The 72,089-nt window shown below is 38.7% G+C and overlaps 1 long non-coding RNA gene across 1 annotated transcript; it reads left to right on the forward strand.

The window, feature by feature from the left end:
* Positions 1 to 14,640: 14,640 nt before the first annotated feature.
* Positions 14,641 to 56,413, forward strand: LOC143530292 (uncharacterized). The gene is made up of 3 exons (XR_013134831.1): positions 14,641 to 14,911; positions 56,040 to 56,222; positions 56,300 to 56,413. It is a non-coding gene; the product is annotated as an uncharacterized LOC143530292 (long non-coding RNA).
* The last annotated feature ends 15,676 nt before the right edge of the window (positions 56,414 to 72,089 follow it).

Consider the following 72,089-nt stretch of genomic DNA (forward strand, 5'->3'; position numbering starts at 1 on the left):
CTTATGCATGGGAGAAAGCCTAACTTGAGTGGTCTCGAACCATTCGGGTCCCCGTGTTCGATATTAAAGACGAACTCAAAATTTGGTGAAATAGCCGACGAAGGTATTTTTGTCGGATATGTTGTTGGGACTCCCAACAGACGAGTCTTTAATCTATCGACCAGCAAGGTTGAGGTGGTGTGTAACACTGATATCACAAGTTACAAATCACCAATACCAAGCACGGGACCCGCAGGGGCTTTCGACTATGATAGGCTTTTTAAATCTTTTAACATGCTTTACTTGGATTGTGCAGAAGTTGATGAGAGAATAGCTACGAAGATGCTTTATGATGAGGAAGACAATTTTGTGCAACGACCGCAGTACGATGAATGTCAACCTTCCTCGTCAAATGCTGTCGATACCCCTGCTGCCTCTACAGAAGAGGAATTCTTCAATCCGTTTCACTCTCAACAACAATCACCCATTGATGAGCTACCTTCGAACCTGGAAGACAATCTGCAAGTCAGTTCGGTTCCGACTACGAGAGTTCACAAAAATCACCCTTTGGAGAACGTGATAGGTGATCTGTCCGACGGTGTACAAACAAGACAAAGCTTGAATGAGCACACTTGTGTTTACACAAGCATTAAAGATACAGGAATCATAAACGAATGCTTGTACACCTGCTTCATCAGCCAGATTGAACCAAAGAACTATCAAATGGCTCTCAAGGACAGCTCGTGGGTCGAAGCCATGCAAGAAGAGTTAGCCCAGTTCAAGAAGATGGAGGTATGGAATTTGGTTGCAAAACCGAAGAATGTGCATGCGATTGGCACCAAATGGGTTTTCAAATGTAAGAGAGATGAGAAAGGAATAATCATAAGGAACAAGGCAAGGCTGGTTGTTAAAGGTTTTAATCAGCAAGAGGGGATCGACTACAATGAAGTGTTTGCTCCTGTGGCGAGATTGGAAGCAATTTGATTGTTTTTGGCATTTGCTGCACACAAGGAGATGAAGGTGTTCCAGTTAGACGTGAAAAGTGTGTTTCTTAACGGTAAAGTCGATGAGGTTGTGTACGTTGAGCAACCTCCGGGTTTTCCTGACCCAGACTTTCCTGATCACGTGTACAAGCTAAGTAAAGCGCTATATGGGCTACATCAGGCCCCTCGTGCCTGGTACTCAACTCTATCCGATTACTTGCTTGAGAATGAATTTGAAAGGGGAAAGATCGATAGCACACTGTTCTTTAAGAGAAAAGGAAGCGACTTTTTTCTGGTGCAAGTCTACATGGACGACATCATCTTTGCTGCATCAAAAGTCGCCATGTGTCAAGAATTTGAGGCCGTCATGAAAAAGAGGTTTGAAATGAGTGCTATGGGTGAACTAACTTTCTTTTTAGGACTGCAGGTTGATCAAAAGAAAGATGGGATGTTCATTCATCAGACTAAGTATGTCCAAGACGTTCTCAAACGCTTCAAGATGGAGGACAGCACTCCATTTGATACTCCAGTTTGCGTCAACCATAAACTGGTGCTGATTCAGACAGCGATGCAGACGTGGACCCCACCCAATATCGGGCAATCATAGGTTCTTTAATGTACTTAACTGCTTCTAGACCTGATATTATGTTTACAGTTTGTCTTTGTGCTCGCTTTCAGGCAAACCCAAAGGAATCTCACTTGAAGGGTGTGAAGAGAATACTGCGGTATCTCAAAGGCAAGCCTAAGCTAGGGTTGTGGTACACGAGAGGAGGAGACTTGGAGTTAGTCGCCTACACAGATTCTGATTATGGAGGATGCAATCAGAATCGGAAATCAACAACATGTACATGTCAGTTTCTTGGAGGCAGATTAGTGTCATGGCAGTGCAAGAAGCAGACCTCAGTCGCCATTTCTACCTGTGAAGCAGAATACATGGCAGCATCGAACCGCTGCTCCCAGGTTCTTTGGATACAACAGCAATTGCGCGATTATGGTCTGAATTTCACTCATACTCCTATTTGCATTGATAACACTGCTGCTATCTCAGTAACTAACAATCCCGTAAAGCATAGCAAAACTAAACACATTGACATCCGTCATCATTTTATACGGGATTGTGCTGAGAAGAAATTGATTGTGCTCGAAAAGGTTGATACGTTAGATAATTTCGCTGATTTGTTTACTAAAGCGTTTGACAAAACTCGTTTTCAAAACCTTGTTGAGCTGAATGGGATGATCAATCCTGAGTAACTGTGTTTTTCGTCTTTGTTTAAAAAAAAAAAAAACGTCACTATCGCTTAGAATTATGTCGGTTGCCACAGTTTGAAGGACATATCTTCGGATATGTTTGGTCCTCATTTCTACTTGTAGAATATGAGGATAGCCATTAACCAGATGACTGAAAGTGACCGGGGCGGTTTATGATGTATTTTTATTCTTTTGCTGAAAATTAGTCGTTCATACTTAGTTAGAAGGACACATACTCGTATGTGGTCGGTCCAGCTGATCCATTGGATCTTCCGGATAGCCGTTTACCTGAAGACTTCGACTTGATCGGGGCGATAGAAGTTAAAAAATTTTTTCGGGAGATGAAATTATTTTTTCAAGTCTACTACTTCGTAAGAAGTTCATTTACTATGTTTAACAGAAAATTGATCCAACCTTGAAAAGTGATAGATATACTGATTCTGTGTGCTTAACTAGTGAAGTTATTAGGCCTAAAAGACTTTAGAACAGTCATTGTATGTCATGGTAGCTTTTTATGGTGCGTAAAAGTAGAAGTGATACTAACTAAATCTCCTCGATTTTACGTGGAAACTCCTTAAGAGTTGTGCATGTCTCCATATATATCTTTCCATATGATAGGCAGAAAAGCGATTACCCAGTCATACACGAGCCCGTGAGTATTCTGATTCCCGAGAAGATGGTGTGTCAAGAAACTTCAGTGATCCAGATTCGGGACTTGCAGTAGTTTACTTGAAGCTATGTAAATCTTATTATTTAAAAAAAAAAGTTATGTGTTACTAAGACATTCTAGAGCTTATGAAGTTAATACTTCTCAATCAAGATGTAAGAAAGAGAACGGGAAGAAGAGTCTAAAGATCGAAGAGTACTTACTATTTAATCAGACACTACGGGTCGAGGTCAACTCGGGGTGACTTGGGGAAAGCCAAATACGCTTTGAGAATAGATAGGAGACATCTTAATCTCTGAGATGTTGCCCATTTAAGTTTTGAGCTTAATTGAACCTAACCCGTATCACAGAAGCGATGAAAACCATTTTAAGTTATTTACCTGCTTACAACCTGTTTCTTTATGTCATAATACAGCTGAACATGGATCTGTGTGACAGTCACGTAATTAGTATGATTCCTGTTTGGATCTTTTCTAAAACGTGGTAGTCCTTGTCAAGACTGAAATTTGATCCCGTGTACTTTATTTTTAAAATTTTTTCTACTTATGTAGTTGTATGATTTTATACCTGGTTACTTGGTCTTGATCGTATCATTTAACTCTTTAAAGGATGTTTTAAAACTTCGCCTGTATAACTTTGACCCTATATATAAAGAAATTTCGGGTCAAACACTTTATTATTTTCAAAACCCGGCGAACTTATACTCAGTAACCCTAAGCGAAGTTATCTCGAATCAAATCTGTGTTGATTTTCTCGATTACTATTCCGATTAAAGAAATGGCTGCTGTAGCTGGAGCAGGTGGTGCTGGTGGTGATGAAGGTGGAGATAACCAACGACAGTTTTTCCCGGGGCAAAACATGTACATCACATTGGACCCGGATGCGAGCGGTGTTGATGATTTCCGCGAGATCATCACGTTTCTACTACGCTCGCGTATCTTTCACGCAATTACCACAACGCTGCCGATATCTTTGCCAAACATAGAAGATTTCTGGCAGACAGTGGAATATGACTGTCGAGTCGAGCCCCCGGTTATGCGTGCAACGGTCAACAATCAGATAGTACAGTTCTCGTCTGAACAGATTAGGGTGGCTTTGCAGTTTGGGGATGAAACGAGAGACGATCCGACTGACTTTGTGGCTCAATTCCGAGATGGTGCTTTTCTGAGAATGGGATATTCTGGTCCTTTGGGGGATACTCAGAGACGCAAGGGGTTCTTGCTAGACCAGTGGCGCTTTCTCATGCACGTGATGATCGTGTGTATGTTAGGGAGAAAGGCTGGTACAGATGGCATGGGTGCGACCATGCAGTCGGCAATGACTGCACTGACTTACAATAAGCGTTACAGCTTTAGTCAGATGGTATTCTACGAGATAGATCGTCAAAGACAAGCGGTGGCACGTGAGAGATTTCTTATGTATCCAAGATTCCTTCAGATGATCTTGAATCACGTTGCTCCCACGTTACCTCAGCGCAGCCCGATCAGATATGTGGGGAAAGTGTAAGCAAGAGGATCTTCGCTCAGTGTAGATCATCGAGTGCAAGAAGCAAGCCTGAGCTCCGTCCTCGACATACTCCATTATTCGGGTACTTGATCAACCCAGAGTATGTTCCAGCTCGTGGGGACGAGTTTCGGGATCCTCAACCACAACAGGCAGGAGCACATCAACCACAACCTGAGGTACAACAATCTATACCTGCTGCTCCTGTTGTGGCACCGGAGGAAAATGTAGACCTTGATGCAGCGTTTGGAGGTCAAGGATTTTTTGATATGGAGCGTGTTGATCCTGAGGAAAATGTACAAGTCTCGGTAGCCCGGGTTTCTAGTGTGAATGTGGCTGGGGCAGCTCCGACGGTGGCTGATTCTGATTCGTCAGATGATGATGTGGCTGAAGCGAGACGGATTTTAGTAACACAAGAAAGGATTCATGGGAAAAGGAAGAGAGACGATGATGACAGTGAGTCGGACTTTGAGGAAGAAGTACATCAGTTGGTCCGCAGATCGAGAAGGGAAAGGACAGGTGTAGGTTCGGGAGCTGGTGAGAGCTGAAGGGTGGTCCGTTTCACTCCACCCGCACTGTCCGGTATGACTATAGTCCCTACATCATTACCATTTACAGGGCCAAGTGCCGCGGATGTTTCCGTGGTGACTACTTCATCCTCGTTTGGCATCCCACCCACTTCATTCCAGCTATCGGCTCCGGAGATTGTATCCTTGCCACCTCCAACTCTTACTCCAACGGAGGTCGTGGCAAGATTTATTGAGTCGACAGTTGTAGCTACTGCAGGGTTGTCGGTTACGATACCACCTGCGGTTACGTTTTCAACTACTTCTGAGGTGCCGGTGACATCGGAAATCCCTCCTCAGTACGCTCAAGACATATCACATCTGAGGTTTGATTTCGATGCAACCTTATCAGACTCGGAACGAATAGCAGCGCTAGAAAGAGTCGTGGCAGAACAATCAAGGGTAAATCTTATCCAGACTCATGCTATTCAGCACCTCGTTGCAGAGAATCAGATTCAGTCGTCTTTGCTGATCGAACATGGTAAAATAATTGATGCCTTGAAACAGTTCTTGGCATCTCAGGGGGAGACGAGCTGTAAAGGTGATAAGCTGAGGACTAAGAAGCGTAATGATCGAGACGATGATCCCAATGCATCGAAAGGTGCAGGTGGAGAGTTGCCAAGAACTGAACAAGCTCTTGGGACTTCCACATCTCAGGGGGAGTCAACGAGTGCAGCTGGCGGTTCAGGTGATGATGTGGTGGTAATGGATGCTAAGGATGTGTATGATGATATTGTAGATGATGATGATGTGTTACCGGTTGAAGAGATTGAGAAGATTGGGGCTAAGATTGTCATAGATAGTGAGATTGAAGAGGGAGAGATTGTAGAGGAGAACATTGAGTACGAGATTCCGGTAGTTGATAAGGCAGATATGAGTCAAGATATGGGAAGCGATGAGACGGAATGGGAAGAGCAGCCAAGATGGAAAGAAGGCTACGCTCAGTGGTTTGTAAATACAAAGAAACCGGCGGTCCCTACTATGTTCAAGAAAAGTTACAACATTAGAGGTTATGCTGAATCGAAAAAGGGGATTATATGCTGGTTATATGATGAGTAGTTGAGGCTTTTTGTGATTAAAAGGTATGATGGGGTTCAGTACTTCAAGAGGCTGTTGAGATCGTTGAATACATTGCCTGAGTGTGAAGTGAAGGACTTAGCCAGATTGGGGTTGATAAACAGAAGTGATGATAATATGGCTAGGGTCATTGGGAAGATAGTATGGAAGGAAAGTATAAAGGAGAAAAAGTTTGAGCTGTTGAAACCACAGAAAGGAAAGCTTGTTGAAGACAAAGATAGAGGAATGAGAGCAGATGACAAGCCTTGGATGATCATGAAGTATAAACCGATCCGGTGTCTAAAAGAAGTGCCGATGAAACAAATGCCCAAGGATGTGCTCAAAGATATGAAGTGGTGGTATGTTGATTGTGAAACAGCTGAAGCAGTAATGGAGGATGATGATGAACAAGAGTTGCTTAGAGTGTATGATCCAATGCACTTGGTGAATTTGTCTCAAGCTGATTTGCAGGTGCTGAACGAGAAAAAGATATTTTATATTCCTGCTTGGAAAGAAGAAGCGAAGAAATATCAAAGAGTTGTTTCAGTTTGTGTACGAGAAGGAGTTCATGCTTGAAGATGAAAGATACAAGATTGTTGAGATTACAAGACACGTGCTTGAAGATAGAGATATGAAGCTACTGCCAAGGGGGAGTCTGTTGGTACATGATGTCAGTAGTTCAGTATATAGTGTCTGTAATCGAGTTAGTTGGATTTGTATTTGGTTTTAAGCGAAGTTCTCATAAGTTCGCTGATATAGGCGAACTTGTGGAACAAGCGAAGTTAGGAACAACTTCGCCTAAACATGTTAGGCGAAGTTGTCATCTGTTATATACGGCTAGGTTACGGCTAGGTTGGTAATCGATTAATCATTAGTTTTACGAGTTATTCAGCTTTGTGTAATCGGTGATCAGTGAATCATGTGTTTCCAGTTGCAATACAACGTGTCTTTGTTTATTGTAACGTGTGTTTGATCGTGTTAACGTGTATCGTCTTCTACGCTCGTATCGTCTTACGTAGGGATTCCGCACCTACGTAGAACGAGATATTCCGTGTAGATCCGACTAGGAACCTTCATTTATGATGCTTGTAAGGTCATCAATATAACCAAACGAAACATTGAGGTCAAGAATAACTGAGTAAATAAATGCTGTATTGAGCCAACAAAATATAAACGCGTACGTTGATAAAGCATTAGGTTCGAGAATAAGATAGATAAATGTAACTTTAATATCAAAATATCATAATAGATTAAGTTCTTGGAATCAATAATGACTCGTTAAGCAAATTAAAATTTCCAATAAATAAAATATCAATGTGAATAAAGGCAACATTAAGATTAAGAATATCAAAGTAAATAATTGAAACTTCGAGATCAAAGTAAAATATTGGTCTCAAATTGATAAAACATCGAGATCAAGAACAAAACAATTGAAATTTCAAGATCAAAGTAAGACATTGGTCTCAAATTGATTATCAAAAACAAAACAATTGAAATTTTCAAGATCAAAGTAAGACATTGGTTTCAAATTGATGAAACATTGAGATCAAGAATAACAAAATGAATAACACATTGAGCGGAAATAGAACCAAACGAAATAACCAAAATAATTCGTGTAATAATAAACTCAACAAGTACATGTGACTTCTATTAGGTAGCTATAAACATAGCCCTGGTTTTAAGTAAACGAATTCGCTCAGGGGTAACCGGTCATAGATAGTCAATGTAAAAATATGGTTTCTATTATATAACTATGTATATAAACATGTTCATAGTCCCAATTTCCACTAAACGATTACGTTTATGGGAAATCGGTTATAGACCGCAAGATTGAAATAACAAAAGTAAATCGATTTAAAAATGATGTATGAAAAATAGCTCACTAATTAACGATTAACAAAACTCAAAATCAACTTCGTAAACAACCTTCTAAAGAATCTGATACATAAGATTATTTTGTTTATGTCCAAACAGAATAACACACACACACACAACCATATATATATATACACACGCGCGCGCGCGCGCATATATACATGAAGAATAAAGAAAGGAAAACAAAAAGTAGCTTGCAATGCTTGTCTTTTCGAAGATGGGTTGTGGTATGAAAGTTACTATGGGGGCGGTGCCATGATTTATTAATCCGAAACTCGTTGACAAAGAAGGAAAAAAAGTGATTTTTCATATTCATTTAAGTTTGTGAAAATCGATTGTAGAAACATGATGCTTTTTTAACTCAAAGTAATAATAATAATAACAATAATAATAATAATAATAATAATAATAATAATAATAATAATAATAATAATAATAATAATAAAATTCTTAGCTAGCCCTAAAGTTTACAAAACTTTTTGAAAATTTTAATGTAAAAGGGTGTCTGTTATGCGGCGTCTTATAAAGATAGAGGTCGCTAGATAAAATGACTTGTTTTGATAGAATTGTTATACCGACGGACTTAGGACTTGCTTGAAGTAAAAGAGTTTACTTTATTTGAATTTTTTTTATTTATCCTTGAAAAAAATATTATTAGAATAATAATGGCAGCAGCAGCAGCAGCAGCAGTAGTATTAACCCATTCGGTTAAAATGAAATTTCTTTTGGAGAAAATTAGCTTGAATATACCTCGTATAACAAAATATTTTGTGAATATAAGAATATATATATTTATTAATTTATTTTAAAATAATCGAGATTTGAAATTTCACGTAAAAGGTGTTTGTAAAAGAAATAAATGTGGAAAAAGTATGCAAAAATATAGTCATGTTTGAAGAGACTAAGTATTGGAGCAAAACAAACGAATAAACTTTAATTGCATAAGGGATGCAGGGTAATGTATGGCAAAAAAATAAGTTAGGTCTTCTTAAGTATAACTGGTGTGCTCGGGTTACTACAATGGTAGCAGGCTCGAAGTAAGAGCATAAGGTAAGGCAGAAGGTTGGGATGAATGGTTGGGTAATAGGTCATGGAAATAAATGTGTGGTGTCGAGTATGCATAGTTACGTGGCAAGAGTTGATGAGGTGGCAGAAATTATCGCAATTTGGAGCATTTTGGCATCGCGGTAGCGGAGTGGTGGAATTACACGTGTTATGCAAAGGATGGGTTCCCGTGTAAGTATTTTTGTTGGGTTATGTTTGAGTATCCAAGAGTTGTGTTAGACATAGCATTGGGGTTTGAATGTATTATTGTGGTTAGTGATGAATTTTGGGTTATCATGGTCGGGATCACGACGGTCAATTTCTTGATGATTAGGGTTGTCATTTTGTGGGTTGAATTTCGAGGGCAACGTCGAGGAAAACGATAACTATTTTGAATTTTTTATTAAAACCATAATAACAATAAATTATATAAATAAAGAAAACGAATTGAAAATCGACTATTTATGCATCACCATGACTTTTCGTATTTTCAATTCAAAACATAAGAAATAATAAATACAAACAAGTAAAGAAAACGAATCGAAAATAGACTATTCATGCATCACCATGACTTTTTGAATTTTCAATTCTAAACCGTAATAGTGAATGAATATATAAACAAGGTAAACGAATTGAAGCTTGACTATTCATGTATCACCATGACTTTTTGAGTTTTCAATTTTAAACCATAATAATAAATGAAAATAAGGAAAACGAATTGAAACTTGACAATTCATGTAATAGCATGGCTTTTATATTCCAACACAAAAATCAAAATGCGTACTCAAATCGAACTGAAAGTTGGGTATTCGTGTATCACCACGATGACGGGTGGATCATAAAGCCACCCTTAAGTGTAGTAATTTCAATTAAATCATGTGTGTTTATGTTTAATTTCAAGGACTTGGATTACTATACTATATCATGTGATTGTAGGTTTAAAAAGCTAAAGGACGGCGTTACAAGACCATAGGCGAAAACGGTGAAGAAAAAGGAGCTGGAATGAGAAGATTATGAAGAAAACAAGAAAATCGGGAGCCAGCCCCATCGTGGCCCACGGTTCATACCGTGGACCATGGTCCACCTAAAGCAAAAGAAACAGACTACACCGTACCGTGGAAGAAGGACGGGACCGTGGCCCACGGTCCAATCGTAACAGCTGACTAAATTTGGCTTTAATTGGCCGTTTTGGCTAATCTTTCAGCATCTTTTCATCAATAAACATTGAAAAACGATTGGAAAGGCTGGAGAATCATTATTGGTGATTGGAAAACATTATTTTTATGCTTTGAATTCGTATGTTGATGATAACTAATGTGATGATGATTTCTCAAACAATGCTTGGCTAATCTCCTTTGTGTTTTCCCTCGGATTGTACGGTTTCATATTGTTTGTTGATTGAATGTTTATGCAATTGCTGAGAGGGTAGTTTAATATTATTGATTTCATAATTATGATGTTTATGTATTGATTGATAAGTTGTTAGTTTGTTTAATTCGTGTTCTAAACCGTCAGTTCTCGGGGCTATAGGCAATCGGGATTAATCGGGTGGAATTCGGGGTTGGATAATCTAATTAGTTTTTGAGTGATAACCTTTAATTTGTTAATCCATGTACTTAGTCTTCAATTACCACAATCATTTGCATATTCATGAATTATGTTTTTATAGTTCGTCTCAGATTAAACGTTTACATTAACATTCATTGAAACCTGAAACCGAGGGAGAGCATATCCTCTCATCTTTGATTGAAAAACAGTGTTAAGTGTTTTAGTTAATTTTCGTTAATCAAACAAAACAACCAAAACTTTGATATTTTATTTTATTCATTTAGTTTAAATTTAGTTAATCTATAAAACTACTTGGTAACACATATTCTACAAACTCTTCGTGTTCGACACCCATTTACACTATCTAATTAACTGTATTTGGTTTATTTTTGGTGATCCTTCGACCTCGTGTCACACGACTTGACAATACTTTTAGTTAAAGCACACAAACCAAAATGCGTAATCATATTGAACCAAAAGCTGGTATTCGTGTATCACCACGACTTGTCAGACTTTTAGTTAAAACACATGTAAAACATTGAGTACCGGAGCCACACATCGCATGAATCACTATGACTTGCATGACATCCTTAGGAGTGTAACCATATTATTTTCACAAAGAAAACACGGTCACATTTGAAAGCTTAAAATTGTGATTCGTATGGCGTTTGGTGTGGTACGTATTGACCTAATAGGTTTCATGACCTTTCCGAACTCTCTAGGTAAGCAATAGGGCCCCGCGTCTGATTGGGATTTGTACGCATTGCTTGTTCTTAGGTTTCAATAACCTTTGTGTTAAGAGTTCAGAAAACAAGCACGTCCCGCTTCCAGTTACTACATACACGCCACATAGAACCATCTTTAAGAAGAAGAAATATCAAAAAACCGAAGATCGATTATCGCAAATGTTTGAAAATCTTCGTTTTAGGCATAAGCCTTGAACTTGTATGTGTGCTTGTGTAAATGAGGCGCAGTTGAATCAACAACAATAAATTAATATAACATGTGCATTGAACAATCACATAGGGCCCACATAGTTTCCAATCATGCAGCCCTAACCAAACAAACAAATAATCTATAACTAACTAGGGCACTACGTTTAATGTCCTATCTTATAGTCACGACTCTGATATCAATCTCTAACACCCCGGCTTAAGCGGAAACGCCCGAGTGTTATGTACAGATTTCTCAAAACACATGTGACACTAGTAAGTGATAATATTATCATTAATTAATTTCAACCTAAAATAAACAAGTTTGAAAACAAAGAAATACAAGAAAAAATAAACACAACTAAACAATTTGACCATTTGTTTAAAATAATCTAAGTCTAGTGTCTTCTTCGAGCGTTATCCTCTAATAATTGTACCTGCATCATGTATATAAAATAAAGTCAACTAACAAGTAGTTGGTGAGAATCACACAAGTTTGATATATACATAAAGAAAATTATACAATTCTATGAACAAGTGTAAAACGCAACTAAGGCACTTTCCAGTTGGTAACAACCAACGTACTCAGATAAACACATGCAAGGGTCCTTTCCAGTTGGTAACACCCCAATGTACTCGGATCGAGGGTCCCTTTTCCACTCATAGCACGACGGTCCTGAGTGTAAAGGGGGGGGTGTATAATCATACTTATCGAAGCAACAACTTGAAATTGAAATCATCGCAAGTAAGCAAGTAAACACACAAGTCCATAATACGAATTGTAGTTTGAAACTGAATAATTAAGTAAATGCTTTGAATAGGATATACATTCTACCCCCAAAATGTAAAAGCGTTAAAAAGTGTGAGAAACTCACATGTTAAAGTAAGCGAGTAAAAGCGAACTATGTGTTTAAGCGAGCTGAACCTAACGAGTTCGGTTCGACGAGCGGCCCTAGAAAGTATTTCTTGGTTCAATATAGGATTCAAGAAAATAGACGAAAATAGAAGGCTTAAAAGAATATGGTTAATTATTTAGTGTTTTAAACCTTTAAAAGAAAAAAAAATATATATTTACTCTATAATTGCCTTTTTAGACTTTCCGTCATAAACTTTATAAGTTGGTTGCTTTTAATTGTTTAATAAAAAACTGGTTCTAATATATCTTAGTCACATTAATAAGTTACATACATTTCGAGAAAAATCTGAAACGGCCCAAAATAAGTTTAAGCAAGTGGTTCATTTCCGGTCGGACCCGAACCCAACTTTAGGTTGGCTTCGTTTCCAACATGGTAAAAGTATTATATTTCAGAGAGTGAGATGAAAAGAATTAGTTTTAGATGTTGGATAAAGAAAATAACTAAATGAAACAGAATAAATAATATAAGCGAGTGAAGTTCGTTTTTGATGAACTAACACTAATGTTAAATAAATTTCAATATAACATTAAGTTCTAAACGACCCGAACAAGTAGAAACTACAAACATGACAACCCGGAAGAAGAACTTAGATAATAAAAGAAGAAATCTTGAACTTCATAGTTTGGCTTCATAAATCAAAGTAGATGAAAATCACCAAAATGAGAGAATAACAACAATCTTTTGTAAATTGAGTTGTGAGAAAATGAGAAAGAATGAAGCTCTATTTATAAGTGAATTGAGCTAGAGGTGTTTCAATGGGATTAAATTGGTCAAAATACTTAATAGATCATGAATACTATTCAAAACTTGTAATTGGTTATAAAAATTGAGTTGTAATATACAAATTATATTCAAACAAATTTATTATCATCATAAATAATTTTTTGACCAAAATTAACATAGTAGGAATGCATTTTCCTTCATCTTTTAAAACTAATTAAGTAAAAAAATGTGACATAATTAAATAAAAAATGTACTTTGGATTAAAATAAAACTTGGAATATAAATTATAAAGCTTCGATAATTTTCGTATTAACCTGTATAGTTTGGAAATTGATTAAACATAAACTTTAAATCCTTGGAGTTTCGTTAACTAATTAAAACGAATAGAAAACGAACGAACAATAATCATAAATTATCAGAAATATAATATTAACGATTAACGATGAACAAGAACACATTAAAACGACAAATGAGTCAGTTTAACGAATACAAATGCAATTTCAAAAACATTAACGAATTTCACATGAACGAAACTTGAGAACATTATTATATATATATATATATATATATATATATATATAAACAAAACAAAAAATTTGAAATGGGTCGGATTTTCGGATTTGAAAAGTAACGAATATTACAAAAACGTAAGCAAAACCTTCACTGAGGTGTCACATGAATTTATTTTATTTTAAATAAAAAGGTATTGTTAAAGGGGTTATGTACTTGTGTTTGTGGGTTAGAAAGTCTAGCTTAACATGACCCTCATTTTTGTATACATTCAGGATTGTGCTGGTTGAGCTAATTACAGAACGAAAAGCGGTTTGTGTAACCCGGCCAAAGGGCCAACAAAATCTTACTGAATGGGTATGGAAAAATGTAGGTGTGTTAGCCTGACCTGCACGACCCGAAAATGTTTTGGCCCGTTCACCATTTTGCCTTTGATCCTTGTGCTTTACATTGAACAGGCTCGCCCGTTGACCGAGGAGACTGCCATTACTGAATTGTACACGGTTGTGCATCTAACAAGACCCACATTCGAGACCTCGAATGTCTCAAGTACGAACATTCAGAACTGCAGACACTTTTACTTTAATCAAATACATATTTTTACAAAAATACCCCTTTTGCAAAAAGATCCTTTTGCAACCTTTGAAGCCGTTACCTGGTGTCTTTTAAGTGAAAAACTAACTAAAGGTCAAAATATATCTAGATACTCATTTGATTTGATAAATTAGGGAACTTGCACACATCCTATTTCCTAAATTCAAATCATAATAAACATTCCATGTACGAATCTTTAGATTCAGGCAATGGTAGCCATAGTATGTGATTTAGTTGGATTCAACCCTAATTTCCCTCAAATCTATATTTAAAGTCAATTTAACTTCTACTGTGCTAATAGGGCTACTTTCGTTTGTTTTAGAAATGGTATATTTACTTTATTATATGACAGTTTTTATATATTAATGATTTGATGTTTTTGTTACAAATTGTAAATTAAATGTGTTATATGACACTTTTAGATATATTTAATGATTAAGTTTGTAAACATACCCGACATTAATTACAACATCTACTCCACATTTGTTTTGGGTTTGGGCTGCAACTGTTTTTTGAAAATAGTAATTTTGGTTCGGGCGATAAATGGTTATTTTGATTCAGTTAATACCAGGTTTAGGCCATTTTGTACTTTTGACAATTTAGCAACTTAATAATTGTTGAGATAGGATTGTTACTTGCAGGAATGATCGCTTAAAAATGTTCATTTTTTATGTTATATGACGTATTAAGTTTGTTTTTACAAGTGTCACCTTTGTATTATATCTTGTTACCGTGACCGGACCATCTTCTCAGTCCATTGGCCAAGGTAGTTTTAAATACTTCTCATTTAGTTTTGCAAATGTTATTCGTTTGCGATGGTAAAAAGTTCTTTTATTTTGTATATTATGAAAGTTAAATATGAGATAAAATGTCAATGAATTCGGCTCGGTTTTATTTTCAGTTTTTGTTACATGCAAAACCAAAACAGAACTTAAAATTTATGGGAGAGCACTTGAGGATCTAGATCAATGATGACATCGTAATATTCATAGTGTAAACGATACGATTAAGGCGAGGAATACTGTTAGTGTGTGTTTGTATGTTCAGAGATAATTTTGGCAGAGTAACGAGGTGCAGAGTGAATAATAAAAGCTTCGATTACTTTACTGATAATGTTACATCTGTATATAGGAGATGACAAATTCGTTAACTTAAACCTTAACGAATGTGTCATTAGTTACATTAACACTAACGAATGAACAACCTCATTCGTGTTACATTAGTCTCTAACGAATTGCCCTTCATTCGTGGTCACATTCGTTAAACATGGTTAACAAATATGGCTTACATTTATAACGAATGCGGCTTATTGGTTACGGGGTAACGAATAGGCTTACAATAGAGCGAATGGGGTTATTACCAAAATACCCCATACATTATCAAGTAATATAATAAAGACCGAGACGCCCAAGTCGTGTATCAACAAACTCCCCCTCGTCTCGAGCTCTTTATACATTACTACTGGAACATCTTCGTCTTCCAGTCAGTACAACTATGAATCTTGAATGCATAACAGACACGAACAACACGCTGAAATTGCATTGCAAGATCATAATCGCTTACGTTAGCAAATCGGATCTGATTATGAAATAACGCATCATTATCAGACTCTGATAAGTTAACGAGCCACATCGGATCGATCACATGGATACACTCGTGTTTGATCCGGTATCCAATACGATTACTGCTTCACCCGTCCGATTATCGTAGTACCATCTGTTGAACGTGGTGAATAGAATCTAAGCGGAGATCTTCATTGGTGCCCTCTTCATTGTCTTCGGCGGCTTGACTTGCAAGATCATCTTTCTTCAGCCAGTGCGAGGATCAATCTCATCAATGTATATGTGTATCGGCACCTGCGGCTTGAAAAACTTGAACCCAAATCTGTTATCATGTTGCAGATGATCATAGAACCACTCAGCCCATTGATCTTTTCCCCGATTAACAAACGGTCGGTTGGCTAAGGTTCTCACATCCCATCTCGGCATAGTCAAAATATCGTGAGGACACTTAAAATAATAAATACCATGCTCCCACTTGACGATATATACTTTAAGCTCCGCATCGTATTGCCAAGCAACCAAGTCACCGTTTACACCTTTAGCACTCTTGTACTTGTTCATCTGGTAAACTGATGCTTGAAGCTTCGCAAGTCTGACTTCCTCCTATTCATTGTATCTGAAGGTCTCGATCATCTTGTTCATACGCTTTATATCTTGCCCAAACATACCATCCAAAGCACATTTCCTTTTCTTCTCTTTTGCAGATAGATGACTGGTTTCAGCTTCTTTATTCCACCTCTCTCTTTCTTCACGTAGACGCTGCTCTGCTGTCTCAAAATATTCAGTAGTAAAGAATGGAATACCTGAATCATTGTTGTTATCAGTATAAAGATCAGGGTATTCTTCAACAGTCACGTCTTCAACTTCCACTTCTTCATACTCAGGCATATTCCCACATGGAATTCCTGGATTAGTACTTTCCTCAAATTCAATCTCCATCTCAACTGACTTTCCCAATTCCTCGACCTCATCTTCATTCAAATCCAAAAAGCAGGGCAATTTGTTCCTTAGTTAGTGAATGGTCAACAAACTCACCCTCTTCGATTTCATCCACATTGACCATACTATATACAACCCCGTTCATACACACAAACAAAATCATATTAGCCGGTATCACATCAATCGGCTTAGCTCGTGTATAGTCTTTATATGGCACAATCTGCAAATTATTACCCTCACTACCTCCACCAGTACTCGTTCCAGCCTGATTACCTGCCAACGGTGTATTACTACCGCCCGGTTGCTGGTCACCTACACCCCCTTCATCCGGATCTTCATCATCATTCCTCAACTTCTTCAGCTCATCATCTTTGAATGTAAGTTGGAGGATGGTCTCGTCTTGCTTGTCTACTCTCACCCCCCTGAGCAGCAACCAGGGCCTTTAATTCTCTGTTCTCTTTCTCATAAACTGAATATGCCTAAACATATTCCACTGCACTAGCTCATGGGTTGCTCGATTTGCTTGCATCTGAGTTTGTTGTAGATGCAACAGTTTCAGCATATGAAACATCTGAGCCTGAGAAGACATACTATAGAAGTTCGGATGGACAAATTGCATAGGACCCTTAGGACGATTGAAAGCCATGAATGAGTGCTTAGGTCTTGGCAACGAAGTTGGAGTGACTGGAATAGCAGGAGTCGTCGGTTAAGCACTTGGCATACGAGCCAGCACCGTATGTAATACATCTCCAAAATACGGATCCAACATAGCTGTAGTCATTAAATTCATGGTCGGAGGTACTAGAGATACTGGCATATGAACTGGAGTAGGAGATCGCTTAACAGCAGGAGATATCGAAATCATCTGTGGAGTCGGAGAGATAGGAATGGAAGCAGGAATAGATACTGATGTAAACGGTCTCGTAGACACAAATGGTTGGCTTGGAATTTCAATTCCCAAACCCCGTCTCACCCGTTGTTTCTTCGGTTTTTCCACCATCGGCTCTTTACCCTTTCTCTTGCGTTTTTGGGCATAAGTTAACTCGGCACTCGGCCGCTGACCACCATCACCACCATCATTTCCACCATCGTCACCACCATCACCACCCTCACGTTTAGAATCTGAATCATCATGAGACCAATGATCGTGAGATGGAACTTTATAGTCAATATTGGCAAGATGGCCAATCAACCGCTTGTACCTCGATCGATCTTTGAATACTTTGACCACGGTAAGAAAGTAACCGCCTCATCGTCTCATCATTCATATGTTCCAGCTTCATTAGATCAGCTGGATCTTTAAATAAAGTAGGCTGGAGATCATCAATCATAAGCGGCAGAAATCTCAGATACATTAAGAACTTATGTCTGCTCGTGAGATTCTTGATGTGGTCTAAATTATAAATATTATTATATAAATATTTCCTATACTTATAGATACTTTTGAGCCATGTTTTATTGAATATTATTAATATTTGGTTCATATATGAGTTTAATGGTTTCGAGAGACAATGAGCTAAAATAGAACACTTTTATTACACTTGAGACCAACGAGTGAAGAGTCCAACGTATTTTACAAATTGCTAGACATCAAATATTATTAGTATATACTATTATTATCATTATTAATATATTGTTTAAAAAAAAACAAAGAATAATAATAATGCAATACGTTTGGATGATTGGTAATAAGTTATGTTTATAAACAAATATTATATTTTAAATTATAAATGGAAACTATAGAATTTGTGTTTGATTCTTACAGGAATCTACATTGTATTTGTGGGCTATAAGAAAAGAAGTATTAAAGCAAAGATAAATTTGGGTTTGGAATTGAGTTGATCATGTATTGGGTTCGTCACAAAAGAATTTAGAAACCCACATATAGTTTCTTTTAGTGGGCCACATATAGAGAAAGGGTATTTCTTGGAGATGAAGTTATTAATAAGAGTATAAATATATACAATGAAAAGAAAAGACATAGAACTTCAGAGGGGACGGCAATCAGAGACACGGACAAAAAGAAGAGAAAAAAAAAAGAAAACAGGAGCCGTGAATAGAGGGTTCGACCAGGAGGGGTTTCGACATAAGGCAAAGCAAGAAAAAAGAAAGAAGAGTGAAGCAAACCTTTGGTCTGAGCAAAAAGCGTTTGGGTTCTACACTAACTCATCCAAGAATCATTATTATTCGGTTTGAGTTTATTACTTTCGCTATGAATTTATTATTTGAACCTATTTACTTTCTTTTATTCTTGAGTATGGTTGTTGGCTAAAACCTTAGACCGCATAGGTTATGATGAACCTACTTTGATGTTTTGTTTTGACTTGGGATTTATTTACATTATGGTATTTATGATTTAGTAAAAGATTTGCTTATAATTAATTGATGCGTATGAATGCTTAGGATTGTTTGATGAGTTTTATTCCATAGTTTTCCTTGATTATTGTTTGTCATATGATAGGATTGCTATTAGGTAAATTACTTTGTGTTTTTGACTATTTTATGATTGATGTCATGATAAGATCATAGGAATAATATTGTCAAATAAACCTAAGTGTACTGCTAACCTAAAATCTGTAAAGTGCTAGGTTATTGATAAGTCTTTACTATTTAATCTTGTTAGATTTAGTTCTTCGAGGAGTCCGTCTAGGGTTGATTATTTATTATTGTTTATCAAATCAATTAAGTATAGTAAATTGCCTTTGATTTCCGCACTGTAAGGTAGGATTTCGTATAAAGGAACTAAATTATAAACAATTGGTGACCGTAAGCGAACTTGATTTTTAATACTGGTGTGCGTTAAAACTTGTTAGAAATCCATAGGTGTTCTTTTAAGAAGGGTCAGGGTACTATTCGGGTTTTCTTTTAAGTGTCTATTTTATTATCCCAGTCCATAACTAAATATTTTCCCGAGTCAAGTCATTACTGAAATTTAAGGGAGTCTAGCCGTGGTAGTTTTCTCATCATCATCTTATTTTCATAACAAACTTTGTTTTCGTTTAAATTACTTTCTTTCTTAATTAGTTTTTAATTATATTATTAAATTAGTATTTTAAATAAAAACCCCCCAAACAAATATAAATTAATAAGTCGTGTTTGTAGTCGAGTCTAATTAGCTAATAAACATAATTTAGAGAGTCTCGTGGGTTCGATATCCGGACTTACTTAGCTTTACTAGAGTCGATCGGTTCACTTGCCGGTTAGTAGTTTAGTCGAGTTTTAGAGAGTCTAGAGTATTACTTAGTGTTTATTTTTAGTTAATTTAGTTAATAATTATTAAACTACTTTTAGCACATCAATTCTCCTTCAAGTGATAGAAAACCAGTTCAGAGAAATTGAACGGTTTGTTGAGCACAAGAGCAACGAAAGAAGATTGCAACATCACCAGGCATTCGTCATAGCCACCCTTTCTACCACCAAGGCAGTGTATCAGCACATTCATCCAATACTTGTACTGTTCGCATAAGTTCGCCTTGTTATACATAGACTTATCCAAGTCCCCCTTGTATTTAATCCTCCTAAACAACCCACGAATCAAACTCTTATTGAACTTACGCCGATCATCTACCGTATCCCTGAATCCCAACACATCACGAATCACACCCACATCAATCACCACTCGTTTCTCTTGAATCTTCGCCTCAATCTGATTCTCTTTCTCATTGAATGTGGCGGTATTCCAAAAGGCACGAATAATACTTTGGTAGACCAAAGCATGTGTAGATATCGCCTTGTAGATTCTGGAATGCAATAGAAAGTTGATCATTCCGCCAAAGATTGGTGAGTCTTAGAAATTGTCTTGTAAAAAGGCACAGATGTTGTGCTTTTTATCCCACGATAACAGTACAGGAGCTTATTCAGGTTCATCATCTTGCACTGGAGCCTGAACTTCAGGTTGTTGTTCGGGAACAACATCTGGTTGTTGCTCGGGAATAGGATTCTGAACGATCTAGATACATAAATGAATGTCTTATTCGTATAAATCTATTTTTAACAAATCCAATACATTCGTTAGGTGTAACGAATCAGTCTATTCGTTAAATATTTATTACGTTAAATTCACATTCGTTATATTTAACAAATTTGATAACATATTCGCTACCTTAGCGAATGGGATGATCATTCGTTAACTCATAGCGAATCTGTTTAGTACATTAACCTTTGACTTATCAAAGGTCAAAATACAAGGAAATTTGACTCTTATTCAGTCAAAGACGACAGACATCTTCAATAAACCAGTTAACTTCATTATCATTTACAAAATCAAACTCAAATGACATACTCGAAAACTTGTTTAATATAGTAAAACATGATTATCGATCACTAAAATCATTAAAATTGATAGTTTTTGAGTTGATAACTGTTGCGTTTATATCAGTTTAACTAATCAATCAATTAAGCCCTAAACCATGAAAGATATTCTAAGAATCTGATATCCCTGTGATCACCATTACCTATAGTCAAACAATCAATCAGTCAATCTGAATAATATTGAGTACAGGAAGTTTTGAAAATTTTTCAAGAGTTTTCCTCTGTATTTCGATGAAATAGGATTTGGAAGAATGAGAACTCCATTCTTCTTCATCGGGATTATAATCCCTTCAATAATTTCACGCGAATCAAGGTCGCTCGTTCAAATTTGAACTAACGAATGTCCTTATTCGTTAAATTAAGTAATCTTATTCGTTAAACATATAACGAATCTGATTCTCATTCGTTAAAACTTAACGAATGATAAATTAACATTCCATTCGTCAACTGTTTAAGCGAATGTCTTCCATTCGTTATAGGCTCAGCGGAAGCGAATTTCTTTTATAACGAATGAGGTCATTCGTTATGTATAAATGACGAATGGCATGACATTCGTTAAACCAAAATTAACAAATCACCATATTTCCTTAACGAATGAGATAAAATCTCATTAATGAATTAAATAATCATTTAAAACCAATTAGGTTTTTGTAAATGAATTAAATAATCAACTAAAAAAAACCAATTAGGGTTTTTATTGAATACCCTAAAATACTCGATCATTCTTACAACAACAGTTATCACACAAGCCTCAAGGCTGCGCCGTTTGAAGCTTTGTATGGGCGCAAGTGTAGATCCCCACTGTGCTGGGCTGAAGTGGGTGACAAGCAAATGACTGGTCCAGAATTGATCCAAGAAACAACAGACAAGATTTTTCAAATACGGGATCGCCTTAAGACAGCGCGCGACAGACAAAAGAGCTACGCAGATGTGCGAAGGAAACTGTTGGAGTTTCAAGTAGGGGATAAAGTACTTTTGAAAGTCTCTCCATGGAAAGGAGTCCCCCGTTTCGGCAAGCGAGGAAAGTTGAATCCGCGCTACATTGGACCATTTGAGATCCTGGAAAGGATCGGTCCGGTTGCTTATAAACTCCGTTTACCCGCCGAACTCGGTGGAGTTCATGATACGTTCCATGTATCCAACCTCAAAAAGTGCTTATCTGACGAAACGTTGATTTTGCCGTTGGAAGAAATTCACATCGACAAACAACTGCACTTCGTAGAAGAACCCATAGCAGTGACCGATTGGAAAGAACAAAAGTTACGCAGAAGCAGAATCAAGTTAGTAAAGGTTCAATGGAACTCGAGGCGTGGGCCTGAATTCACTTGGGAAAGAGAAGACCAGATGCGCATGAAATACCCACACCTCTTTCAGAGCATGGCTTCTGCCAGCAACGTCTCCTAAATTTCGGGACGAAATTCTCTTAACAGGGGGGAAATGTGACACCCGGTAATTTCCCAATCCTATAAACTAAGTAATCAACCTAATAATTAGGTGATTGTAAATATTATGCGCGCTATATTAGAATCAGCGCGGGCAATTGTTATGTTCGCCCTGCGCGAGCGCGCTATGTTAGAGTCAGCGCGGGCACGTTATGTGCGCCCTGCGCGAGCGCGCGATGTAAGAACCTGCGTGGGCATATGTTATATGCGCCATGCGCGAATGTTTTGGCTTTATGTTTTCATGTAACTTAACGTTATGTTGTCTAATGGGTTGACCATCCCGCATGATGCTAAGGCGGGTGCATCCTAAATCGTTTATGCGCGTGCGGAAGGGAACTAACCTCCCCGCATGGCGGGAACATTGAGAGCTAGTTTGTCTGAAGCTCCAAGATGGAATTGACTTCAACATGACTGATCACTATGTTGAAATACCAAGACCACCTGGAGAATCTACAAATGAAACTCAATGTCCCTGACTGCGAGAAGGTTACGTACCTACCCGCAGCAAAGAAATGTCCTTCACGCAGAAAGCTATGCGCACAAAGTAATACGCGCAGAACACTTAGTCTATTCTCCAGATGTAAGGAGATTACTCCCGCCCAAAAGGAAACAGTAGCGTGTTTCAGAGATTTTCCACTTTTTACTGTACACTGACAAAAGTACCTGAAAAAGCACACTGTAACACGAAAAGTCAACTGTCAGCCACCCTATTCTCACCAACCCCAGACCTGCATGTCCTGACCAAATCAAATCAAAATCTTTTATCCACTACTCCACTTTTAAATAAATAATAATAATTTCCATACTTTATCATCATTACACCTAGATATGAAAAGATTACAATCCCCTAAAGCAAGGGATTGTGTTCCCTTGAGTTTGCCTATAAATATGTAACCTAAATTATCACCCAAAACACACTTCAAACTTCTCTCTTAAGAACTGCAAACTTGCACTAATCATCTCCCAAGAATCCGTTGTTTTCATTTCCGATCCTGTTACTAGGTAAGCCGAGATTATAACCTTGAGATCTACTTTCCAACCCTTATATTCTCCTATTTCTTGATCTTAATATATATACTTCTTGTTATTTAATCGTATTCTAGACCTTCAATTCAAAGGCCAACACCAAGAAAACCCGAATCTCGATTAATCCCTTAACAAGAACCACAGGTGAGTCTCACAGCCCCTATTTTCACTATTTTCACTGTTTTTAAACTGTTTTCGGGGCGAGGGACACGTGCTTAAATTACGATTTATCATGGTATACTTACAAGTTATGTAAACGATTGTGTTTAAATTATGTTTCATGATGAGCAATGCAAACGGTTATCTATGGTTTACGATGTATGTGCGCCAGAACTCGAGTAAGTGATCACTTTACCATTGGAACTCTAAGGGTAGGGACTGCTGGTTTGATCCACCCACTCGTAGGGGTCGCACCTCTTTGCATGGACGAGTGCCTAGTATGGTCATGGGGCAGTACTATGGGATTGAGCCCGCTCGTAGGGGTCGCACCTCTTTGCATGGACGAGCGCCTTGTTTTCCGGCACAACGTCCACGCGTAACCCGCGGGACGGTATTACAGTATTATTAGCTCGTAGTGGCAGCGCCACTTTGCATGGACGAGCACGACTTTTCAGAAATGTCCACGCGCAACCCGCGGGACGGTATTACACTATTTTAGCTCGTAGTGGCAGCGCCACTTTGCATAGACGAGTACGTTTTCCAGAAACGTTCGCGCGTAACCCGCGGAACGGTCTTAACAGAAACATGTTGTCAGATCTATGTTTTCATACGGTGTATCAAGCATATGTTTAGACATGAAATCAGAAATGTGTTTTAATATGATTTTCGCCAAGACTATGACGCGATACGATTTATCAAGTTACTAAAACTTGTGAACTCACCCAGTTTATACTGATTCAAATGTTTTACGTGTCTTTCAGGAGATAACTAGGTAGCGCATGGAGTCACACTTAGAGCACCTCACGCTGAACATCTAAAACTAGCTTTTTGGAAGATTTTAGTTCTATCCCTTCGATGCGCGTGGTTGTTCTCGCCGCGCAAAGGGATATGGCGTGGAAATCTTCAACAGTTTTTTTATACTTGGATGATTTTATGTAATTTTTAAACAATGTAATGTATTTGTATTAAACATTTCATGCGCAATGAAAATCTTATCTTGAATGTTTGCAATGGCCCGTGCTTAAGTATCAATCCCCGCTCGCGCGCGCCCGGCTGTTTCCACCGTTCAGGGCCGGGTGTGACAGATTGGTATCAGAGCACTGGTTATAGCGAACTAGGAAAAGAAGTTTTAACCTAGACTATAACCGTTGGGGAATCGCATGAAATATTTTTCAAAGAAAATATTTTCAAAAGAAACTATACACACACTTAGGAACACGGGTCACACAGTGTCTAGTGAATAAAGATAAAGAACATTATGTGCTCAGAGTACATGCGCTAAGTTTGATATATTTTCATTCCCTTTTAAAGCGAGAATGCCTCCAACTAAAGCCAAGGGAATCACCATGACACCCGAGGAACTCGCGGAAATAATCGCGCAGGCGATCGCGACACATGAGGCCAGCAAGGCCGAATCAAGTCAGGGTCGTCAGAACGAGACCCCAGAACCCGAATCAGGAGCCTTGGACAAAGGGTGCTCCTATAAGACATTTATGGCCTGTAGGCCTTGGCCATTCAAGGGTACCGAAGGGGCCATTGGGCTCTACAACTGGATTGACAAGATGGAGACAGTTCTCTCCGTTAGCAGATGTAGTGAGAACCAGAAGGTCCTTTACGCGACCTGCATGTTCCAAGAAGCAGCTTCGTCTTGGTGGAAGCTTCAAGTGAAGACCTTGGGGCGAGAAGTTGCTCTTCACAAGACCTGGGAGGAACTGAAGGAAATGATGATAAGAAAGTTCTGCTCTCGCGCAGAAATTCAGAGCCTACAACAGGAATTCTGGAACCACACCATGGTGGGAACGGATATCGACGCCTACAACAACCGGTTCAACGAGCTTTGCCAGTTGGTGCCAGACCTGGCAAACACGGAGGAAAAGAAGATCGAGAGGTATATCTTTGGGTTACCTCCTGTTGTTAGGGTTCCGCTCAACTCCGCAGCGCCTCCAACCTTTGATGAGGCGGTAGCGCGGGCCATCACCCTTACAAGGGATACGGTCCGTGCGGGTATGTTGACTACGCGCGGAAGCGAGCAGCGAACCTCTGACTCCAAGAGGAAATGGAACTCTCACCACCGAGGGTCCGACTCCAAGCAGCCACCGTTCAAAAAGCAGGAGAGCGCAAAGGTTTACGCGATCCAAGCCGCAGAGCCATCAAGGAAAGGATACAGCGGGCCTCGCCCATGGTGCAGCAAATGCAAGTATCACCACGAGGGTGAATGCGCAAGAATCGAATGCGCCAAATGTGGCAAAACAGGGCACAAGGCGATGAATTGCCGTATCAGAGAAGCTGGAGCGAGCGACAACTGCTACGCATGCGGGAAGCCAGGGCATTTTAGCCGGGATTGCCCGCAAAAGGGAAACCAAGCTCGCGGGAGAGCTTTTGTGATCGGCGCAAGCGAAGCTAAAGAAGAGCCGAATGTGGTAACCGGTACGTTTTTGCTTAACGGCCATTTTGCATCTGTTTTATTTGATACTGGCGCTGACCTAAGTTTTATATCCGCTGAGTTTAAAAACTCGCTAGGCCTAGCAAGCAGTAGGCTAGACACGCCTTATACTATAGAACTAGCCAATGGTAGGCAGTTATGCGCGAACGAAAGAACTGAACAATGTGTTATAGTCATGGGAGGTCACGGGTTCAATATTAACTTGTTGCCAATAGACTTGGGAAGTTTTGACATTGTGGTAGGTATGGATTGGTTAGTCGAGAACCACGCAGAGGTTATTTGCCATGAGAAGCAGGTTCGGATCCCACTGTTGAACGGAGAAACCTTGGTAATTCAAGGGGAAAGAAGGGGAGTTGCGACGAAACTGATTTCGTGCCTAAAGGCGCGCAAGTGCCTAAGGAAAGGGTGCTACGCCTTCCTGGCGCATGTAGTAGAGAAGAAAGGAGATGAGCGAAGAATTGAAGACTTACCAGTAGTGCGCGAATTTCCAGAAGTTTTTCCTGAAGATTTGCCCGGATTACCGCCGCCGCGACAAGTCGAATTTCGTATTGATTTAGACCCAGGAGCTGCGCCAGTAGCTCGAGCGCCTTATCGATTAGCTCCATCTGAGATGCAAGAGCTATCCAATCAGTTACAGGAACTATTGGATAAGGGTTTCATACGCCCAAGCTTTTCACCTTGGGGAGCTCCAGTACTGTTTGTTAAGAAGAAGGATGGTTCGTTCAGAATGTGTATTGACTATAGGGAGCTGAACAAGCTGACAGTCAAGAATCGGTACCCCTTACCGAGGATTGACGACTTATTTGACCAGTTGCAGGGATCCAGTTATTATTCGAAGATAGATCTACGGTCAGGATACCACCAACTTAGGGTCCATAAGGAAGATGTGCCGAAAACAGCCTTCCGAACTAGATACGGCCATTATGAGTTCTTAGTGATGCCTTTCGGGCTAACTAATGCGCCGGCTGTGTTCATGGATCTGATGAACCGCGTGTGCAAACCATACTTGGACAAGTTTGCGATTGTGTTTATAGATGATATTCTGATTTACTCCCAGACCAAGGCCGAGCATGGGCAACACCTGAGATTGATTTTGGAATTGTTAAGAAAAGAAAAGTTGTATGCGAAGTTTTCCAAGTGTGAGTTTTGGCTTAGAAAAGTTCACTTTCTCGGTCACGTTGTAAACGAGAAAGGAATACACGTTGATCCTTCCAAAGTCAAGGCCATCGAAAACTGGGAAGCGCCAAAAACCCCAACTGAAGTGAGGCAATTCCTAGGACTAGCTGGCTACTATCGACGCTTCATTGAGAACTTCTCCAAGATAGCTCTACCACTGACCGCGCTAACTCAGAAAGACAAGAAGTTTGTTTGGGGCGAAAATCAGGAAGCAGCATTTCAAAGGTTGAAACAGAAGTTATGTAGTGCGCCAATTTTGTCTCTGCCAGAGGGGACAGATGACATCGTCGTTTACTGCGACGCTTCACATCAGGGACTCGGATGTGTCCTTATGCAACGAGACAAAGTCATAGCGTATGCCTCGCGCCAACTCAAGACCAATGAAAAGAACTACACAACGCATGATCTGGAACTTGGAGCGGTTGTCTTCGCGCTAAAGATTTGGCGCCATTACCTCTATGGTACAAAGTGTATAATCTTTACGGATCACAAGAGCCTTCAACATATATTTGATCAAAAAGATTTAAACATGAGGCAACGAAGATGGGTGGAGTTGTTGAATGATTATGATTGTGAAATTAAGTACCACCCTGGAAAGGCGAATGTGGTGGCAGACGCGCTAAGTAGGAAGGAGCGAATAAAAACGCTACGAGTCAAGGCTCTAAGGTTGACCATTCGCGCAGATCTCTCTACCCGCGTCCGAAACGCTCAGCAAGAAGCCTTGAAACCAGAGTTTGTTAAAAACGAATTCCTTGGGGGTATGATTAAGAGTTTGGAACTTAAAGAGAAAGGCAATCAATATTTCGCTAACCGCATATGGGTCCCTCTCAAGGGAGGATTGCGCGAGCAAGTGTTAAACGAAGCTCACAAGACGCGATATTCTGTACATCCTGGCGCAGACAAGATGTACCAAGATGTTAAAGCGCTGTATTGGTGGCCCAATCTAAAGGGCGCCATCGCGACGTATGTCAGTAAGTGCCTGACGTGTTCGAAGGTAAAGGCTGAATACCAGAAACCATCAGGGTTGCTTCAACAGCCAGAAATTCCTATGTGGAAGTGGGAACAAATCTCTATGGACTTCATCACCAAACTGCCAAGGACACCTGGGGGTTATGACACGATCTGGGTTATTGTGGATCGGCTAACTAAGTCAGCGCACTTCCTGCCGATCAAGGAAACCGATAAGATGGAAAAGTTAGCCCGATTGTATATTCGAGAAGTAGTTTCAAAACATGGAGTCCCAGTGTCCATCATTTCTGATAGAGATAGTCGGTTCACCTCAAGGTTCTGGAGATCGTTACAAGGGGCTTTAGGTACTCGTCTTGACATGAGTACGGCATATCATCCCCAAACGGATGGGCAAAGCGAGCGAACAATCCAGACATTGGAAGATATGCTGCGCGCGTGCGTAATCGATTTCGGAGGAAGCTGGGATACTCACCTCCCATTGGTTGAATTTTCTTACAACAACAGTTATCACACAAGCCTCAAGGCTGCGCCGTTTGAAGCTTTGTATGGGCGCAAGTGTAGATCCCCACTGTGCTGGGCTGAAGTGGGTGACAAGCAAATGACTGGTCCAGAATTGATCCAAGAAACAACAGACAAGATTTTTCAAATACGGGATCGCCTTAAGACAGCGCGCGACAGACAAAAGAGCTACGCAGATGTGCGAAGGAAACTGTTGGAGTTTCAAGTAGGGGATAAAGTACTTTTGAAAGTCTCTCCATGGAAAGGAGTCCCCCGTTTCGGCAAGCGAGGAAAGTTGAATCCGCGCTACATTGGACCATTTGAGATCCTGGAAAGGATCGGTCCGGTTGCTTATAAACTCCGTTTACCCGCCGAACTCGGTGGAGTTCATGATACGTTCCATGTATCCAACCTCAAAAAGTGCTTATCTGACGAAACGTTGATTTTGCCGTTGGAAGAAATTCACATCGACAAACAACTGCACTTCGTAGAAGAACCCATAGCAGTGACCGATTGGAAAGAACAAAAGTTACGCAGAAGCAGAATCAAGTTAGTAAAGGTTCAATGGAACTCGAGGCGTGGGCCTGAATTCACTTGGGAAAGAGAAGACCAGATGCGCATGAAATACCCACACCTCTTTCAGAGCATGGCTTCTGCCAGCAACGTCTCCTAAATTTCGGGACGAAATTCTCTTAACAGGGGGGAAATGTGACACCCGGTAATTTCCCAATCCTATAAACTAAGTAATCAACCTAATAATTAGGTGATTGTAAATATTATGCGCGCTATATTAGAATCAGCGCGGGCAATTGTTATGTTCGCCCTGCGCGAGCGCGCTATGTTAGAGTCAGCGCGGGCACGTTATGTGCGCCCTGCGCGAGCGCGCGATGTAAGAACCTGCGTGGGCATATGTTATATGCGCCATGCGCGAATGTTTTGGCTTTATGTTTTCATGTAACTTAACGTTATGTTGTCTAATGGGTTGACCATCCCGCATGATGCTAAGGCGGGTGCATCCTAAATCGTTTATGCGCGTGCGGAAGGGAACTAACCTCCCCGCATGGCGGGAACATTGAGAGCTAGTTTGTCTGAAGCTCCAAGATGGAATTGACTTCAACATGACTGATCACTATGTTGAAATACCAAGACCACCTGGAGAATCTACAAATGAAACTCAATGTCCCTGACTGCGAGAAGGTTACGTACCTACCCGCAGCAAAGAAATGTCCTTCACGCAGAAAGCTATGCGCACAAAGTAATACGCGCAGAACACTTAGTCTATTCTCCAGATGTAAGGAGATTACTCCCGCCCAAAAGGAAACAGTAGCGTGTTTCAGAGATTTTCCACTTTTTACTGTACACTGACAAAAGTACCTGAAAAAGCACACTGTAACACGAAAAGTCAACTGTCAGCCACCCTATTCTCACCAACCCAGACCTGCATGTCCTGACCAAATCAAATCAAAATCTTTTATCCACTACTCCACTTTTAAATAAATAATAATAATTTCCATACTTTATCATCATTACACCTAGATATGAAAAGATTACAATCCCCTAAAGCAAGGGATTGTGTTCCCTTGAGTTTGCCTATAAATATGTAACCTAAATTATCACCCAAAACACACTTCAAACTTCTCTCTTAAGAACTGCAAACTTGCACTAATCATCTCCCAAGAATCCGTTGTTTTCATTTCCGATCCTGTTACTAGGTAAGCCGAGATTATAACCTTGAGATCTACTTTCCAACCCTTATATTCTCCTATTTCTTGATCTTAATATATATACTTCTTGTTATTTAATCGTATTCTAGACCTTCAATTCAAAGGCCAACACCAAGAAAACCCGAATCTCGATTAATCCCTTAACAAGAACCACAGGTGAGTCTCACAGCCCCTATTTTCACTATTTTCACTGTTTTTAAACTGTTTTCGGGGCGAGGGACACGTGCTTAAATTACGATTTATCATGGTATACTTACAAGTTATGTAAACGATTGTGTTTAAATTATGTTTCATGATGAGCAATGCAAACGGTTATCTATGGTTTACGATGTATGTGCGCCAGAACTCGAGTAAGTGATCACTTTACCATTGGAACTCTAAGGGTAGGGACTGCTGGTTTGATCCACCCACTCGTAGGGGTCGCACCTCTTTGCATGGACGAGTGCCTAGTATGGTCATGGGGCAGTACTATGGGATTGAGCCCGCTCGTAGGGGTCGCACCTCTTTGCATGGACGAGCGCCTTGTTTTCCGGCACAACGTCCACGCGTAACCCGCGGGACGGTATTACAGTATTATTAGCTCGTAGTGGCAGCGCCACTTTGCATGGACGAGCACGACTTTTCAGAAATGTCCACGCGCAACCCGCGGGACGGTATTACACTATTTTAGCTCGTAGTGGCAGCGCCACTTTGCATAGACGAGTACGTTTTCCAGAAACGTTCGCGCGTAACCCGCGGAACGGTCTTAACAGAAACATGTTGTCAGATCTATGTTTTCATACGGTGTATCAAGCATATGTTTAGACATGAAATCAGAAATGTGTTTTAATATGATTTTCGCCAAGACTATGACGCGATACGATTTATCAAGTTACTAAAACTTGTGAACTCACTCAGTTTATACTGATTCAAATGTTTTACGTGTCTTTCAGGAGATAACTAGGTAGCGCATGGAGTCACACTTAGAGCACCTCACGCTGAACATCTAAAACTAGCTTTTTGGAAGATTTTAGTTCTATCCCTTCGATGCGCGTGGTTGTTCTCGCCGCGCAAAGGGATATGGCGTGGAAATCTTCAACAGTTTTTTTTATACTTGGATGATTTTATGTAATTTTTAAACAATGTAATGTATTTGTATTAAACATTTCATGCGCAATGAAAATCTTATCTTGAATGTTTGCAATGGCCCGTGCTTAAGTATCAATCCCCGCTCGCGCGCGCCCGGCTGTTTCCGCCGTTTAGGGCCGGGTGTGACATAGAGACTTAAGCAGATACACTGCGGGTTCACTTTTTCAAGCATTGTTTAATATTAATCGAAATGAATACCAGATGTAAAACCGCATAAAGACCCAATGGAGTCAGGAACCCTAAAGCATCCCATCAATACAGGATTTAAGGCCACAAGACCATACATCGTTGAAGCGTTAACCACAAACTAGAAGCTTTTTATTTTAAAAATGTTTTCAAATTGATTAAAAGGCTTGAGTATGACCAGATTATTACATTTCTGCCATCATTATCAAGACTTTTTATAGAAACCAATATTTCTTTCTATTCAGCAATTTAAGTTTTATCACTTACTGATCCTTACTCCTTTGTTTAAAGACCTACCAATACATCGATACAGTTAAGTACACAGTCTTTTATTACTTACTTTTTACTGGACTTGGGATCAAATGATCAATGTACTATCATTTCCCTTTTTTGCTTCAAGACTCAATTTTGAGGAGCATTTTTCAATGTTTTATGAATTTTTAATATTTGAGTGTTTTTGGAGTTTTTAATTTTTCTGTACAAACAAAAATCACAATTTTTTTTGGATTTTTATATTTTTCTCTCCCTAAAAAGCTACAAACAGAACAAAAACCAAGAAAAATGAAATAAATTGATTCAACCGAGCTTTTAAATGTCCAATAATGTTTTTAAACCATTTATACCAAGCAAGTATTGAAAACTCGCTTTATCAAAAGCCTTTGTATAAAGGTCAGCCTTTTGAAAATCCGTGTGAATTTTTTCAATATCGATTAGTTTCTTTTCAAAATAATCACGTATGAAGTGATAACGGATTTCAATATGTTTTGTTTTGGAATGTTGAACCGAATTTTTGGTTATTGAATAGCAGCCGAATTGTCAATATAAATGGGAGTAGTAAGAAACTTCAAACCGTAATCCCGCAGATGCTGCTAGATCTAGAGAACCTACGAACAGCAACTCGAGGACGTCACATACTCTGCTTCGGCTGTAGAAGTTGAGACTGTTGTCTACTTCTTACACTTCCAGGAAACAAGCTGCTTTCCTAAGAATTGAAAACCCGCTGTTGTAGATTTGAAGTTGATCTTGCATCCTCCGTAGTCCGAATCAGTATAAACCGTGAGATCAAACTTATCATCCTTGGGGTACCACAACCCGATGTCAGGATTTTCCTTCAGATAATGTAAGATACGCTTAACTGCTACAAGATGAGTCACTCGGGGACTCTATTGGTACATGTAACATAAACAAACAGCAAACATAATATCAGGACGTGTTGCAGTCAAATACATAAGAGAACGAATCGTGGCTCGATATAGGGTCGGATCAACGGTATCCTCCAATTCATCTGGTGACAAATTGTGACCCACGGGAAGAGGAGCCGAAGAGATTTTTCCGGCAGAAATGTTGAATCGACTCAAGACATCATTCAAGTATTTTGTCTGATGGATAAAGATCCCGGAATCAGACTAGTGAACTTGTAGTCCCAAAAAGAAGTTCATCTCCCCATTCGAACTCATCTCGAACTTTGTCTGTATCGTCGTGTCGAACTCTTTGCACAAGATGTCGTTCGTCAAACCAAAAATAATATCGTCCACATAGATCTGGACGAGGAGTAGATCGAGACCAACATTGTTGTAAAATAAGGTACAATCCACATTTCCCCTCTTGAAGCCACTATCAATCAAATGGTCAGCCAATGTGTTGTACCAAGCTCTCGGGGCCTGGTGTAAACCATATAGAGCCTTGTTTAACCAATAAACACTCTCGCGATAGTCCGGATCTTCAAAGCAGGGAGGCTGCTTCACGTACACTTCTTCATGAATTTCTCCATTCAAGAATGCCGATTTAACATCCATCTGATAAACTTTGAAGTTCTTGTAGGCTGCGTGGGCTTGAAATATGCGTATCGCTTCTAGTCGTGCTACCGGAGCATACACTTCCATGTAATCAATGCCTTCTTGTTGATTATAACCCAATACGACCAATCGTGCCTTGTTTCTCATGATAACCCCATGGTCGTATTTCTTGCACTTATAAACCCACTTAGTTGGTATAGCTCTTTTTACTCTATTGGGCTTGTCCATAAGATCCCATACACCCAGTCTTACGAACTGCTGCAGCTCCTCCTGCATAGCTTCAACCCAAGACGGTTCTTTGAGTGCCATAGTGGCACTTGTTGGTTCTATCTGAGATAAAAAGCAAGTGTATCGTGCAATGTTTAAAATCCCCGATGAGTGAAAATCCGTATAAGCACACAAAATCGGATCATCTATAGGAGATACATTACAATCAACCACATCTTCACATACATTAACCAGTTGGTGTCTCGTTCGAACACCATCATTAACATGCTTAATTATCTGTTCCTGCGGATGATTAGTGTGAATCCTTAAAGAAGGATTCGCAGGTACAGATACATTATCACCAAGATTGTTGATATTTTCCTCTACTGTGTCTAAAAAGACAGTTGATGATACATCTTCAACTAGAAGTGGCTCGTTTGTTCCTTGAGCTTCATCCAATGGAATTGAAGACAAGTCAACAAAGTCTGCGTCATCGGAAGATTCAGAATCATCATTGGATATCTCTGATACGTTATGAGTGACGTTCACATCAATAGAATAAGAACTTGGAATAGGAAGACATCGTTCTTCCAAATACGATTGGACCAAGTTTTCAGGTATCTCATCAACTGCTGTTGTAAACGAGTTAAATAAACCATCATAGTAGAACATCCAATCGGGACCTATACCGGCTGGAGGTGTAGTGTAGCTTTGACAATCTACGTGATACCATTCTTCTACACATCTCGAAGAAATATTGAAGATTCGCTTCTTAGGAGAATTATAGCCTAAAAAGTAACCCTCAAATGCCTTTTCATCAAATTTCCCGGCGTCTCTCTTCAACACCGTACATGGACACCCGAATGGTTCCAAATACTTTAGATTAGGCTTATGGTTATTCAGAAGTTCATAACTCGTTTTCTTGAACCTCTTTACCGTTAGGACGCAATTCAACGTATAACAAGCAGTATTCACAGCTTCGTTCCAGAATTGAACGGGAAGCTTAGAATCTGCAAGCATTGTCCTAGCAGCTTCTATCAACGTCCGATTCTTTCGCTCAGACACGCCGTTCTGTTGAGGAACATACGGAGCACTGAATTCCCAATGTATTCCTTTTTTAATACAAAAGAAATCCAATACATTGTTTTTAAACCCAATTCCATTATCACTCCGAATTCGTCTCACTTTCAGTTTAAAAAGTGATTCGATCTTTGTGATAAGGTTCTGAATAAAAGCAGGTGTCTGATCTTTAGAACCCATAAATAAAACCCATGAGTACCTCGAGAAGTCATCAGTTACTACCAAACAATACAAATCACCCGCAATACTGGCACGATTCACTGGACCAAATAAATCCATGTGAAGTCATTCCAATGACGTGATAATCAAGTTAATCGATTTGCATGGGTGTGACTTATTCTTCTGTTTCCCCTTCTTACACGCAACACAGTGATCTACGGTCAGGATACCACCAACTTAGGGTCCATAAGGAAGATGTGCCGAAAACAGCCTTCCGAACTAGATACGGCCATTATGAGTTCTTAGTGATGCCTTTCGGGCTAACGAATGCGCCGGCTGTGTTCATGGATCTGATGAACCGCGTGTGCAAACCATACTTGGACAAGTTTGCGATTGTGTTTATAGATGATATTCTGATTTACTCCCAGACCAAGGCCGAGCATGGGCAACACCTGAGATTGATTTTGGAATTGTTAAGAAAAGAAAAGTTGTATGCGAAGTTTTCCAAGTGTGAGTTTTGGCTTAGAAAAGTTCACTTTCTCGGTCACGTTGTAAACGAGAAAGGAATACACGTTGATCCTTCCAAAGTCAAGGCCATCGAAAACTGGGAAGCGCCAAAAACCCCAACTGAAGTGAGGCAATTCCTAGGACTAGCTGGCTACTATCGACGCTTCATTGAGAACTTCTCCAAGATAGCTCTACCACTGACCGCGCTAACTCAGAAAGACAAGAAGTTTGTTTGGGGCGAAAATCAGGAAGCAGCATTTCAAAGGTTGAAACAGAAGTTATGTAGTGCGCCAATTTTGTCTCTGCCAGAGGGGACAGATGACATCGTCGTTTACTGCGACGCTTCACATCAGGGACTCGGATGTGTCCTTATGCAACGAGACAAAGTCATAGCGTATGCCTCGCGCCAACTCAAGACCAATGAAAAGAACTACACAACGCATGATCTGGAACTTGGAGCGGTTGTCTTCGCGCTAAAGATTTGGCGCCATTACCTCTATGGTACAAAGTGTATAATCTTTACGGATCACAAGAGCCTTCAACATATATTTGATCAAAAAGATTTAAACATGAGGCAACGAAGATGGGTGGAGTTGTTGAATGATTATGATTGTGAAATTAAGTACCACCCTGGAAAGGCGAATGTGGTGGCAGACGCGCTAAGTAGGAAGGAGCGAATAAAAACGCTACGAGTCAAGGCTCTAAGGTTGACCATTCGCGCAGATCTCTCTACCCGCGTCCGAAACGCTCAGCAAGAAGCCTTGAAACCAGAGTTTGTTAAAAACGAATTCCTTGGGGGTATGATTAAGAGTTTGGAACTTAAAGAGAACGGCAATCAATATTTCGCTAACCGCATATGGGTCCCTCTCAAGGGAGGATTGCGCGAGCAAGTGTTAAACGAAGCTCACAAGACGCGATATTCTGTACATCCTGGCGCAGACAAGATGTACCAAGATGTTAAAGCGCTGTATTGGTGGCCCAATCTAAAGGGCGCCATCGCGACGTATGTCAGTAAGTGCCTGACGTGTTCGAAGGTAAAGGCTGAATACCAGAAACCATCAGGGTTGCTTCAACAGCCAGAAATTCCTATGTGGAAGTGGGAACAAATCTCTATGGACTTCATCACCAAACTGCCAAGGACACCTGGGGGTTATGACACGATCTGGGTTATTGTGGATCGGCTAACTAAGTCAGCGCACTTCCTGCCGATCAAGGAAACCGATAAGATGGAAAAGTTAGCCCGATTGTATATTCGAGAAGTAGTTTCAAAACATGGAGTCCCAGTGTCCATCATTTCTGATAGAGATAGTCGGTTCACCTCAAGGTTCTGGAGATCGTTACAAGGGGCTTTAGGTACTCGTCTTGACATGAGTACGGCATATCATCCCCAAACGGATGGGCAAAGCGAGCGAACAATCCAGACATTGGAAGATATGCTGCGCGCGTGCGCAATCGATTTCGGAGGAAGCTGGGATACTCACCTCCCATTGGTTGAATTTTCTTACAACAACAGTTATCACACAAGCCTCAAGGCTGCGCCGTTTGAAGCTTTGTATGGGCGCAAGTGTAGATCCCCACTGTGCTGGGCTGAAGTGGGTGACAAGCAAATGACTGGTCCAGAATTGATCCAAGAAACAACAGACAAGATTTTTCAAATACGGGATCGCCTTAAGACAGCGCGCGACAGACAAAAGAGCTACGCAGATGTGCGAAGGAAACTGTTGGAGTTTCAAGTAGGGGATAAAGTACTTTTGAAAGTCTCTCCATGGAAAGGAGTCCCCCGTTTCGGCAAGCGAGGAAAGTTGAATCCGCGCTACATTGGACCATTTGAGATCCTGGAAAGGATCGGTCCGGTTGCTTATAAACTCCGTTTACCCGCCGAACTCGGTGGAGTTCATGATACGTTCCATGTATCCAACCTCAAAAAGTGCTTATCTGACGAAACGTTGATTTTGCCGTTGGAAGAAATTCACATCGACAAACAACTGCACTTCGTAGAAGAACCCATAGCAGTGACCGATTGGAAAGAACAAAAGTTACGCAGAAGCAGAATCAAGTTAGTAAAGGTTCAATGGAACTCGAGGCGTGGGCCTGAATTCACTTGGGAAAGAGAAGACCAGATGCGCATGAAATACCCACACCTCTTTCAGAGCATGGCTTCTGCCAGCAACGTCTCCTAAATTTCGGGACGAAATTCTCTTAACAGGGGGGAAATGTGACACCCGGTAATTTCCCAATCCTATAAACTAAGTAATCAACCTAATAATTAGGTGATTGTAAATATTATGCGCGCTATATTAGAATCAGCGCGGGCAATTGTTATGTTCGCCCTGCGCGAGCGCGCTATGTTAGAGTCAGCGCGGGCACGTTATGTGCGCCCTGCGCGAGCGCGCGATGTAAGAACCTGCGTGGGCATATGTTATATGCGCCATGCGCGAATGTTTTGGCTTTATGTTTTCATGTAACTTAACGTTATGTTGTCTAATGGGTTGACCATCCCGCATGATGCTAAGGCGGGTGCATCCTAAATCGTTTATGCGCGTGCGGAAGGGAACTAACCTCCCCGCATGGCGGGAACATTGAGAGCTAGTTTGTCTGAAGCTCCAAGATGGAATTGACTTCAACATGACTGATCACTATGTTGAAATACCAAGACCACCTGGAGAATCTACAAATGAAACTCAATGTCCCTGACTGCGAGAAGGTTACGTACCTACCCGCAGCAAAGAAATGTCCTTCACGCAGAAAGCTATGCGCACAAAGTAATACGCGCAGAACACTTAGTCTATTCTCCAGATGTAAGGAGATTACTCCCGCCCAAAAGGAAACAGTAGCGTGTTTCAGAGATTTTCCACTTTTTACTGTACACTGACAAAAGTACCTGAAAAAGCACACTGTAACACGAAAAGTCAACTGTCAGCCACCCTATTCTCACCAACCCCAGACCTGCATGTCCTGACCAAATCAAATCAAAATCTTTTATCCACTACTCCACTTTTAAATAAATAATAATAATTTCCATACTTTATCATCATTACACCTAGATATGAAAAGATTACAATCCCCTAAAGCAAGGGATTGTGTTCCCTTGAGTTTGCCTATAAATATGTAACCTAAATTATCACCCAAAACACACTTCAAACTTCTCTCTTAAGAACTGCAAACTTGCACTAATCATCTCCCAAGAATCCGTTGTTTTCATTTCCGATCCTGTTACTAGGTAAGCCGAGATTATAACCTTGAGATCTACTTTCCAACCCTTATATTCTCCTATTTCTTGATCTTAATATATATACTTCTTGTTATTTAATCGTATTCTAGACCTTCAATTCAAAGGCCAACACCAAGAAAACCCGAATCTCGATTAATCCCTTAACAAGAACCACAGGTGAGTCTCACAGCCCCTATTTTCACTATTTTCACTGTTTTTAAACTGTTTTCGGGGCGAGGGACACGTGCTTAAATTACGATTTATCATGGTATACTTACAAGTTATGTAAACGATTGTGTTTAAATTATGTTTCATGATGAGCAATGCAAACGGTTATCTATGGTTTACGATGTATGTGCGCCAGAACTCGAGTAAGTGATCACTTTACCATTGGAACTCTAAGGGTAGGGACTGCTGGTTTGATCCACCCACTCGTAGGGGTCGCACCTCTTTGCATGGACGAGTGCCTAGTATGGTCATGGGGCAGTACTATGGGATTGAGCCCGCTCGTAGGGGTCGCACCTCTTTGCATGGACGAGCGCCTTGTTTTCCGGCACAACGTCCACGCGTAACCCGCGGGACGGTATTACAGTATTATTAGCTCGTAGTGGCAGCGCCACTTTGCATGGACGAGCACGACTTTTCAGAAATGTCCACGCGCAACCCGCGGGACGGTATTACACTATTTTAGCTCGTAGTGGCAGCGCCACTTTGCATAGACGAGTACGTTTTCCAGAAACGTTCGCGCGTAACCCGCGGAACGGTCTTAACAGAAACATGTTGTCAGATCTATGTTTTCATACGGTGTATCAAGCATATGTTTAGACATGAAATCAGAAATGTGTTTTAATATGATTTTCGCCAAGACTATGACGCGATACGATTTATCAAGTTACTAAAACTTGTGAACTCACTCAGTTTATACTGATTCAAATGTTTTACGTGTCTTTCAGGAGATAACTAGGTAGCGCATGGAGTCACACTTAGAGCACCTCACGCTGAACATCTAAAACTAGCTTTTTGGAAGATTTTAGTTCTATCCCTTCGATGCGCGTGGTTGTTCTCGCCGCGCAAAGGGATATGGCGTGGAAATCTTCAACAGTTTTTTTATACTTGGATGATTTTATGTAATTTTTAAACAATGTAATGTATTTGTATTAAACATTTCATGCGCAATGAAAATCTTATCTTGAATGTTTGCAATGGCCCGTGCTTAAGTATCAATCCCCGCTCGCGCGCGCCCGGCTGTTTCCACCGTTCAGGGCCGGGTGTGACAGATTGGTATCAGAGCACTGGTTATAGCGAACTAGGAAAAGAAGTTTTAACCTAGACTATAACCGTTGGGGAATCGCATGAAATATTTTTCAAAGAAAATATTTTCAAAAGAAACTATACACACACTTAGGAACACGGGTCACACAGTGTCTAGTGAATAAAGATAAAGAACATTATGTGCTCAGAGTACATGCGCTAAGTTTGATATATTTTCATTCCCTTTTAAAGCGAGAATGCCTCCAACTAAAGCCAAGGGAATCACCATGACACCCGAGGAACTCGCGGAAATAATCGCGCAGGCGATCGCGACACATGAGGCCAGCAAGGCCGAATCAAGTCAGGGTCGTCAGAACGAGACCCCAGAACCCGAATCAGGAGCCTTGGACAAAGGGTGCTCCTATAAGACATTTATGGCCTGTAGGCCTTGGCCATTCAAGGGTACCGAAGGGGCCATTGGGCTCTACAACTGGATTGACAAGATGGAGACAGTTCTCTCCGTTAGCAGATGTAGTGAGAACCAGAAGGTCCTTTACGCGACCTGCATGTTCCAAGAAGCAGCTTCGTCTTGGTGGAAGCTTCAAGTGAAGACCTTGGGGCGAGAAGTTGCTCTTCACAAGACCTGGGAGGAACTGAAGGAAATGATGATAAGAAAGTTCTGCTCTCGCGCAGAAATTCAGAGCCTACAACAGGAATTCTGGAACCACACCATGGTGGGAACGGATATCGACGCCTACAACAACCGGTTCAACGAGCTTTGCCAGTTGGTGCCAGACCTGGCAAACACGGAGGAAAAGAAGATCGAGAGGTATATCTTTGGGTTACCTCCTGTTGTTAGGGTTCCGCTCAACGCCGCAGCGCCTCCAACCTTTGATGAGGCGGTAGCGCGGGCCATCACCCTTACAAGGGATACGGTCCGTGCGGGTATGTTGACTACGCGCGGAAGCGAGCAGCGAACCTCTGACTCCAAGAGGAAATGGAACTCTCACCACCGAGGGTCCGACTCCAAGCAGCCACCGTTCAAAAAGCAGGAGAGCGCAAAGGTTTACGCGATCCAAGCCGCAGAGCCATCAAGGAAAGGATACAGCGGGCCTCGCCCATGGTGCAGCAAATGCAAGTATCACCACGAGGGTGAATGCGCAACAATCGAATGCGCCAAATGTGGCAAAACAGGGCACAAGGCGATGAATTGCCGTATCAGAGAAGCTGGAGCGAGCGACAACTGCTACGCATGCGGGAAGCCAGGGCATTTTAGCCGGGATTGCCCGCAAAAGGGAAACCAAGCTCGCGGGAGAGCTTTTGTGATCGGCGCAAGCGAAGCTAAAGAAGAGCCGAATGTGGTAACCGGTACGTTTTTGCTTAACGGCCATTTTGCATCTGTTTTATTTGATACTGGCGCTGACCTAAGTTTTATATCCGCTGAGTTTAAAAACTCGCTAGGCCTAGCAAGCAGTAGGCTAGACACGCCTTATACTATAGAACTAGCCAATGGTAGGCAGTTATGCGCGAACGAAAGAACTGAACAATGTGTTATAGTCATGGGAGGTCACGGGTTCAATATTAACTTGTTGCCAATAGACTTGGGAAGTTTTGACATTGTGGTAGGTATGGATTGGTTAGTCGAGAACCACGCAGAGGTTATTTGCCATGAGAAGCAGGTTCGGATCCCACTGTTGAACGGAGAAACCTTGGTAATTCAAGGGGAAAGAAGGGGAGTTGCGACGAAACTGATTTCGTGCCTAAAGGCGCGCAAGTGCCTAAGGAAAGGGTGCTACGCCTTCCTGGCGCATGTAGTAGAGAAGAAAGGAGATGAGCGAAGAATTGAAGACTTACCAGTAGTGCGCGAATTTCCAGAAGTTTTTCCTGAAGATTTGCCCGGATTACCGCCGCTGCGACAAGTCGAATTTCGTATTGATTTAGTCCCAGGAGCTGCGCCAGTAGCTCGAGCGCCTTATCGATTAGCTCCATCTGAGATGCAAGAGCTATCCAATCAGTTACAGGAACTATTGGATAAGGGTTTCATACGCCCAAGCTTTTCACCTTGGGGAGCTCCAGTACTGTTTGTTAAGAAGAAGGATGGTTCGTTCAGAATGTGTATTGACTATAGGGAGCTGAACAAGCTGACAGTCAAGAATCGGTACCCCTTACCGAGGATTGACGACTTATTTGACCAGTTGCAGGGATCCAGTTATTATTCGAAGATAGATCTTCGGTCAGGATACCACCAACTTAGGGTCCATAAGGAAGATGTGCCGAAAACAGCCTTCCGAACTAGATACGGCCATTATGAGTTCTTAGTGATGCCTTTCGGGCTAACTAATGCGCCGGCTGTGTTCATGGATCTGATGAACCGCGTGTGCAAACCATACTTGGACAAGTTTGCGATTGTGTTTATAGATGATATTCTGATTTACTCCCAGACCAAGGCCGAGCATGGGCAACACCTGAGATTGATTTTGGAATTGTTAAGAAAAGAAAAGTTGTATGCGAAGTTTTCCAAGTGTGAGTTTTGGCTTAGAAAAGTTCACTTTCTCGGTCACGTTGTAAACGAGAAAGGAATACACGTTGATCCTTCCAAAGTCAAGGCCATCGAAAACTGGGAAGCGCCAAAAACCCCAACTGAAGTGAGGCAATTCCTAGGACTAGCTGGCTACTATCGACGCTTCATTGAGAACTTCTCCAAGATAGCTCTACCACTGACCGCGCTAACTCAGAAAGACAAGAAGTTTGTTTGGGGCGAAAATCAGGAAGCAGCATTTCAAAGGTTGAAACAGAAGTTATGTAGTGCGCCAATTTTGTCTCTGCCAGAGGGGACAGATGACATCGTCGTTTACTGCGACGCTTCACATCAGGGACTCGGATGTGTCCTTATGCAACGAGACAAAGTCATAGCGTATGCCTCGCGCCAACTCAAGACCAATGAAAAGAACTACACAACGCATGATCTGGAACTTGGAGCGGTTGTCTTCGCGCTAAAGATTTGGCGCCATTACCTCTATGGTACAAAGTGTATAATCTTTACGGATCACAAGAGCCTTCAACATATATTTGATCAAAAAGATTTAAACATGAGGCAACGAAGATGGGTGGAGTTGTTGAATGATTATGATTGTGAAATTAAGTACCACCCTGGAAAGGCGAATGTGGTGGCAGACGCGCTAAGTAGGAAGGAGCGAATAAAAACGCTACGAGTCAAGGCTCTAAGGTTGACCATTCGCGCAGATCTCTCTACCCGCGTCCGAAACGCTCAGCAAGAAGCCTTGAAACCAGAGTTTGTTAAAAACGAATTCCTTGGGGGTATGATTAAGAGTTTGGAACTTAAAGAGAACGGCAATCAATATTTCGCTAACCGCATATGGGTCCCTCTCAAGGGAGGATTGCGCGAGCAAGTGTTAAACGAAGCTCACAAGACGCGATATTCTGTACATCCTGGCGCAGACAAGATGTACCAAGATGTTAAAGCGCTGTATTGGTGGCCCAATCTAAAGGGCGCCATCGCGACGTATGTCAGTAAGTGCCTGACGTGTTCGAAGGTAAAGGCTGAATACCAGAAACCATCAGGGTTGCTTCAACAGCCAGAAATTCCTATGTGGAAGTGGGAACAAATCTCTATGGACTTCATCACCAAACTGCCAAGGACACCTGGGGGTTATGACACGATCTGGGTTATTGTGGATCGGCTAACTAAGTCAGCGCACTTCCTGCCGATCAAGGAAACCGATAAGATGGAAAAGTTAGCCCGATTGTATATTCGAGAAGTAGTTTCAAAACATGGAGTCCCAGTGTCCATCATTTCTGATAGAGATAGTCGGTTCACCTCAAGGTTCTGGAGATCGTTACAAGGGGCTTTAGGTACTCGTCTTGACATGAGTACGGCATATCATCCCCAAACGGATGGGCAAAGCGAGCGAACAATCCAGACATTGGAAGATATGCTGCGCGCGTGCGCAATCGATTTCGGAGGAAGCTGGGATACTCACCTCCCATTGGTTGAATTTTCTTACAACAACAGTTATCACACAAGCCTCAAGGCTGCGCCGTTTGAAGCTTTGTATGGGCGCAAGTGTAGATCCCCACTGTGCTGGGCTGAAGTGGGTGACAAGCAAATGACTGGTCCAGAATTGATCCAAGAAACAACAGACAAGATTTTTCAAATACGGGATCGCCTTAAGACAGCGCGCGACAGACAAAAGAGCTACGCAGATGTGCGAAGGAAACTGTTGGAGTTTCAAGTAGGGGATAAAGTACTTTTGAAAGTCTCTCCATGGAAAGGAGTCCCCCGTTTCGGCAAGCGAGGAAAGTTGAATCCGCGCTACATTGGACCATTTGAGATCCTGGAAAGGATCGGTCCGGTTGCTTATAAACTCCGTTTACCCGCCGAACTCGGTGGAGTTCATGATACGTTCCATGTATCCAACCTCAAAAAGTGCTTATCTGACGAAACGTTGATTTTGCCGTTGGAAGAAATTCACATCGACAAACAACTGCACTTCGTAGAAGAACCCATAGCAGTGACCGATTGGAAAGAACAAAAGTTACGCAGAAGCAGAATCAAGTTAGTAAAGGTTCAATGGAACTCGAGGCGTGGGCCTGAATTCACTTGGGAAAGAGAAGACCAGATGCGCATGAAATACCCACACCTCTTTCAGAGCATGGCTTCTGCCAGCAACGTCTCCTAAATTTCGGGACGAAATTCTCTTAACAGGGGGGAAATGTGACACCCGGTAATTTCCCAATCCTATAAACTAAGTAATCAACCTAATAATTAGGTGATTGTAAATATTATGCGCGCTATATTAGAATCAGCGCGGGCAATTGTTATGTTCGCCCTGCGCGAGCGCGCTATGTTAGAGTCAGCGCGGGCACGTTATGTGCGCCCTGCGCGAGCGCGCGATGTAAGAACCTGCGTGGGCATATGTTATATGCGCCATGCGCGAATGTTTTGGCTTTATGTTTTCATGTAACTTAACGTTATGTTGTCTAATGGGTTGACCATCCCGCATGATGCTAAGGCGGGTGCATCCTAAATCGTTTATGCGCGTGCGGAAGGGAACTAACCTCCCCGCATGGCGGGAACATTGAGAGCTAGTTTGTCTGAAGCTCCAAGATGGAATTGACTTCAACATGACTGATCACTATGTTGAAATACCAAGACCACCTGGAGAATCTACAAATGAAACTCAATGTCCCTGACTGCGAGAAGGTTACGTACCTACCCGCAGCAAAGAAATGTCCTTCACGCAGAAAGCTATGCGCACAAAGTAATACGCGCAGAACACTTAGTCTATTCTCCAGATGTAAGGAGATTACTCCCGCCCAAAAGGAAACAGTAGCGTGTTTCAGAGATTTTCCACTTTTTACTGTACACTGACAAAAGTACCTGAAAAAGCACACTGTAACACGAAAAGTCAACTGTCAACCACCCTATTCTCACCAACCCCAGACCTGCATGTCCTGACCAAATCAAATCAAAATCTTTTATCCACTACTCCACTTTTAAATAAATAATAATAATTTCCATACTTTATCATCATTACACCTAGATATGAAAAGATTACAATCCCCTAAAGCAAGGGATTGTGTTCCCTTGAGTTTGCCTATAAATATGTAACCTAAATTATCACCCAAAACACACTTCAAACTTCTCTCTTAAGAACTGCAAACTTGCACTAATCATCTCCCAAGAATCCGTTGTTTTCATTTCCGATCCTGTTACTAGGTAAGCCGAGATTATAACCTTGAGATCTACTTTCCAACCCTTATATTCTCCTATTTCTTGATCTTAATATATATACTTCTTGTTATTTAATCGTATTCTAGACCTTCAATTCAAAGGCCAACACCAAGAAAACCCGAATCTCGATTAATCCCTTAACAAGAACCACACACAGCCCCTATTTTCACTATTTTCACTGTTTTTAAACTGTTTTCGGGGCGAGGGACACGTGCTTAAATTACGATTTATCATGGTATACTTACAAGTTATGTAAACGATTGTGTTTAAATTATGTTTCATGATGAGCAATGCAAACGGTTATCTATGGTTTACGATGTATGTGCGCCAGAACTCGAGTAAGTGATCACTTTACCATTGGAACTCTAAGGGTAGGGACTGCTGGTTTGATCCACCCACTCGTAGGGGTCGCACCTCTTTGCATGGACGAGTGCCTAGTATGGTCATGGGGCAGTACTATGGGATTGAGCCCGCTCGTAGGGGTCGCACCTCTTTGCATGGACGAGCGCCTTGTTTTCCGGCACAACGTCCACGCGTAACCCGCGGGACGGTATTACAGTATTATTAGCTCGTAGTGGCAGCGCCACTTTGCATGGACGAGCACGACTTTTCAGAAATGTCCACGCGCAACCCGCGGGACGGTATTACACTATTTTAGCTCGTAGTGGCAGCGCCACTTTGCATAGACGAGTACGTTTTCCAGAAACGTTCGCGCGTAACCCGCGGAACGGTCTTAACAGAAACATGTTGTCAGATCTATGTTTTCATACGGTGTATCAAGCATATGTTTAGACATGAAATCAGAAATGCGTTTTAATATGATTTTCGCCAAGACTATGACGCGATACGATTTATCAAGTTACTAAAATTTGTGAACTCACTCATTTTATACTGATTCAAATGTTTTACGTGTCTTTCAGGAGATAACTAGGTAGCGCATGGAGTCACACTTAGAGCACCTCACGCTGAACATCTAAAACTAGCTTTTTGGAAGATTTTAGTTCTATCCCTTCGATGCGCGTGGTTGTTCTCGCCGCGCAAAGGGATATGGCGTGGAAATCTTCAACAGTTTTTTTTATACTTGGATGATTTTATGTAATTTTTAAACAATGTAATGTATTTGTATTAAACATTTCATGCGCAATGAAAATCTTATCTTGAATGTTTGCAATGGCCCGTGCTTAAGTATCAATCCCCGCTCGCGCGCGCCCGGCTGTTTCCGCCGTTTAGGGCCGGGTGTGACATAGAGACTTAAGCAGATACACTGCGGGTTCACTTTTTCAAGCATTGTTTAATATTAATCGAAATGAATACCAGATGTAAAACCGCATAAAGACCCAATGGAGTCAGGAACCCTAAAGCATCCCATCAATACAGGATTTAAGGCCACAAGACCATACATCGTTGAAGCGTTAACCACAAACTAGAAGCTTTTTATTTTAAAAATGTTTTCAAATTGATTAAAAGGCTTGAGTATGACCAGATTATTACATTTCTGCCATCATTATCAAGACTTTTTATAGAAACCAATATTTCTTTCTATTCAGCAATTTAAGTTTTATCACTTACTGATCCTTACTCCTTTGTTTAAAGACCTACCAATACATCGATACAGTTAAGTACACAGTCTTTTATTACTTACTTTTTACTGGACTTGGGATCAAATGATCAATGTACTATCATTTCCCTTTTTTGCTTCAAGACTCAATTTTGAGGAGCATTTTTCAATGTTTTATGAATTTTTAATATTTGAGTGTTTTTGGAGTTTTTAATTTTTCTGTACAAACAAAAATCACAATTTTTTTGGATTTTTATATTTTTCTCTCCCTAAAAAGCTACAAACAGAACAAAAACCAAGAAAAATGAAATAAATTGATTCAACCGAGCTTTTAAATGTCCAATAATGTTTTTAAACCATTTATACCAAGCAAGTATTGAAAACTCGCTTTATCAAAAGCCTTTGTATAAAGGTCAGCCTTTTGAAAATCCGTGTGAATTTTTTCAATATCGATTAGTTTCTTTTCAAAATAATCACGTATGAAGTGATAACGGATTTCAATATGTTTTGTTTTGGAATGTTGAACCGAATTTTTGGTTATTGAATAGCAGCCGAATTGTCAATATAAATGGGAGTAGTAAGAAACTTCAAACCGTAATCCCGCAGATGCTGCTAGATCTAGAGAACCTACGAACAGCAACTCGAGGACGTCACATACTCTGCTTCGGCTGTAGAAGTTGAGACTGTTGTCTACTTCTTACACTTCCAGGAAACAAGCTGCTTTCCTAAGAATTGAAAACCCGCTGTTGTAGATTTGAAGTTGATCTTGCATCCTCCGTAGTCCGAATCAGTATAAACCGTGAGATCAAACTTATCATCCTTGGGGTACCACAACCCGATGTCAGGATTTTCCTTCAGATAATGTAAGATACGCTTAACTGCTACAAGATGAGTCACTCGGGGACTCTATTGGTACATGTAACATAAACAAACAGCAAACATAATATCAGGACGTGTTGCAGTCAAATACATAAGAGAACGAATCGTGGCTCGATATAGGGTCGGATCAACGGTATCCTCCAATTCATCTGGTGACAAATTGTGACCCACGGGAAGAGGAGCCGAAGAGATTTTTCCGGCAGAAATGTTGAATCGACTCAAGACATCATTCAAGTATTTTGTCTGATGGATAAAGATCCCGGAATCAGACTAGTGAACTTGTAGTCCCAAAAAGAAGTTCATCTCCCCATTCGAACTCATCTCGAACTTTGTCTGTATCGTCGTGTCGAACTCTTTGCACAAGATGTCGTTCGTCAAACCAAAAATAATATCGTCCACATAGATCTGGACGAGGAGTAGATCGAGACCAACATTGTTGTAAAATAAGGTACAATCCACATTTCCCCTCTTGAAGCCACTATCAATCAAATGGTCAGCCAATGTGTTGTACCAAGCTCTCGGGGCCTGGTGTAAACCATATAGAGCCTTGTTTAACCAATAAACACTCTCGCGATAGTCCGGATCTTCAAAGCAGGGAGGCTGCTTCACGTACACTTCTTCATGAATTTCTCCATTCAAGAATGCCGATTTAACATCCATCTGATAAACTTTGAAGTTCTTGTAGGCTGCGTGGGCTTGAAATATGCGTATCGCTTCTAGTCGTGCTACCGGAGCATACACTTCCATGTAATCAATGCCTTCTTGTTGATTATAACCCAATACGACCAATCGTGCCTTGTTTCTCATGATAACCCCATGGTCGTATTTCTTGCACTTATAAACCCACTTAGTTGGTATAGCTCTTTTTACTCTATTGGGCTTGTCCATAAGATCCCATACACCCAGTCTTACGAACTGCTGCAGCTCCTCCTGCATAGCTTCAACCCAAGACGGTTCTTTGAGTGCCATAGTGGCACTTGTTGGTTCTATCTGAGATAAAAAGCAAGTGTATCGTGCAATGTTTAAAATCCCCGATGAGTGAAAATCCGTATAAGCACACAAAATCGGATCATCTATAGGAGATACATTACAATCAACCACATCTTCACATACATTAACCAGTTGGTGTCTCGTTCGAACACCATCATTAACATGCTTAATTATCTGTTCCTGCGGATGATTAGTGTGAATCCTTAAAGAAGGATTCGCAGGTACAGATACATTATCACCAAGATTGTTGATATTTTCCTCTACTGTGTCTAAAAAGACAGTTGATGATACATCTTCAACTAGAAGTGGCTCGTTTGTTCCTTGAGCTTCATCCAATGGAATTGAAGACAAGTCAACAAAGTCTGCGTCATCGGAAGATTCAGAATCATCATTGGATATCTCTGATACGTTATGAGTGACGTTCACATCAATAGAATAAGAACTTGGAATAGGAAGACATCGTTCTTCCAAATACGATTGGACCAAGTTTTCAGGTATCTCATCAACTGCTGTTGTAAACGAGTTAAATAAACCATCATAGTAGAACATCCAATCGGGACCTATACCGGCTGGAGGTGTAGTGTAGCTTTGACAATCTACGTGATACCATTCTTCTACACATCTCGAAGAAATATTGAAGATTCGCTTCTTAGGAGAATTATAGCCTAAAAAGTAACCCTCAAATGCCTTTTCATCAAATTTCCCGGCGTCTCTCTTCAACACCGTACATGGACACCCGAATGGTTCCAAATACTTTAGATTAGGCTTATGGTTATTCAGAAGTTCATAACTCGTTTTCTTGAACCTCTTTACCGTTAGGACGCAATTCAACGTATAACAAGCAGTATTCACAGCTTCGTTCCAGAATTGAACGGGAAGCTTAGAATCTGCAAGCATTGTCCTAGCAGCTTCTATCAACGTCCGATTCTTTCGCTCAGACACGCCGTTCTGTTGAGGAACATACGGAGCACTGAATTCCCAATGTATTCCTTTTTTAATACAAAAGAAATCCAATACATTGTTTTTAAACCCAATTCCATTATCACTCCGAATTCGTCTCACTTTCAGTTTAAAAAGTGATTCGATCTTTGTGATAAGGTTCTGAATAAAAGGAGGTGTCTGATCTTTAGAACCCATAAATAAAACCCATGAGTACCTCGAGAAGTCATCAGTTACTACCAAACAATACAAATCACCCGCAATACTGGCACGATTCACTGGACCAAATAAATCCATGTGAAGTCATTCCAATGACGTGATAATCAAATTAATCGATTTGCATGGGTGTGACTTATTCTTCTGTTTCCCCTTCTTACACGCAACACAGTGATCACTCAATTTTAAGTTCTTGAGGGTCACACCATCCACCAAATCATTAGTAATAAGATGATTCATCTTGCGAACGTGGATGTGCCCCATGCGTCCCCACAGAATCGAGTCTTTCTCTGTAGCCTTGGAGACAAAACATGTTTCAGAGGGTGAAACGTTTACATTAATACTCATGTCGACGACATAAATATCATTTGATCCAGGAGATCTCATGACAACCATCTCTTTAGGAATCGTGTATCCCGGTTGAGGGATAACACATTCTTTGTCTGTGAAAATAGTAGTATATTTCTTGTCACAAATCCGTGAGACACTTAACAGATTGTGATCTACTTTTTTACAATAATTAACTCTCTCAAATGTAATAATCCCATTTGAGACCTCTCCCTCTTTGGTAATCATTCCATCATTTTTACCAGCGAATGCAACATATCCTCCCTGAATATATTTGACATTATTAAAAAGATTAAGGTTTCCGATAATGTGCCGAGAGCATCCACTATCTAATATTCATTTGTGTCCTGATACAGATCTGGATGAATTCTGCACAAACAGTAAAATGATTAGTTCAAAAAGGCAGCCCAAGCCTCAGTCTTGGGCTCTCCTTTTGAGATTTTCAGAGATAAATTTACTTTAACATTTGTATTTGGAACTTGGAAATACGTGACGGGTTTCTTGGTTTTCTTCTTTAGGTAACCATCACAAATTACTCCTGAGTCAGTGTTTTTGCAAATGGGTTGAGCACGGTCAACAAATTTGTTTAACACATTAAGAATTCCATCCCGAACCATTATCCTCGGGTGGACGTTAGAATACATTATGAATGAATCATCAACATGCGATTCTTTCAATTTATGATTCATTTTAACCATTGGAATAGTTTGTTTAGATGATGACTTGATATTGTCAACCTTGGCTTTGCATTTCTTAGCCACATGACCGGTTTCACCATATTTAAAATATAAACGAGTGTCTAAACTTTTCTGTGGTGGAACATTTGTCTTGTTTTCGTGTGAAGGTTGAGGAATATCAAGTTTTGGTTGCTCAATAGTTACCAAATTTGAAACTTCATGAGTTAGTCCCTTTTTATGTTTATAAAATTCAAGATTGGTAATATTCAAGGAATTTTCCAATCCTGATGATTTTACAAACTTTATAGGTTAAAATGCATTAACAACTGGTTTCACTTGAACATTTGTAGAGTTAGATTTACGAAAAGTTTTGTTCAAGTTCGGCAACTTTTGAAGTATCATTTTGAAAAACGCTTTCAATCATTTCGGGCTTAAGAAGATTCAATGGAACTTCTTTATCCGAAAACAATTTTGATAAGCCTTTTAACTTAAAAACCTTTCCTTTTGGTTGATTCATGTTGTGGATTGATGAATTTCATCAAGTCCTCATCAGAAACAGTAGGTTTGCCTGATTTCTTTACATTAACAGATACTTTCGGCTTTTTCAAGGAATCACCCGAGGGCTTCGAACCATACACAGCTTGTTCGAATTCCTCTGGTTCACACAGAATATGATTGTCAGAAAGTATGCTATTGTTTTTGACAATCACTTCATGTTCGATTAATTCCTCAATTGAACCGTCCAATTCATTTTCAGTAAAGACTGAATTACTTTTAATATGAACCGGTTAATGATTTTTTGATTTAGTTGTCTCAACATTTTCAGTTTTAATAGGATTAACACTGGACATTTCTGAGTTTGTAGATTGCTCTACAACAGGAATGCTAGTGTAATCTCCTTTGAAAGGAGGAGGAATCTCAACATACCCCAAACCCGCTTTACCATTTTTCTTATGCCCATTATTGACTTCAATGATTTCATTCAAGATAAATGAAGAGTTTCTAAATTTTTCAAGTTTAATTTTCAACTCCATAATTTCATTTTCTAGTTTGGTAATGTTAGTTCGAAGTTTGAGAATCTCCTGAAAATGTTGATCAACTATCACAAGTTTACAGCTAACGTCCACTTTTAGATCATGATTGCTTTCAGATAAATTTTTAATCTTAAGTGTAGATTGTTCCAACAATTTGGATTTTTGTCTGAAACATTCATTAACCATGGTAAACTCGTTCATGAGTGTAGTGTTATGTTGTAACGCTGACTCAAGTTTGACTTTGAGTTCAACACAACTATTACACTCAGTAACAACTTGGGTAGTTACTGTCTCTTGTGATTCATTCAAAGATACATTAAGTGAAGATTTAGTACATACCTCTTCAATCTTTGCCATGCAAGAAAAAGATTTTGTTTGCTCAGGTGACGAATGATTAGAATCAGTCTCTAAATCAGAAGTGTCACTCCCATCTGATAAGTTATCACCGCTTGCATCTTCAAAATGCTCTAACGGTTCTACCATAGCAAGGTTTTCTTGGTAAACCAGTAATCGTTGAGACCAATCCAATCCTTCATTAGCAACGAGAGCCTGTGAGTTAGCCATCTTATTCTGATCCTCTTCTGATGATTTCTTCTTGTTAGTTCCAGACGAACTCTTTCCTGAAGTTCTCTCACTATTACGAGGACTCGTGTATTCCTTCTTCGGCTTATCACATTCTTTGCTAAAATGACCAAAGTCTCCACAGTTGTAGCATTTGACTTTTAATTTATCAAACCCAACTCTTTTGTTTAGAGTTGGTAAGTCTTTTCTGGTTCTTTGCATAAACCGTTTTACCTTACGGACTATCATCGCCATGTTCCACTTCAGACCCATTAGCTCTAGATCATCAGGGTCGATCTGGTCATAATCCTCATCAGTGAGTTCACTAGTCGCAATCTTACTCCCAACAAGTTGTTCGTAAGATGACATAAACACACTTAAAAATGCGAACTGTTGCTCCGCTTCTTTCATATTTACATTAGGCGGAGAGCTTGAGGAACTTTCACCTGAACTTGAATTGGCACCTGATGCCATAAAGCATACATTATGCGAGGTATTACTATTATGAGACTCTTCTTGTGATGTCTGTGTGAAGAAAGCAGTGATCGGGACTGAACTTGAAGCATTGTTTGCTGGTAACGAACCACCATAGAGAGTAGGATTTTGATTATCCTTCAATAAGTTTTGGCATTTCAGGTCGTACTCTCTTTCTTCTAACTTGTTGATAAACTGTTCAGAAGTGAGTTGATCATTACGAAAATAACCATTCTCTTTCAGCACAAGTAGAAATGTTGAGTAAGAAGGTGGTAATGGATTCTTCAAAGTATCAATCTTGTCTACCTCAGTTGGTTCTAGTTTAACAGTAGACATTTCTGCCACAAGATGACAGAATCGACTGATCATTTCTTCCACAGTCTCATTCTTCAACAGAGTAAAATTTCTAAATTGAAATTTCACAGGAGTTTTCTTTCTCTCGAGTGTGTTCCCTAGGCTTCAGGTTTTCAAGGACGCAAACAAAGAAGCACAAGTCTTGATATTGCTGTATTGATGAAAGATGTGCTCTGACAATGCCATAGTGAGAGTTGAATAAGCTTTGGTTTCACTCTCAGCATTCTTGGTCTCCTGTGCCTCATACATATGATAAGCCTTTTCAGTCCATCCTAATGATTCATTCTTCATAAGTGGTGCCTTATACACAACATCTAAATATCTCACACTACTCGGATGCCCAGATCCAAGATGAGCACGAAACCTTGGCTCCCAACGTGAGAAATCAAACAATTTCAATAATTTGGGACATTTATTGTGCGACCCAATCTCATTGTCCATTGATAACATCTGCTGCATCAAGGCATTCTGTGAGGCTAAAGCATAATACGAGGCTTGATTTTGAGAAGCCATGATTTCACAAGATTGAATAGTCAAGGGACTAAACTTGTTAAATGATAACAATTATGCTCACTGTTCACAAATGTATATTGTTATAGCGAATGTGTAGCGAATAGCGAATGTGAATGAGGAAAGTTAACGAATGAGTAACGAATGAGAAAGTGTAAGGTTAACGAATGAGGGTAGTGAATGTGATTGGGTAACGAATGAGGAACAAACAAATGGTGAATCATTGTTTTAACAAATGAAGATTAACGAATGATCCATTTTATTGAAGGATCAGTTATTTATTATAACGAATCAGATTAACGAATCAATCTCTAAAGTCTACGAATCAGTCTTCAACTGATAACGAATCAGCCTTCAAATCTTCAAACCATCAAACCTAAGTCCAAATTCAATCCTAAGTCCAAATTAGTCTGAATTACCCAAAAACTATCTCAAAACACTCGGAATTCAACTCCGAACCTCACTAAACCAGTTCATTCTCACAAACGTTCACATCCAAACTCAATTAATTGTTTCAAATATCCCAATTTTCCGCTATTAACGTCCACAACATCAGACACCTCAAACAACCCAATTAACAATCAGTTCAAACTTAATCCGCCATAGAACATGTCAATTACCTTAATACTGAGTCGAATTACCTTTATATCAATTCAATTACTATTAACGAATATCCTCTGTTTCACCTAAACCTGTTTATCAATGAATTATATCAATTCATGATGGAATTGATCAAATCAAGGATGAAACAATACAATACACAGATGAATAATCACGAAGATTTGATCTCGAGTCTCTGATACCACTTGAGAGAGCACTTGAGGATCTAGATCAATGATGCCATCGTAATATTCATAGTGTAAACGATACGATTAAAGCGAGGAATACTGTTAGTGTGTGTTTGTATGTTCAGAGAGAATTTTGGCAGAGTAACGAGGGGCAGAGTGAATAATAATAACAGCTTCGATTACTTTACTGATAATGTTACATCTATATATAGGAGATGACACATTCGTTAACTTAAACCTTAACGAATGTGTCATTCGTTACATTAACACTAACGAATGAACAACCTCATTCGTGTTACATTAGTCTCTAACGAATTGCCCTTCATTCGTGGTCACATTCGTTAATCAAGGTTAATGAATGTGGCTTACATTTATAACGAATGTGGCTTATTCGTTACGGGACGAAAAAGCTTACAATAGAGTGAATAGGGTTATTACCAAAATACCCCTTACATTATCAAGTAATATAATAATAATATAATAAAGACCGAGACGCCTAAGTTGTGTGTCAACAATTTATCTTTTTACGGAAACATAAAACCAAATCATTGGCTTTTGTTTAGTTTAAGTTATTTCGGTTTAGTTTTTTTTTCGGTTTTTCGGTTTCATGCTCCCCACTATAATAGTGTCATAAAAGTTATATTTAAAACGTATATAAAGTGATAAATTTATATAAATTAATTAATACGTAATAAACGAGCCGAACTCAAGCTTCACTTTTGGAGTTCAAGTTAGCTCGCAAGCTTAATCAGGCCTTATTAAGAATATATTAGGGGTAAAGTATATCGTGGGTTTTACAGCAGCTTTAAACAGAACAGTTAGATCAGGGGTAAAAATGAATATTTTTTATTAACAAACTGTAGATAGGTTCAATTTTTATTTTATAAAAAAATTGTTAGATTGTTTGGGTATTATTAGATTTGACCGAACAAGGACAATTTGGGCATTATCCATTTACTGTTATTAATCTAAATATGAGTCAGATTGTTTTATGTCAGATTTTGTGGCAGAAAAATAATTATCTTTGTATTGTTTAGGTGCTTTTAATGGTGTTTTGGAGCTTTTAGTACGAGCAGGTTGAAGTCTTCTAGAGGCTGTAATGATGCTCATCCCCGAAGCATGGCAAAAAGATAAATAGAAAGACCTCAATAGAAGGTGTTTTGTGAATATCGCTCGACTTTAATTGAGCCGTTGGACATGCCCTCTAGAGGAAGTTAAAGGTTTGTAAATATACGAGTTAATGATTTATCTATGTATTTAAATTAGTATCCATAACTTAGGATATCTATTTTTGCAGCTTTTATATTTCGAACGGGAAGAAAACGGTGGACTGTATCTCACTCTACAGGTGTGCAGCAAACTTGTTTAATTTTTATGATTCATTTGTGTATAATATGCTTTATTTTGGAAGTTGGAAGGATTTCACACGTGAAGTTACTGAATTAAAAGCCGACATGTTTATGGTTAGATTGATGATGCTATGGTTAGATTGATGATGCTGTTTGGAAGTGCTTTGTATGCAAATAGTCAACCACTTAAGCAATGGATGTTTTGACCTATAAGTCTACAAGTTATTTCATATAAAACGGACTTTCAGCTACCATTGCATGGGAATTGTTGAATTTGACAAATGGTTGTATATGCCAACAAGAACAATCGAATATGATGTAAAATCGTTGTAGAAGACCTCTTTTTGTCTTCGATTTTACTTTATGCGATTTACATATGATGTACCTATTGTGTCTAAACATATATATATTTGTAACTTACATCACTAGATGTGGACCAAATAAACATGGGTGTGAATTCAATGGTTGTTACTTTTTATCAGTCACATAGTAGGGAATTTTGTATGCTTTGGCATTCATGTGCTAGACTTATGATTAAAATTGATCTCATCGCAATGCAAACAGTTGACACATATATTTTATTAATAAATTAATATGTTTATCACTAATATTTTCTTATTTGTGTGTTTACACTTTTGTTTTTAAATTACAATGTTTATTACTAATATTCGTATTATTCTGTTCGTTATTATTATATTGAAATTTTGTAAGGCTTATCATATAATTAGACCACACAGATGCTACAAATAAGTGAGCTGACATACGTGTTATACATTATATCTCAAAAAGATTAATAAACTATTGGAAAATAGCTACCTGTTGTAAATTTTCATCGTCACCACAATGCGCAGGTTTTCTGCTAGTCAACACTTATATATATATATAAACCAAAAATAACATACCCATTAAAATTTCACTAATAGAAAAACTATTAATAGAATATGACAAAGTGAGATAGGAAGTCAAAACATTTACTTTCTTTATAAAAATAGAGATAATGCTGAACTAACGACTATTAAAATTAATTAATTTTATCGTTTTTATATGTGAGGTATAAGAGCATTCATATTTCTTCTCTCTTCTTCAAATAAAAATTAACTAAAAATCACTAAATTTTTTTTTCTATTATTCAATTAATTAATACTTTTTTATATTTTTATCATTAACTTTTATCTCTCATCTACTTACAACTACTCTAAGAAAATATTAAAAAATATTATAAAGTGCTACATAAACTTTTCAAATATGCAGAAAAATCATAACATTTTCTCTCATTCACTCACAACACTCTAACTCACTCCTTATATTATAAAAACTCAACTCACATAATAAATAGATTGAGAATGCTCTAAGAGCATTCATATCATATCCACCATATTCCGTAAATGGTGTTTTTAAAATATAAAGAGTGATTTAAGATATTATGAGTGGAAGAGAGGGAAATACAGCGATATTTCTGTTTATTTGAAAGCTTACTATTCACCACATATAATTAATATTTATTGAAAGTGGTAATTGAGTGAATAAGAGAAGAAATGTAATGATAAAAATATGAAAATTATTATTTAATTGAAAATATGAGAAAAAAACATAGTATTTTTTAGTGTAATTTTAGATTTGAAGATACGTAAATGGATAAGAGTGCTCTAATAATTTAGAGAAGATAAAGTATAAAATATGATATGATCTTTTCAAAACAAAAAATATGTTGAGAAGTATGAGACCGTAGAATACATTTGTATATTATATAAAAGAAAAAAAAAGTTAGTTGAGAGTGAATATGGGTAGTAGGTACAAATGAATTATATGATTATGGTGGTTCTCGATAATTTTTCTTCTCATTTAGGTATCTCCTTATAAACTGTATATACGATTACCAATTTGGTTGTTGCGTTTGTACATTATGAAACATATTTTGTATCATTGGTTTTGATGGTTGTAAATTATGTTTTATTAATACTTTTTTTTTCTTTTATGTTTCTTTTTCTTTTTTTACTTTTAACCTCTATATTTTCCATCATTAACAAATATGTCACGAAACACTTTTTATTTTTAATCCTATCCCTTTTCCATTTTCATCTATGGTCGCTTATACTTTTTATTTTTTACATTTTTTTGATTTAGTGTTTCAGTCTAAATTCTGTGAGTTAATGCACTGCAACGCACATATTCCGTTTAACGGCCCCAGACACAGTGTGTGGGTCTTAAATCGACATAGTTATCATTTCTGTGTTTTACGTTTGTGTATATTTTTTGTTACACGTCGCAATATGCGTAGTTCAACGTTTTTACGTCTACCTTTCATTCTGTTTACATGCCACAATATACGTAGTTCAACGTTTTTACTTCTACTTTTATTCTGTTTTCATAATGCTTGACACTTGACGAAAGTTACTGACAGCAGAAGTGGGGATGGTGACTAAAGGCGGCGATGGTGATGACTTGACGTTTTTGAGCGGAGCGAATGTGTAATTCATATCTCATATTTTTTGTTTTTTGTACTGAATTATAGTTAATAAAATACATATTTGAAATTGACAAAATGTTTTAAGTCTAACTAGTGATAGCCATTCCCACTTTGATGGAGACGGTAAGATGGTTAAAGTTTTAAAATAGATGGTCATGATTTAAATCCTAAAGAGTGCATAAAAATTTTTAGTTTTTCAAACAAAAAAAAAAGTGTAACAAGTGATAATTTAACACAAACTGGCCAGCTTATCAAAATTTTAGTTATTTTCATTTTTAGCTAAAGTGGTTTAAATATACATACTAATCGAACCGAGTAAACGGTTTTACATCCCAACGCAGTACAAAGATGCTAATATTAGTTAATAGAAATACAAAAGTTACTCATAAATCATCATAAAATAACAACAAAAACTAACGATTGTGCCGTTAGAAAACTCCATATAATATCTTACTTTCTATGCATGGAACTACGTAGACAACAAACCAGAAGCGAAGCAACCTTACATGTCAGAAACCATTTTGGCACGATGAGAAGTGTGGGGCTCAATGGTCCGTGACATTTGTCGCGTAAGTTGGCGACAATAATCTTGTATATTTTAAAGGGAAGGTTCAGTTTGACACGCTAATGATGCGGCCCATGTCGTGTTGTCGCAGTGGTTGGACGGTTTGAATTATGGGTCCCATGCGACAGTTAAGTAAGTTATTGCGCGTGACCACACCTGCCCCACCCTATCTTAACTGCTCCTCTGCTACATTTTAAAATTGTCACCCGTACAAATACTTTTTTTTTCTTTTTTGTTATTTAAATATTTTATTCCAAATACTATTTTTTATTTTTGTTATTTAAAATGTTTTGTTCGGAATACTAGTAATCCTTTTGTTTTCTTACTGAATGTCTTATTATAGGGATGTTTTATTTGACAAAATCTAGATATATTAAGATTTTTTTTATACGTCTTATCACTATTTCTAGAGATTATATCAATTTTTTTAAACGATCATGTACGCCTGCGATCGTAGACATCACTGGATAGCCCAAACCCAAATCTACTGGTCCGGAGAAAACCCATTGCTTAAAAGTCCACTACAACAACACCGATTCAAACTTGAAATCTTGCGATCTCCAGACCAAATATTTTTATAACTATAAACTGCTCAAATGTACTTTATTTTATAAATGTTGATACATTTAAGCATTTAGTGAGTATGTGTTACAATTTATTAGTTGCGTTTTCAAGTAATCCTCACCAATGGCCAGGTGGTAGGAGGTTTGGGGTCTTCACTGGAGACCCAAGTTTGAATTCCACTTGTGCCACTTTTGGTGGATTATGACAATGAAATATTTGAACAAGGCATTGCGAGGTTGTCAGATCGAACCCTGAACTGACCCTGGTTTTAGTTAATCGTTTGTTACGCCAGAGACTTCTGCCATTGGGAGAGGCACAACGACTGTCAAGTGGCAGCCAATGGTATGGTTTCTCGGAGGAACGCCCAAACCAAACTCTGAAGTCAGGGTGAATCTGGTTAAGACAACATTGTCTGACCAGAGTGGAGCAATGAGACTCTTTAAATTTGGGCAGTGCAGTGACCTAACACACAAAAAAGTCGGTAAGTCACCATGCTTATAAAATAAAATTAAAAAAAAAAAGAAAAAAAAAGTTACGTTTTCAAGTTGAGTTAAATAGAATTAGTATGATACTTATTTACTATTTGGCGAATTTTTTCTCGCAATATTTCGTGTCCCTTAGCCTACAAAATTGATGCCACGTCGACGATGAGATGGCCTAGGCCATTTAACGCCCACAACAAGCAGCTAGCCTTGGAAGAAATTATGAGGGGCTTTAGTAGAATACGGATAAAACTTGCTCACTTACAAGCTAAATTGTATATTTTTCAAAGTATATCTTAATAAATAATTATATTTATGATTGCAGAAAAAGCAATATTAATTTTAATTTAGTTTATTTAAATTCTAGATGTTATACATACTATGGGATGTCATTAGTTTGGAAGCAGATCATATAAATCCAGAATGTTTATAACCACAATTCCTTCAATATATTATGTTCCCTACTTTTGTTTAGATGTTGTCGTTTTAAGCATCTTGGGCCACATTACTGCTGGATTAAGTACATGATGGCCTTATTGTATATCTTGATCATGTATAATCACACTTATGTAAGTCGGCAGATGATAGCTTAAAATATCACAAATAGTATGCAATGAGTGAGTACTACGTGCATACTAGTTGAGCTATTTGTAAATTACCCGAGACAACCTTGTTAAGATTAAACGAGCTAGAGCCTCAATTAAACCTTATGTTGATAAATATTTGGACTCACAAGCTTCATATAACGAGTTTGATTAGACTTGCGATCCTAAACGAGCATGCTTATGGTATGAGTATAATTAATATTTATTTAATTAATATAAATTATAATTACATGGCATATATTATTAAATAGTTATGAGAAAAATAACTAGTTGCTATAAGTAATTAATAAATAATAAACAAGCCGAGTTTAGAGTTGTAAGTTTACTCATTAGTCGAGCTTAAGCCTTATACATGGAGCTCGAAACAAGTAAAATGTGACCTATCTAATGTTAATCGAGCCAATCTTAAGTTTAGTCTAGCTCGGGTTCAACCCGGTTCATTTACACCGTAAGGGTGAGTAATCCATAATATTTCACCAATAGTTGAAGTAAACGTGTACAAATTTTCACCGGTTAACGAGTGACTTGGGAAAGATTCGCAAACCATGAAACTCACTGCAACCATTTCAACATTTAAAAAATTATAGGTTTTACCTTATTTCTAATAATTATTTTAGAAAAAGCAAGTTAGTCAATTCTCTTTAATTCTTTTCTTGAGTCCCAAACATAACTCCTGCCCGGTTTCAACTCATCAATCCAAAGTAGAATCATCGACAAAGTAAAGGATAAATGCTCGCAGCCGCTAGTGTCATCCATGTTAGAGACATTATAGTAAGATTCTTTTTCAAATGACAAAGGCCATTTGTACCGAATCTTTTTTGTTTGGTTGTATATTTGTGCACACTTTGTCAAAATGACAAGGGTGCTCGTAGTGGAGCCAGGGTAAAATGGAAAAAGCTTTGTTACGTAGAAAGTAAGACTTTTTCTACTTAGATACGTAATGGTTTCACTTAAAAATAAGAAATATATAAATAATTAAAACTTAAATTAAGTGAGGTGGCATGATCTTAGTGGCCAAAATAAAAAAAATGATTCCCATCAGCTCCATGTCATTTCTCACTCGACGTTAAAAGCCCCACACCTTCAAAACGCCTTAGGCATATTGGTCTTTGGGCTGTTTAATTCATATGGGGCAAGCGGCGTGCGTTCTTGTAGTACGAATGCTCTAATTCAAGGCGTGTTTGCAATTGCATAGGTGTTTAAAGAAGTGTATATGTAATAACCATTAACCTATGTGCTTATTTACAAAAAAAATTGAATTGTCTTCTATCTAGTTAAAACGTCCACAATTCCATATTATTATGTCCTCGTACTCCTTTAAAAGTCATGGCTCGAGACAAATGTGCCTATTAGGAATCTCTTTGAAACATGAATGCATGAGCATGTTCTCTCGGGCATTAATTAAGCTATATACGTAACATCGATATCGGTGGTCTAACGTATCGACTCTTTCATCAGGTCTCCTATCTATGTGCGTCTTGATGTTACACAATTATACATCATTCGTCATGTCTTGTATCTATGGCCTTGATGTCACCTAGACTCGTATCACATCATTATCAACAAAAATATATTTCACTCTAGTGGTTTAATAAAACTTAAATTTGTCAACTTATCAATAATGTAATATTGTTAAGATCAAAATGCACATGTGTCACTCATTTATGTATATTGGTTCTCATTTGGAAAATAACTAAACCAATAATGCCATCATCGTAATCTCTCGTATAGTTTGTTTTTTTTTTAATAGCAAGGCTAATATTAAACCAAAAAGAGAGTACATGGCATTAGAAACTCAGCAAGAAGTTGAGGAACAAGTTCAAAAAGAACAAAAAAGCTAAACCAAAACACTAATACATCATTCCGTCCAAGTTAAAATCAAACCATAACCTCCACTCTCTTATAGAGGTCTTGGGCCGTATAGAGAGCCACAAGAAAACCAATTTTTTTATATCGCCCAATACTTTATGAAACAAAATAGACTTGTCGTAAAAAATCTTCTGATTATGATTATACCATAAACTCCACAATATAGCGAAGAAGATATTAATAAGCAATTTCCTTTTCACCTTATTTGAACTCCAATCATTCCCAACAAACAAGATTGACTTGACATCCACAGAATTACCCGGGCTAGGAATTTTGACCCACCTACAAACCTCTTCCCAGATGTCCACCGAAAATGGACAACTCACCAAAAGATGGTCCTCGTCTTCATCCTCCATAGAACATAAGGGGCAAAGCAACTCAGAAAATGTCATATCCCTATTGGTTAGGGCACTCTTGGTTGGAATTCTACCATCGATTGCGTGCCAAACAAAAATATTTTACCTTGGATGGGGCCTAACAATCCTAAACAAAAGGATGAACTTGATACATATTGCCTTTTGATTGCTCCAAATCAAGACGGACCATTTTTACTTCGAACCCCTTGTGTAACCCATCTTTCTAAACCCACTCGTCTTCAACATGCAAAAGAGATTTATGAGCTAAAACTTCCATAAGCTGTTGAAGTTGGTTTCATTCTTCAGCTGTAGGACGGGCTCTGTTTCCACCGCCATCTCCCAGAGCCGATCCCCCCTTTACCCTCACAACAATCCATAGACAAAGCTTTTTTGTGAGCTGCCAATTTGAAAATGGAAGAGAAAATGTCGCCAAACAGGCCCAATCCGCTCCAATTATCCCCCCCAAAAATAACTTTTATCACATTTTCCAACCTTGCACACAAGATTTCTAGGAAGGTCCACGCCATATTTTACAAAATCCTCATCTATCTCAGCTATAGACTTCCATACCCCTGAGAGATGTTTTTTAACCGGAACAACTCTTATGGTTCTAGCGTTCCCCTGGAGAGAATAAATCACTTGAATCCATAGGAGATTCCTGGAGTTTTTTTAACCGCCACCACCATTTACATAAAAGTGCCAAATTCGCATCTTTAATACTTCCATGCCCTAGCCCGCCTCTACATTTAGATTCAAGAATACGGTCCCGTGCTACCCATTTGATTTTATTTTTTTGATAGCCCCTCCCCATTAAAAGCGTCTTCGAATGCCTTCAAGAATGTCAATAACTTTCTTTGGTGCTTTATACAACGCGAAGAAATAAGTTGGGAGGCTCCCAAGGACCGACTTCAAAAGCGTTAATCTCCCAGCAAAGGGAAGAGTGTTGACTTTCCAAGCAGACAACTTAGTTTGGAATTTGTCTATAACCGGCTTCCAACTTACAATTCTTTTCATATTTGCGCCTACCGGTAGCCCCAAGTACGTGAAGGGCAAGGAGCCAGGTTTACAATTGAAAAGTGCCGCCATACGAGCCACTTCCTGATCTTCCACCTCAATCCCAAAAACACTACTTTTTGACAAGTTAACCCGAAGCCCTGAGATAAGAGAGAAAATTCGAAGAATCCTACAAAGATTAAGAAAATTATCGTTATTTCGTTCCCCTATAAAAGTAGCATCATCAGCGAAGAGTAAATTCGAGACCGTAGGTCCACCATTAGGGAGTTTGATCCCTTCGAACAATCCAATAGACGCGTTCTCCATCATTTCATTAAGGATCTCCATTCCCAACAGAAAAGGGAGAGGCAAGATGGGATCGCCTTGCCTAAGGACTCTCCCCAAATCAAACTCAGTGGTCGGCGATCCATTCACTAAAACAGAGGACTGACACGAAAAAAGAATACCAAGGATCCAATTTTTCCATCTAGAAGGAAAGCGCATGTGAGTCACAACAGCGAGGAGACATTTCCAATTTATCGAGTCATAAGTTTTCTCGAAGTCGACTTTATACAGCAATATTTTTTTCTTAGACTTTTTTCCCAGGAAATAGTCGCACTAAAAATGAGAGGACCATCTAAAATATTTCTCCCTTCCATGAAGGCTATTTGAGTCTGCGAAATCAGCCCCCCCCCCCCCCCCTCCCATCACCGATTTTAATCTAGATAAAAGAACCTTCGACACCACTTTATGAATAGTCCCAACTAAGAAAATAGACGTGAAGTCATTCAAACTAGTCAGGTCTCTCTTTTTAGGCAAAAGAGCTATGAATGAAGATCCATATTTTTTATTCGGAGACCCATAAATGTAAAAATGGCGAAAAAGAGCAGAAAAGAATGGAGTAAAATCTCTCGTATAGATTAGATGGTCATATACACAAATTCTTACCATAAAGTAACTAAAATTAACTTATCAATTACAATCATGTATATTCTTACTTTTCATTTTTAATTTTCATCATTTTCTATATATTATTCTATACTAGCAAGTTACAACATTTTGAAATTGATGAATATATGTTATTTATGGCTGTTATTTGTCAATATGGTGCTGGAGCTAGGTTACTAGGTAGACGTTCTTACTTTTTAGTGGAGGCCCTCCGTTCAAACTCATGCAATAGATTTAGGGTGTTGCTATTTAGACATCCTCTCAGTCTTTAGAGAGGGTGTATATAACGCTCTGGTCCTGAGTTTCATTTAACAAGGGAAAGGAAAGAAAATGAAGGGATGGAAAGAAAATATTGTGTTTCTGAGTTTCATTAAAGGAAGAAAAGAACAATAAGTGTGTTCTCGAGTTTCATTAAAGGAAAGAAAGCAAAGGAAAGAAAAATGGAAGGTTTTATAGTGTAAATTCTTTCCTTTCATTTTGGAAGGAATTGAATGGATGGAAAGGAAAGGAAAACGAATGAAAGAAAAGGAAAATGAAAAGAAAGGAAATGTTTTCATTTCCTTTCCTTTCCTTCGTTAAGTGAGCTCGGAAACACAACGTAAAAGAGAAAATGTGTGTAAAATGGGTGTATGAATATCAAAAAGGGTGTCTGAATAGACAAATCCTAAATCTATTTATATACGTTAAAAAAGGTTGTTAATGACGGCGCCATGTATCAGTTTATTAATGGACCATAGTTTTATTCTAACTAATATATGTTTCTAACCTTGAACTTTAATAAAGTTGTCATATGATCCGTGAACTTTATTGATTCTTTCTTTTCAAATGATTTACGTTTCTACATGTAACAGCAACAACAACAAATCGTGAACGAAACACACCCATTCTCACCAAATAATCTAGGTTTGGTCGTATAAAGAATTCTTTTTAAATGGTAAATGTTACTCATACTTTACATCATTATAATACACGCACCTTTCTTCTAAAGATTTTCCTACATCATATTTAACTATAGAATTTATTAATAAAAAAGAGTTTGCTTCCTAATGCTATGTGTAGTGGAGCGCTACATTTGAGCGTGATTTTGACATGTGACGCCATGTTAGCGCCTGGGGGGGGGGGGGCAATTTTCATTTTAGATTGTAGTGGTTTGTAACTCAATATTGCCCATCACATCGCCAGGTCATTTTATTTTTATTTTATAATTAAAATAAACAAATAAAACTTCATTAAATTAATTAAATAAATAAAAATACATTAAACATAAAAAAATATTAAAATAAAAAAATACATAATAAAAATTAGAAAAAAAAAAATAAAACTAAAAACTAATTTCGTAGGCCCTATACTTCTCGTATTTTTTGTTTTCGTTTTTCTTCCAATTCTCCAGTAGCTCTGGTTTCGCCGATTGAGCGAAGGAACTCGATGTCTCGTTCCATTTTCCATAATGCATATGAATAGGCAAACCGTGCATTGGCTTCGGAATTAGCACGGATGGTATTGTGACGGTCCAGACTCTCGGTCACAAAACAACCGTACATATCTGGTAGTCGCTCCACATCTTCGTAGGTTCCCTCATTGGCTCGTGTCGACGACGGACCCTCCATATTTCCCCCGGGAGGTCGGGGCAACTCTTGTACTTCACCGTCCCCTAAATTAACCTCGTTTTCATCAATGAGGTCGAAGTTACGAGCATCGGAGCTGGAGACCGGCTATGCTCGGGTTTGTGGAAGACGAGGTTTTCGACCTTTTTGACAGTTGGGATAATGCGCCGGATCATCGAGCGACCGGACCGGTGGGTAATTCAAGCCATTTCGGGTGTTTCTAAAGATGCTCCTTAGAACTTAAATGCCACACTCCCAGAACCTTGATATTCGGTTAAAGCTTTTCGTTTGATGACGGCATCATTTTCCCTACCCCATTTGCTATTGCTCAATCGGTTGTGGATCCCATAGAATTTTTGGCAAGGGGTGTTTACAACCCTCCAATGGGCTAAAACACCTTTTTTTACCCCGGTAATCCGGCCTCGCGTCTAAAAGCTTGACCCAATTTTCAAACACTTTGATCCAAAAAATTCCACTTCATTGAAAGTTGGCTGCAATTAAAATTATTTATACAATTAATATTAATTTTAAAGAAAATACTTAATAAAATGAAAAAAATAATAATAAAAATTTACCAGCATCGGGATCCTTCGAAACGGCCACCCAAGCACGTGCGATAAGTTCTTCCTCCTGCTGTAGTCCACGATATGTATTGTCTTTTTCACTGTCGGCTCCTCAGGGCCTTCTTTTTATGTTTACGGGGCTTTTGACTTGAACCGGCACCTTATTCCGGTTGAATCTTTGGCACCGTGTCCTCCATCGGATCCGTTTGGCTTGACCCGAGCACCTGTGTTGGGTTTTGGGGGTTTAACAAATTGGTGTACATACCAAAGTGCACATCAGAAAAATTATGTGGAAGGTGGGGAGCAAATTGGAAGTTTATATTTCCTTGAGGGGGTTGTTAGGGTCGGGAAAAGGAAATGGATAGTTTGGGGGAGGTTGGTTTTGTGTGTTGGAGGAGTTCGTTTGCTAGTTGAATGGAGCAACGTATTTCCCAAAACCGAGCCATGGGTGTTCGGGTTGTTTCTCGGATTCATTTTTATATGTGTGTGGAGAATTGGAAGATTGATGGAGGTGTTTTTGTTTGAAAGTATTGATATTTTCGTCGAAGAAGGTGGTATTTTTTTGTTTGAGATAGTAGGTGTATATATAGTGTGTTGGTATTTTTTTATTTTTTTGAATTTGACAGTTTGTCAACAGTCGTATGATTAAAAATAATATTATTTCAACATCAATCCGGCGACAAATGCATATCTCTCGAACCACAAAATCTCTGCTGGGGAGGGGGGGGTCACGGCGTTGAAGGGCCGATTTTGCCTGTCTAATTGAAAATAAAAAAGTAGCATCTTTATTAAAGTTTATCCAAAGGGTGCTGCTAAACGTACAACTCCCCTTCATTTTTACTAAACGTACCCCCTTTTTCAAGGTTTGCATTAATACGATTTAATGCTTTTTATTTTTCCTTTACCATTTTGTTATCTTTCATTAAAAGCTTTTTTTATTCGTTAAAGAGTTTTTCTTTTACTTTTTTCTTCATATTATGAAAGCGTTTTTTTGCTTTTCTAATGACAAAATAAATTTTTTTATTTAAACAACAATTTTTTATCTAAAAAGAAAAAAATGCAGTTTTATAAATGTTTTAATACTTTAGAGTATGCTTTTTTAATATTTTTTTAGAGATATCTTACAATTAAAAAAATTGCATTGTTTTTAATCAATAAAAAAATTATATCATTATTCCTTTAAGTATATTTTATAATGATTATTATTATTATTATTATTATTATTATAATAAGCGTTACAAAAAATATATCAAATAAAGTTGTTAATGGTATTGAAAATCTATGGAATGTAGTATGACAAGTATAGCCTATTTCTTATCTAAATGGCTAAAAGTAAAATATATATAATAAACAATATGTTTAGACAAATATATCAGTTATCTACTATTAATATTATTGGTTGAATATTATTATACTTATTAATAAGAAAAACGAAGAATATATTTAAAATACGCCAAGTGTTGTTTGCTTTCGGTTTTAATATAATATCTGGTATACAAAGTTGACAATATGAAACAGATCATGATTTGTCCCGGGTGCACATGGTGGCCCTCGTATCATGTGGGACCAAATCCTGTGTAGGCAGGTCCGGTTATTCTAACATGCATTTAAATAATTATTTAATTAAAAAATGAAATTAAACTTTTTGCTTTTCATAATATCTATTAACTACATTTACATCAATTTTAAAATATATGTCCATACACTACGTATAGTATTTTCTTTTTCCATTTTATCTACTTATGTTTTAAATTGAACTTGCATACAGAAGTAAATTAGTAATTATATTGTCTTGTTAAAGTTGTTTAATTAAACAAGTTGGTTTGCCAACCTATTTAGTTAAACACGTTGGTTCACTAAGATGTTTAACCCATTTTTTCAAGCCCACAACCAGTGACGGATCTATAACTTTTTATGAGTGAAGAAAAATAGGTAACGATTTAAATAACTCGGTGCAAAACGGGTCGAGCCAATATATTTGTACTCATGAATTTGTTTAATGATATTTATTAACTTATTAAGTATTTATGATATGATAATATAGTTAATATCTTTGATCAACTCAAACATATATAGATAATGATGCGTATGAAATCTTAGAGTTATATAAATAAAAATGACGTATAAACATAGCAGATGGTTATCCTAAAAACAAATAGTTTCCTAGGAAGGCTTGGAATGAATCATAACCATTGGATCATGCTAATCAATTGTTGAGATTTAAAATTACCAAAAACCGACATAGTTTCCTAGAATTACTCTTTCACAATTATAGCCATCATAGTTTCTTATAATTATTTTTTCACTACAATTTGTAATGTCACATGTCAAAAATTTATTGGTTTTTACCATTTAGGAAACTTCTTATATTTATTTGAACCCTTTTCTATAAACATAATATCTAACAAATTAGAAAACAAAAGGCTATTGTTAAAAATAAATAAAGAAATAACAAACGAAACACTTATAGATAAATCAACTAATCAAACAACAAAACGTATTGCTTGTCAATTAGGTTTAGGTAGCGTTTGGTATGCTGGAATGACAGTAGGAATGAAATGATTCGTTACGTGGGAATGAAAAGAGAGGTGTTTGGTTGCTAAAGGGAATGAAATCATCCATAACATAAGGAATCTCATTCCATCAAAACTATTCCTTCCCACCCCCGTTCTTTTTTTTCATTCTATTCCTCCTTCACCTTATTTCTCAACAACACCACCACCTAACAACCACCACCACCACTACCATCGGCACCATCACCAACTCCGCTGGCACCACCACCGCCGCCACCACCATTTTCGTCGCCGGAGCTACCACTGTCGCCATTGTAGAGTTTTTTTTTTGGTTAAAAAGTATTTTGAGATAAGAATGTTTTTATTATTTCTATTTCATTTCTACAATTTTTTTGGATACAAAACAATAAAAATTAATAGTTGATTTCATTCCTATAGGTTAACCAAACAAGACAAATGAATTGTAGTGATCAATTTCATTCTTTTGTCCATCCCATTCCGTCTCCCATTCCATTCTGACTTCATTCCATTATCTCCAACCAAACATACCCTTAGTTAGATTCTGTAAATGTGTAATATGAAATATTAAATCTAGGGTAGTTTAAAATCAAATCAAACTAAAAGGTAGATTGTATAACACTATTGAATATAAGGTGCTAATATCAAATTTAGCCTTGAATATACTATTTTCTTTATCCCATCTTAAGGCTTCCACTAACCTCCTTCACTTTTTTCTCTCTCACTCACTCTTAACATGTTCCCTGAACTCCACAAATTCAAATAAGAGTTGCCGGTTCTTAAATTTTGCCAATTTGCTTTTCTTAAATGGGATCTCAAAGATTCATGGGGGACATAAAAAATTACAAGGGGGTTTAAATATTTTCTGATACTAATATGCTATCTTTTTACCCTAGTGGTCTTAAACTCAGTGGGGGTCTTTACCTCTCCTCAGGTGTTAATGAATCTGCCACCACCCGCAACCCAAATAATATGTTTACAACTTACAACTTAATTATTGCCCAACAACCCGTCGGTCGTTTAAATAAGTTGGCCAAATAAGTTTTGTTTGGCAACTGCCAAGAACAGGGATATACACAAGATGACAGCAATAGCGATAAAACAATGATGAAAATCTTTATTCGAAGATTTCACCCAAACCAAAAATACCACCAAACCCTAAAAAGAATTCACACAAATTATGAGTTTTTCAACAATACAAAATCAAATGTTGCATATGAATAGTAGATCTTAACAAACATAAAACAAAAATCAAGCAACATATAAAACAAGCCAGATGATATAGATCAAGAGGAAATCTAGACAATCTAAACCGATTGAGCGATGAACTGAGATAACGAGCATCAGATGAATACAACAGGCATCACATAATGATTTTCCTACACCAGAACTGTTGGGAACCATAATCAGTAGTTCAGTACATAACCCTCAACGAAATCCTAATATATTTGAGAGTGGCAATTCAGTTGAGAAGCCCATATAAAATCTTCGGGAGCCCATTTTAGTTCTTTGGCAGCCCACTAAATACCTCCAACAAAATAAAATAAACCAAAATTAATAACAAAGTAAACTGGATGTTTGATATTGAATTGGTAATGTAGTATACATTTCAACACTTACACGATAGAAGTGCGTGTGGGTTAGGGTTGATGTTTTTAATATAAATAAATATAGTGTGTCCGGTTGAACAAATTAACATGCAACATGAAACTCATCAACCTCCTCACATGATTAACATCTCTACTGAAAATTGAAAAGAAAAACCATAAAAATATAAAATTACACGACCTTAGATTCATTTCATAACGTATACTACAGTATCAAATATTAAATGAAGCAGCCCGTTGTAATGTAGGCTTGGGCTCTTTGTTTTATTGCCCATCATCATGCAATAAAATGAACAACTATCTAGTATCTACATCCCAAAATTAGCGCTCATTATGATGTAGGCTTGTGCTCCGGCCTCCGGGTTGTAAGACCATTTTGTAAGACCTTTTCAAAGTTTCTTTAGATGAACAATGTAAAGTTTGGAAACCAAATAAATTCGTTAACATCTCACTTTTCTTTTTTCTTTCTTTCTTTTTCTTTTTCCTGAATTTTGATTAGACTGTGTGTTGTCGTTGAAGCCATCCCCTGGATTCATCCAGCAATATTGTGTCATGAACTGTAACTGTACACTCGTTGAAGCCTG

This window comes from Bidens hawaiensis, unplaced genomic scaffold, assembly GCF_021521415.1.
Source record: "Bidens hawaiensis isolate Kalapana, Puna unplaced genomic scaffold, B.hawaiensis_p1.1 tig00008893_1, whole genome shotgun sequence".
Lineage (NCBI taxonomy): Eukaryota > Viridiplantae > Streptophyta > Magnoliopsida > Asterales > Asteraceae > Bidens > Bidens hawaiensis.